At 42.1% G+C, this 72,089-nt stretch overlaps 1 non-coding gene across 1 annotated transcript; it reads left to right on the top strand.

Annotated features, from left to right (window-relative positions):
• Window positions 1-46,863: 46,863 nt before the first annotated feature.
• trnak-uuu (transfer RNA lysine (anticodon UUU)) lies at window positions 46,864-46,935 on the top strand. Its single transcript has one exon. It is a non-coding gene; the product is annotated as a tRNA-Lys (tRNA).
• Window positions 46,936-72,089: the final 25,154 nt, after the last annotated feature.

Below are 72,089 nucleotides of genomic sequence, written 5' to 3'. Positions count from 1 at the left end.
CTGTGGCTATCCACATCTTAAACAAGTATGCTTTTTTGGAAAATGTAGGGTGAGATGTACTATCAGGTGAATGTAGCTCTGCCAGCCAAGTTTCTGGTACTAAAACTGGCCATATCGTGATGAGAGATATGTCCAGTTCCAAGCAATTAATTGTGATAGAGACTCTCTCTCTTTCCGGGAGCACAGACAGACATTTCTGTGACCGACAGCGAGGCATCAAAATGGTCCGTAACTGCCCTGGTCAAGGATGTCATGCAGAGGGTGCACTACATTCTCAAAGGTGAGAGTGACCAGTAGGAATTAATTGTACATTTTGGTACCAATGATGTCGGAAGAAAAGGGAGTAGGTTTTAGACAATATACAATAGACAATAGACAATAGACAATAGGTGCAGGAGTACGCCATTCTGCCCTTCGAGCCTGCACCGCCATTCAATATGATCATGTCTGATCATCCTTAATCAGTATCCTGTTCCTGTCTTATCTCCATAACCCTTGATTCCACTATCCTTGAGAGCTCTTTCCAATTCTTTCTTAAATGAATCCAGAGACTGGGCCTCTGGGGCAGAGCATTCCACACAGCCACCACTCTCTGGGTGAAGACGTTTCTCCTCATCTCTGTTCTAAATGGTCTACTACGTATTTTTAAGCTGTGTCCTCTGGTTCAGCACTCACCCATCAGCGGAAACATGTTTCCTGCCTCCAGAGTGTCCAATCCTTTAATAATCTTATATGTCTCAATCAGATCCCCTCTCAGTCTTCTAAACTCACGGGTGTGCAAGCCTTGTCACACCAGTCTTTTAGTGTAAGGTAATCCCGCCATTCCAGGAATTGACCTCGTGAACCGACGTTGCACTCCCTCAATAGTCAGCATGTCTTTCCTCGAATTTGGAGACCAGAACTGCACACAGTACTCCAGGTGTGGTCTCACCTGGGCCCTGTACAGCTGCAGAAGAACCTGTTTGCTTCTATACTCAATCCCTCTTGTTATGAAGGCCAGCATGATATTAGCCTTCTTCACTAACTGCTGTAACTGCATGTTTACCTTCATTGATTGGTGTGCAAGAACACCCAGATCTCTCTGTACTGCCCCTTTACCTACATTGATTCCATCTGCCTTCCTGTTCTTGCCAACAAAGTGGATAACCATACATTTATCCACATTAAACTGCATTTGCCATGCATCTGACCACTCACTTAACTTGTCCAGGTCACCCTGTAATCTCCTAACATCCTCATCACATTTCACCCTGCCACCCAGCAAATTTGCTAATGTTATTACGAATACCATCTTCTATATCATTAACATATATTGTAAAAAGCTGCGGTCCCAGTACTGATCCCTGTGGTACCCCACTGGTCACTGCCCGCCATTCTGACATGGAGCCATTTATCACTACTCTTTGTTTCCTATCAGCCAACCAACTTTCAGTCCAAGTTCGTACTTTGCTCCAATACCATGCGCCCTAATTTTGCTCACTAACCTCCTTTGTGGGACTTTATCAATAGCTTTCTGAAAGTCCATGTACACTACATCTACTGGATCTCCCTCTTCAGAGTTACATCCTCAAAAAATTCCAGAAGATTAGTCAAGCATGATTTCCCCTTCATAAATCCATGCTACTCTGACCAATCCTGTTACTACAATCCACATGTGTCGTAATTTCATCCTTTATAAAAGACTCCAGCATCTTTCCCACCACTGAGGTCAGACTAACTGGTCTATAATTTCCTGCTTTTTCTCTCCCACCTTTCTTAAAATGTGGTACATTAGCCACCCTCCAATCCTCAGGAACTGATCCTTAAGATCAGTTTTGAAGAGAGAATATAGGAAGTTGACCAGGAGATTGAAAAAATAGGTCCTCGAGGGGAGTAATATATAGATTACACCCTGTCCTGGGTGCGAATGAGAGTAGGAAGAAGAGATCAGAGCAGACGAATGTGTAAGTGAAGAGCTGCTGCAGTGGGCAGCGATTCACATTTTTGGATCATTAGAATCTTGTCTGAGACAGAATCGGCCTTATGAAAAGAATGGTTTGCAGGTGAATTAGAAGGGGACCGGTATCCTGGTGAGTAGATGGCTCATGCTACTCAGGAGTTTTAAACCAGTAAAGGCTGGAGAGATGGGGCAATAAAATAGCGAGAAAAGAGAAATGACTGAGGCTGGTACAATTGAGAAGAGGATCAAGTCAAAGAGTCAATGCAGGCAAGAGCAACACAGAGATAAAAATAAGACTGATCAATTAAATTGCATTTATTTCAATATAAGAGGACTGACATGTAAAGCTAATGAACCCGGGCATGGGTGGAAACAGAGCACAGTGATATCATAAGTATTTCATAAACTTAGCTCAGGGAAGGACTGGACTGGCAGCTTAATGTTTCTGGGTACTGATGCGAGAGAAAGTAGAGAAAAGAGGCAAGAGTGAAGGGGGTGCGGCATTTTTTCAGCTGTACTCGGGGGGGATATTCCTTTGATTACGTTCAATGAAGTTACTTGGGTGGAAATGAAAAGAAGAAAGGGATTATCACCACATTGAAATTAAATATAGGCCCCACAATAGTCAGCAGGAAATTGAGAAGCGGCTAAGTGGCTCAGTGGTTAGCACTGCTGCTTAACAGTAGCAGGGACCCGAGCTCGATTTCATCCCCAATTTCAGTCTGTGTGTGGTGTTTGCATATTCTCTCCATATCTGCGTGAGTTTCCTCTGGGTGTTCTCGTTACCTCACAAAATCTAAAGATGTGCAGGTTCGGAAATTGGCCATGTTAAATTGCCCATAGTGTTCAAGGATGTGTCGGTTAGTTGCACGAGGAAGGAGTAAATGTAGGGGAATAGGTCTGGGTGGGATATTGTGCGGAGGGTCGGTGCTGAATTGTTGGGCCAAAGAGCCTGTTTCCTTACAGTAGGGATTCTAATTGCTTAGCAAACAAATTTGTGAGGGGTTATCAGTTATCTCTCAGAACAAGAGGATTGTAAGACAGCAAAATTCACATCTGTCCTTGGAGAAACTTGTCTGTGGGAGCTCACAAAAGGGGAGCAGCTAAGTGGCTTTTTAAAAAGTGTACCCACACTGTATTTCATTGGTAAATCCACAATAGCGAGTATGTGATTGCGTTTTGAATATTTTGCTAAATCTTTAAGAATATAAAAACTTAGGTATTAAAGTTGGAGTAGTGTTTTTAGAGCAATAAGAGAGTGCTAGTTTCTGGGGGTGTAGATTGTTAATATGTAAAGATGTTTTTTGCTGGATTGATGTGCTGGATTGATAGGGCAATCAAGATCAAAATAGAAATGAGGTAAAACTGATAAATTAAACATTATTTATTTCAATGCAGGAGGCCTAACAAAACAGAAGCACTGAGGGCATGATTTGGAACATGGGATTTGGAATATCATGGCAGTTACAGAGATGTGTCCCAAGGATGTACCAGATTGCAGTTTCATGTTCCAGGGTATAGATTGTATAGGAAGGATAGAAAGGGGGACAAGAAAGGAGCGGGGAGTGGTGCTTTTGACTAGGGGCATCGCTATGTCTATACTTAGGGAAGATATTCCTGGGAATATGTCCAGGGAAATTATTTTATAAATGGGAAAAGGGATGATCAATTGTACTATAGATCCCCCATAGTCAGACGGAAATTCAGTGACAAACCTGAAAGGAAGTTTCAGTTGTTTCTATGAATCACAGGATTATGGGAGGTGATTTTCACTTTCCAAATAAGAAACTTTTATGATTCAGCATATCGATGTACCTACTACAGAAGGCACAAAACTCGACCTCTTCTTCGAAATAAGGTAGGGCAGGTGACTGAGGTATCAGTGGGGGAGCTCTTTGGGTCTCGCGACCATAATTGTATTAGCTTGAAAATAATGATGAAAACGGATAGATCATATCAAACAGCTGAAGTTCTAAACTGGAGGAAGGTGCCTTTTGTCGGTATTCGATAAGAATATTCAAATGCTGATGCGGTGGCTGTTCACAGATAAAGGGATGGCTGGAGAATGGGAAACCTTCAAAATTGAGTTAACAAGAGTCCAGAAACAGTATTTTCCTGTTAGAGTGAAGGCAAGGCTGGTAGGTGCAGGGATTCCTGGTTATTTGGGGAAATTGATGCTTTAGTCAAGAAAAAGATGGAAACATATGTCAGGTATAGACAACAGAAATCAAGTGATTTCCCAAAATATATAAAGGCAGTAGCAATATACTTAAAGGGAATTTAGGAGGGCAAAAAGGGGACATGAGACAGCTCTGGCAGATAGAGTTAAAGAGAATAAAAAAGGATTTGACAAATACATTCAGGACAAAACGGCAACTAGGTCGAGAATATGATCCATTAAAGATCAACAAGGCCACCTGAGTGTAGAATTTCTTGAACTGGGTGAGATATCAAATGAGTGTTTCATGTCAACATTTGTTGTGGAGAAGAATTTGGAAGCTAGAGAACTTGGAGAAATAAACAGTGATATCTTGAAATATTACAGAAGAGATGGTGCTGGTCTTATTAGAATGTATAAAGATGGATAAATCACTGGAACTTTATCAGGTGTATCCAGACCTCAGTTGGAGGCTAGGGATGCCATTGATGAGCTCCTTGCTGAGATATTTGTATCGTCGATAGCCATGGGTGACGTCCTGGAAGACGATAAGGTGGCTAATGTTTCGCTATAATTTGAAGAAGTGGTAAGGAAAAGCCAGGGAACCATAGATCAGGGAGTCTGCTGTCAATACTGGGTAATTTGTTGGCGGGGATTCTGAGGTACGCGGTTTACGTGCATTTGATATAGCAAGGACTCGTTCGGGATGGTCCGCATGGCTTTGTTCTTGGAAAATCATGTCTCCTTGATTGAGTTTTTGGAAGAGGTGACAAAGAAGATTGATGAAACCAGTGTGGTGGATGTTAACCAAGTGGATTTCAGGAAGACATTCGACAAGTTTATACATCGGAGACTGGTTAGCAAGATGAGATGACATAGAATCGAGGGAAAGATTGCCAATTAGACACAAAGGGCACAATGGGTGATGGTGTAGGGTTGTTGCTCAGACTAGAGACCTCTGACCAGTAATGTGCCAGAAGAATGGGTCCACTGCTGTGTGTAAATGATTTGCATGTGAAGAAAGGAGTAATAGTTAGTAAGTTTGCAGATGATACCAAAATTGATGGTGCAGTGGTCAGTGAAGCAGGCTATCGCAGAGTACAACTAGACATTATTCCCGTGGGCTGATTGGCTGAGGAGTGGCAAGTGGACTTTAACTGAGATAAATGAGGCAGGGCAGATCTTATACACTTAATGGCATGGTACTGCAGAGTGGTAAACTTTGTGGTGCAGATTCATAGTTCCTTGAAGATGAAGTCACAGGTAGACAGGGTCATGAAGGCAGCGTTTGGTACACTTGCCTTCATTAGTCATTGAATTGAGTTCAGGATTTTGGATATCATGTCGCAGCTGTACAGTACATTGGTTAGGCCACTTTTAGTATACTATTGTAAACTTTTGTCTCCTTCTTATTGGAAATATGTTGTGAAACTTGAAAGGGTTCAGAAAAGATATACAAGGATGTTGCTATATTTGGAGGAGTTGAGCTATAGGGAGAAGCTGCATAGCCTGGGGCTATTTTCTATTGGAAGTTGAGGTGTGATCTTATAAAGTTTTATAAAATCATGAGGGACATGGAAATGATGAATAGGCAAAGTTTTCTTTTGTCCCAGGGTTAGGAAATCCAAAACTACTGGGGATGTGTTTAAGTTGAAAGGGAAAATATTTAAAAAGATCTATCTTGCATTGTTTTCATGCAGACGGTGATGCGAAGATGGAATGAGCTTCCAGAAGCTTTGGTGGATACTGGTACAATTATAACATTTAAAGGGCATCTGGATGAGTTCATGGATCGGAAGGGTTTACAATGATATGGAACAAATGCTGGCAAATGATACTGGATAATTTAGGTCAGCCTGCACATATTGATCGAAATGGTCTGTTTCCTTGCTGTACAACTGTATGACTGCAAGAATTTTCTCCTATAATTTACTGACCACTGACGTAAGGGTCACTCGACTATTCCTGTTGCCTTTCTTAAACAAAGGAACAACATTGTGTATTCTTTAATCTTCTGGGAACTCACCTTGGCTAAAGTCAACACAAAGATCTCGGTCAACACCCCAGCTGTTTCCCCCATTGCCTCCCTCGGTTTCCTGGTATAGGTGAACATATCTACCCTAAATGTTTCTCAAGACCTCCAAAACCACCACCTTCCTAATGTGGAAATGCCCAGTGGTAATCAAACAATGAGGAGACACAATACAAGTTGAAAGGTACAGTTTTTAAGGTCGTGAATAAAGGACATTTTTTTTTGTTTCTTTTAGTCATTTCAGGCAAAATTGAGCATTCGATAAAGCACATGGGATTTTTGTTTTTTTTTTCAGTAGATCTATTCTGAACAGATGAAAGTAAGTTACACCTACCCTATATATAATTGCCTCAGTTACTTCCCTCCCTAAACCACACCACCTCTTTATTCCATTTTCCAACCTTAAGCCTCGAGGTATTACGCTCTTTGTTCAAGATTCTGCTGTAACGTTGCTCTCAGTGCCTTAAGTCAAACTCAAGGCTGCAGAGCCCCTCTTAAAAACCTTAAAGCATTTAAAGCAAAGGCATCACATTAAGAAATTATTGTGCTTGGATCAAACATATATCGCCATACTTTATTGTTGTGGAATGACCATCCAGTTTTCCTGAAATAATAGCAAAGGAAGAGCGCCTTCACCACACAGACTACAAAGGTTAAGAACAATCCCTTTCATCATTTGCCCAAAGGAGAACTGGGCATTAACTACTTTATACTGGGTTTGCTTTTCCACAAAGCAAAACTGAAATTTAAACAAGCCCTGAACATGCAAAATTTATTAAAAGGCCATAAAGTTCTAATGAACCATAGAATTTGCTCAGCTTTATAACCGGATTATAAATTGCTGGGTTTGTCCTCCTCCATATCATCAACAGGAGCCACTTATGCCATAGTGTTTTCAAAGCAATAAACAAAGCCTGAAGACAAATGAAGAAATATTAAGTCAGATGGCATACAGTGGAGATAAGTGCGAAAATTTGAAGAAGTGTTTTAATGAAATGGCAGCTACCTCTCCATCTGCACTGCAGCAGAAACTGCTGTAATTAAGTTAAGATGGAAATTGGATAAACACCAGGAGGAGACAAAAAGAAATTTAGTTACCTTCGAAGGAACCTCATCTGCAAATCATCATCCAAACTGCCAGAAACTGATCCTTGTTTGGACGTCTTGTAAGGTTTGACAGAGTTCTGTGTGCAAGGTCTGAATAAAAACAAAAACAACATGTTGAAGAATTTGGAAATCTGGAATAACACATAAAAAAAAACTCAGGAGAACACCATAACACTCAACATTGTCATGTCTAATCATCAATCTCCAAACTGCATTCTACTTTATGCCCCCTCTTCATATCCCTTCATGTCCCAAGCATTCAAAACAATGTCCATCTCAGCCTTCAATATTGTTAATAACCTCCCATCCAGACGACTTAAAGATAGAAAATGCCAAAACTTTATCATTCATTGAATGAAGCAATTTTCTCATCTGGTTCCGAAATAATTGCTTTTGATGCTGAAACTGTCAGTTCTTGAACCAAGGCACAAAATCATATTGAACATCCTCTCAGTATTACTCTGCAAAGCAGCTTCAGAATCATGTATATTTCAGTCTGATGACCTCTTATTTTTCTGAACTCCAGATGCCCAATTTATAGAGCCTGTCCTCACAAAAAGAACTGTCTCGTTCCATTGTCCAATCTGTTGAACCTTCACTTCACTGCCTCCAATTAGAATACATCCTTCCTTAAATGTGAACAGCAAAACAGTACATCCCTTTCCAATTGTAATGTCATGCAAGCCCTGCACAGCTGCAGAATTTCCTTATAAAAATGACGATTAACATTTATTTTTCTCATTGCTTGGTGTACTTTCGTGAGTGGATTTTAATGCTTTGTATGCAGAACATTTGGAAAATTGTCAGCTTTAAAAAAAACTTCAGCTTCCCTATTGTTGTCAGCAGTGAATAATATCATATTTCACTTATAACACTGTTGCTCACTTAATTAATAATCACACAGCTACCTGAAGAAGGAACAGCGCTCCAAAACCATGCACTTTCAAATAAACCTGTACGACCATAACATGGCGTTGCATGATTTTTAACTTTGTCCACCACAGTCCAACATCACCACCTCTACATCATGGCTCACTTAATTAAATTGTATCATAGACAAAATTAAAACAATTACCTCTTTTCTTTTACATATGTAATGAATATAGATCCAAATAGCAACGGCACCAAAGTTCCTCCTTGCAGGAATCCATTAATTACAGCCTGCCAAATCAGAAATGCCCATTTATCTCTAATTTCAGCTTCTGTCTGGTAACTAATTCTTGCCCCCTTCTAACGCAACGAGCCGAAAAGTTTGTGTCTAACCCTTTGCTGTGACAAGCTATCAAAATATTTTTGACGTCTTTTAATAAACAATTTGCGAGTATCACAGGGTCTGAACATATTCCCGAGACATTGTCGAAAAAGAGCAAGAGAAGTGTGCAGGCAGAAAGGGTTTACTTCGAAAGAAACTCTCAGAAAAAATATCAGGTCGTGTTAACGCTATCAGAAATCAGCTTAAATAACGGAAAATAGAGTTTATTAAATGAGAGAAAGGCTTAAAAAATGATGGACCATGGGAAGCTTACTGGTAAATACAATAAAACCATAATTGCACATCATGGAACTAGACAGTTCAGGTCGCTAAAGGTTCTTTGTTATCAACTATAAATTTAGAGTTTTTGAAGAAATTAAAGAAATTTACAAGGATTCAGGCACTTCGTAAACAAATACTTAACATTTGTCAGGACTCAACTGTTAAAACAGACAGTTTATTTAATAATTGATGATTTTTCGTAGTCAATATGAGGCTATTTGTTCTAAAGGAAGATGACCAAAAAGGTTATTAAATGGCCAATATTTACCAGGTGTGGCTCGTAAATTGAGAAATTTGATCATTAGAAGTAGAAGAGGGAAGTCCACAGGATGGATACTGTACACAGGAAGATTGCAAGGAGGTTGGACCCTTAGAGTTGGGACATGAAGTACAAAGATAAATGGCAGGAAAATGTGGGTAAGCTGAAACACTGAACTGGGATCAAACTTGCCCCTTAAAGTGATCATGAGTTGTGAAAGAAATCCAACGATGGAGAAGTCAAACAGTAGAGCACAAAAAGATAGAGGTGTATTTTAGCAATGAAAAAAATGAAGATTGATATTGCAGTTTCAACACAATGTAATTCATGCATGAGGACTCCCAGATTCATCTGTTTTGAAACTTGCTGCTGTTTTTCTCCACTGAAGTAACATTCAGTTCCTCTCTTCTTACTGCCAAACAGCATTACCTTGCATTTCCACACATTACATTCCATCTGCCAAGTGTTTGCTCCCTCACAGCCTGTATAAATGCCTCTCCACATCTTTTGCATCCTCACCATATTACTTCCTACCTATTGTTTCTTACACACAAATTAGCTATGGCTCATTCATTTGCCTCAGCCAAGTTATTGTTATATATCATCATAAAATATGTGGCCCCACCCACTCCATGAGATGCCGTTTGCTATTATGATTACTTCCCATTTGTCCAATTTCGGGAGAGGCCGAGTGTTATACTCACTGGGCTATTAGTTTAAAGACTGAGAAAATGTTGTGAGCGTGGTTTGAATAAGTGATGGATAAGTTGTACTCAGGACTCCAGTGGTGAATCATTTGAAGTACCTTCCTGAATCTTGCGCTGGGCAACAACGATGCCTGAGGGAACTTGCTAAATTACAGAAAAAAGTAGCCATAAAATTACGAAATCGAAAATGCACAACAACTTCTACGGGTGGAAAAACACTTTTTGTGGTTGATCACAAAAAAAATCGACGCTTTTGAGAGCCAATCAGTAATCACAAGTTTTTTTTACCCACAATGCTCTGCGATGGAGAAAGTACTTTGTCCAAACCTTTGAATTCGATGGTGCCGAAAGGGCGCATGCTCACCAGGACGGGCAGCGGGGCATTCTGGATGCTCCTTTGTCTCGAGCCAGATGCGGTGGACAGGAGAAAATGGATCGGGGACTGGCGGCGAGTATGTGGTGAAAGTGTGATAGCGCCAAGTGAACGGTAACCTTGCTCCCTTTGAACCACAGACGCCAAATGGCCAGGCGGAGCAACTGTGATTAGGGCCCCGAGACCCGCAGTCAGTACCTCTTACCCACCTCTCACTGCTATCCCCTCCCCCAAAAATCGACCCGAGTCAACTTCCGGAAGGCCCAATGTGCATGCCGTGTATGGGACTTGCTTCCCCAGAGAAGGCAGGGCTTTTTGCTCCTGTGCTTTGCTGTCCTCCTGCTATTTATATTTTGCAACGTCTGGAATCGCAAAGGGCACCATTGTCCTGCAACATTAAAACAAAACAGCGGAAACGGCCATTCCCTGTCTTCTGTGTCTGTGAAATCGGATTTTGATTCTTTCTCAAAATACTCTCGTTGAAATTATTCCAGTTTGAAATGTAAGTCGGTCTTAGTTTCTGATTCAGTGCTCTTAGGAATCACCTCGGACTATTCGATCTCATTCAGGCACCGTGCAAATACTCCCAGGGAGTGAGGACATGTGCATTGATTGGCCAGAATAAAAATTGAATGGTGCAACCTTCTGAATGGCTTCCTCTGTTTTTCCTTGGAGGCGTGGTTTTTGTGATCAGAATTTATTGAGTACTTGCAAGCCAGGGTTTGTTTTTAGTTAATGGGTTGTGGGTATTTCTGTCAAGGCCATTACATGTTGGCCATCCTTAATTACGTTTGAGAAGGCAGGATACGTTTCTCTTGTCTGTCTGACTCAATGTTACACTGGATAGTGATTTCGTTTTATTCACTTAACATATCTAATTTCAAGCAGGAATATTGTAAGTGTGAGGCGTCAGCTGATGAAAGCGGAATAGCCTATTAACACACATTTCCGATGATCACACAGATAGATTGGGCACAGAGTCTCATATGGAAGATAAAGTGTTATGCATAGAACTTGACACAGACACATTCAGAATATTCAGGGGAGCCAGCAAGTGGAGAAATGAATACAGCCAGTCATAGTCCATAAGGGAAAAAGGGAAAGTCAACCAAGAGAGAAATAAGTTTTGGATGCTGTGATGGGTTTGGATGTTGACACCGAGTAGAGACAGATTTGATTTGATTTGATTTAACATTGTCACATGTATTGAAGTCCAGTTAAAAGTGTTGGCTTACATGCTTTACAGCCAGACCATTCTATACAAATGCATGAGGATAACAACAGAATGCAGATTACGATGTTCCACCTGCTGAGATGGTGCAGACAGAGATCAACACTAACACTAAAGAGGTCAATTCAAAAGTTTGGTAATGGCAGGGTAAAAGCTGTTTTTTCAATGCAAACAAATTTTACAGAAATTCGATGCGTTTTGCCTGATGAAAGAAGGTGAAATGCTCTCCAGTTGAGCACACTTACGTCAAACTGCATTGGCATCACCTTCCAGACATAAGATGGAAGTATCACGTCAATTTGATTCCGCGTATGAGCAAACCGTCCGAGGGGTACCACATGAAAGTGAAAATGAGTACTGCTCAAGTGGATGCCATTGAATCAGAGAACATTCATTCATCGAAGGTGCCAATGTTAGCTTTCTTGAATGTTCGTATCTTGTTGCTTCCTTTAACATTTAATGATTTACAAAGAATGCCCGTCGGTGAGTGCAACATCAAGAGCAAAAGGAGGGAGGGAATTGAATGAAAATGAAGTTGGAGGTGAAAGAACTGGCTTGCAACCACGCCATGGAACAGAGGTGAGGGAAAACAAGGTTTTCCGATGGTATATTGCAGACTTTAAATGTCACAGGACTGAACAACTGGTGATATAAATCTGTGTGCGATAAACATGATGGAAGTGAAAGCATGGTGGTTTTCCGACTGCCTGCTTCGTACCGGGACAGAGTGAGATTAGTATGAAAGACAATTGTTGTCAACATTTTTCCTAGCCTGAGGCCGCCAGTGAGCAACGATTTGATCGGGTATAACTAAGGCGCATGTTAATTGCGGTCTGTTCGTGATATATCTCCGATAAGCTTGGATGTTGCACTTACTTTTAACAATATAATTTATTAATGTCATATTATTGAAAATCTGCATCGGAATGTAAATCCGAGTCGTAGATTGAAACCGGCTTCCCACATAAAAGGCGAAAATATCAGCCTCGATACGAACGAGGTAATGACGCAAACTCCCTTCATTAATATCGTATAAAACAAGTCAAAACACAAAATGTTCTGTTGTTTGATTGATTCTAAAAGCAATATTTTCATGGAATCAGAATAAAAATATCGACGGCGAATGATGGAAAGATTTAAAATAAATGGACAGGGCCAGGGACCAATTGTAAAGGTGGTCTACATTCACTTTAGCAGCAGGTACTTTCGTGTGTGCAATAAGGATTATACGTCGCAAAATGTCCTGTATGCGGGAGAAGTAAACTTGAAGCTCCAGATGCCCTAATGAGAGTCTAAAAAAAGAGATAATCAAAGGAAAATCAGAAAGGGAACAAGGCACCGACTGTTCCAAGGATCCGTGCTTCGATACAAAGCCAAGATGGCGGATAGGACGGACAGAAAACTGATTGACTCAAAGTAAGATCCCCAAGAATTTTACTGCTTCGGGAAATTTATACTCATTTATTGTTGGTCAAGAATTGTGAATATTAATTACTTCATCTGAAGGTCTGCTGACACTATCGCACAACAACCATTAATGAGTTAAGTTGCGTTCAAAATTGACGATGAAAGACGACATGTCATTGATTAAGTTTGCCATTACCGGGCATGGAACATCAGCTGGCCGCGTAATACTTACCGGAAGGACATTTTGCCACAAGTTGGGAATTAGTTAGCTGAGGCGGAGGTGGGGAACGAATGAATGCAAGTGGGATTAGTCTATTCACTCGAGAGTTATTTCGGACAATTAACGAAAGAGTTAATACAGGAAAGATTAAAGAAAGGTTGAGCAGAACTGAGACAGAATTTGTATTGGTGCATTAAAGGTCCAGTTTGGTGGAGGAGAGTTAAATAAGAAAGTTGGAAGGAGTTGGTTGAGTCCGGAGTAAACTTCGAGGGCAGAGTTTACGAGCAGGATGTTATGCTGGATCTGTATGAAACATTGTGGTGTAAAATTCCAAGCAGTGGAATGTGGTGAAACGGTTAAAAATTATGTCCCAATACATGTGTGAATCTAACCGGAATGGAGGTGTTGCTTAGTCCCGTGTGAATCTTCTTATCTGTATGTAACCAGAATGGAATGTGTTTTTTAGCCTTGCTCTGCTGTTATTATCTGTATGTAACCAGAATGGAATGTGTTTTTCTGCTGTTCACATGAATGTTTATATCTGGAAAAGAGTATATCAGCCGGAAAAGTCTCCAGTTCGGTGAGTCTGCTCCGGGGTTACGTTTAACCGCCGAGCGTGGGTTGTTGGCAACCGCTCTACGAGAACTGACGGCTCCCAGTTTTTGTAACATGTAGAGTGAGTATAAGCCAGACCCGTTGTGCGACGCTGCGGGGAATAAAATGCCCATATTCTAGCAGTCTCGCCTCTTGGTCGTTTGTTCTGTGTCAGACTACTCTCCTACGAACCTGACCTTGAGAATTTTTTAAAACATTTGGCGTAGTCGAGCAGGGTCAATCGCAATTGAGGAGAGATTTTGATACAGAACAATGTTTTGGAAAACGACGAAGAAACCAGAAGAACAAACTGTGGAGGTCCCGACCGTCCCGGGATGGCATGGATGTGGGCATGTACGTGGCAGTTGGTTTGAGAAAGGATCCCAGTCCTGCCGAAGAACCCCTTGCCTGGGGTACAGCGGAGGATGTGGGCATGTCCAAAAGGCTGAAGCGGAGTTAACAGAATTGAATGGGATTGAACTGAACTGAACTGAGTGGAACTGAAGTGAATCAAATTGAACGGAACAAAATGGAACTGAGCTAAATTGAATTGAAATGGACGGAACTGAATTGAACACAATTAAATTGAACTGAACAGACCTGAACTGAGCTGAATTGAATTACACTGAATTGACTGAACTGAAATTAACTGAAACGAATTGAACTGAATTAAGCATAATGTAACACATGTATTGGGCCAAGCAGTGGAATGTGGTGTAAAATTCCAAGCAGTGGAATGTGGTGAAACGGTTAAAAATTATGTCCCAATACATGTGTGAATCTAACCGGAATGGAGGTGTTGCTTAGTCCCGTGTGAATCTTCTTATCTGTATGTAACCAGAATGGAATGTGTTTTTTAGCCTTGCTCTGCTGTTATTATCTGTATGTAACCAGAATGGAATGTGTTTTTCTGCTGTTCACATGAATGTTTATATCTGGAAAAGAGTATATCAGCCGGAAAAATCTCCAGTTCGGTGAGTCTGCTCCGGGGTTACGTTTAACCGCCGAGCGTGGGTTGTTGGCAACCGCTCTACGAGAACTGACGGCTCCCAGTTTTTGTAACATGTAGAGTGAGTATAAGCCAGACCCGTTGTGCGACGCTGCGGGGAATAAAATGCCCATATTCTAGCAGTCTCGCCTCTTGGTCGTTTGTTCTGTGTCAGACTACTCTCCTACGAACCTGACCTTGAGAATTTTTTAAAACAAACATTGTGGAGGACGAAGTTAGAATATTGCGTGCATTTCTGGAATGCACATTGCATGAGGGATATGACAGTAATGGAAGTATTGCAGGGGTGATTCATCAGGTCATGGACTGGGCGAGAGAGTTTCAGTTACAAAGAGAGATTGGATAAACAAGAGTTATCTTCTGTAGAGCAGAAGAAATTGAAACGGTACATGCTTAAGATGCATAAAATACTAAGGGGGTAGATAGGGCAGACAAGAACAGACGTTTCACCTGTATGGAGGTCTCGAGCCCCAAGGAGCACAGCCTTAAAATCCGGGGCAGAGGTTTATAGGAATTGAAAGGAACATAATTTACCCTCATAGAGTGATGGGAATCTGGAACTCTTTGCCTGTCAGGGTGGTAGAGGCTGAAGTTTACACAAAATTTCACAAAAAAACCGTACGTCCACTTGCAGACAAGCATAGGATCCAAATTTTGGAATTAATCGATTTGCTTCAAGTTTGGCATGTGTTGCAGATCGAATTGTATCTGCTACTTGACACTTATGGCTGAAGATTATTGTGAATGCTTTGGGCTTATATTTTGGAAAGATGTACTGAGCTCTTCTATCATTGAAGATTGGGGTGCTTGTAAATCATTCTCCTCCAGTGATTTGTTAACCAGCAATCACGACTGGTTGTGGCAAAGTGCAGAATTTGCATCTGATCTGTAGTTTGCAGCATCGTTTATCTCAGTCTATCACTTGTTTTTATGTTGACATCTTATGCTTAGAAATGGCTGCTACTGATGCTGGCGTTCCTTCGTCCATTATCCAGTGAACCATCTTTGATTTACTGACTTGATTGTAATGGTTAACTGGAGGATGTTTCGGTCCATGTGTGTGCTGGAGTATGATTCCAGTGATTCTGATATTCACAGAATAGCAAGGATACCCAGTCTTCAGTTGCCAGATGTGTTCAAAGGCTGTCTCATTTAGCATTGTAACAGTGCTACGCAACATAATGGATCGTGTTCTAAATGTAAAGAAAACACATTGTCTCCACAGTGATTGAGTTGTGGTCACTTTTGCCGATACTCTAATTTACAAATATATCTGCAGCAAGCAGCTTGGTGAGGGTCAGGTCAAGCATGCTTTATTTTTCTTGTTTTTGGTTCTCTCATCACCTTCCACAGTCTTACTTCAGCAAGTGTGCAATTTGGGACCGAGCACCTTGATTGTAACTTTTGTTGGGCCATAATTAATGGTTAACATCGAACTGCCCTACTCTGAGTAGATTCCCTGCCCTTGACACACTTGGAACTTCCTTGAATGTTGTTCACGATGATTATTCAATGGGATAACATTAGACTGTTATTTTACCAGACTGTGAGACAGGTCTCCCAATTTCAGTGAAAGTCCTCGGATGTTGTTCAAGTCGATGGATGTTTTGCGGATTGATCATAGGAATAAAAGGGCATCAGTCATTTAGTTTGGACTGTAATAGAGCCCCCAGCCATAGAGCAATTGTGGGGCAGATAAGCAATGAATTCACTAACTCGTGTAAATAAATATTAATGAATTAATTATATCAGTATTTGGTTGGGATAATCATGAATAATTATATTCCTTGTAATGTATACGGATTTTTTTTATGTGATGATATAAGTTGTCCAACAAGGCTTGTGCATTCTGGAACGAATTTTGGGAAGAGAAAATCGACATATGTTTGAGGTGAAAATGGAGCATCATTTAAATGACAGTGACCACTATATGGTTTGAATTTGACATCGTAAAGAGAAAAAGTGATTAGGAAAAAGTGTTTCTACATTGGGACGAGAAGATTCTCGTAAAAATATGGTAGATCTCGTGAAAATGTGAAGCTACTGACAAGTAAATCGGACGAATGTGAAGCGTTCAAAATGAACTACGAGAATAAAGGCTCATATTTGTTCCCTTGAGGTGAAATACAAGAGCAGCAAGCCTAGATATCCGTGCAATAATCGTGATTCACTGAAAAAAAAAGTAAGGAGATGTGTACAGTAGGTTCGATGGAAGCAAAACAATGGAAGACCGACAATAATATTGGAAGTGTGCGGGAGCACGAGACAACAATTTGGTGAGCTCGAACAAGCCATGATAAAATGCTGGCTGTCAGGATAAGGCGAATTATGAGAAAGTGAGGACTGAGATGCTCCACATCAGAGTTGCGAGTCTGGTGCGGGAAAAGCACAGCAGATCAGGCAGCATCCAAGGAGCAGGAGAATCGAAACTTTGGCAGGAATGTCCGATAATAGTCGTGTTGTCTCAGTCGAACTCATGTTGCTTGTCATCTGCGTGACAAGCCAAACAGAGAACAGCCAAGGAATTCTTAGCGGCATGACACTCATCCACAGATTCTATCAACAAACACATCGACCTGGACGCAACATAACGGCCACTGCAGCGGACAGCTGGAACTGACAAGCGGAACCGGCAGAGACAAACCACTATAAATGCCGGACGAAACATCACAGAAGCGCTTCACATGAGCTCCCAAGCACTGAGGATGTCACCAAGACAGGAGACGAAACGTCAGCAACACAAATTCACAGCTCAGCGAACAGAACCGCAATGGCAAGTATTGAAGGTGAGGGCCAGTTCAGCCAAATGAATGAGAGTATCAGAGGAAAGTTACTGGTAGGGAAGCCGTGAGAGGAAGCAATGGAGGGCTTTGAGGCCTTTTTCATGGCAGAGAGAAATGTATCGTGGCTGAAAATTCATGGTGAAGATGAGACACTCGGGGCTCGCATTTCCAGTGCGAGCAGCAGCGAAGGTAAGACCGTTTGGTTTTAAAAGTGCTTACCGGTAGCGGGCAGCGGTGTTTTTTTTTTCTTTCACTCTCTCTTCACAGAAAGAGCGGGAGCACCAGGGGGAAGTGACGACGACCAGAGGAGCAGCCGGGAAGGAGAGCGGTGAGTATTTATACTCACCCTTCGAAGCCGTCGGTCATTTCCAGTGCGAGCAGCAGCGAAGGTAAGACCGTTTGGTTTTAAAAGTGCTTACCGGTAGCGGGCAGCGGTGTTTTTTTTTTCTTTCACTCTCTCTTCACAGAAAGAGCGGGAGCACCAGGGGGAAGTGACGACGACCAGAGGGGCAGCCGGGAAGGAGAGCGGTGAGTATTTATACTCACCCTTCGAAGCCGTCGGTCATTTCCAGTGCGAGCAGCAGCGAAGGTAAGACCGTTTGGTTTTAAAAGTGCTTACCGGTAGCGGGCAGCGGTGTTTCTTTTTTCTTTCACTCTCTCTTCACAGAAAGAGCGGGAGCACCAGGGGGAAGTGACGACGACCAGAGGGGCAGCCGAGACCCGGAAGCAGTAGTGTAGGCTTACCTGGGTCGGTTTTTTCCCCCTTTAAAAGCGCGAAGGAGAGGAACCCGAGGCACTGCACAGGTAGTGCCTCCCACCTGCCCTCCTCCTCTAACCTAATAATAACACCTGTTGTGGTAAGTAGGTAAGTGCTGAATTTTGCTTGTTGTATTCTTTAGACCCAGTTTTTTTTAAAATAAAAGTTAGCTTTAGAGGGATGGCAGTGAAGGCAGTGCAATGTTCCTCCTGCCACATGTATGAGGTGAGGGATGCCATCGACGTCCCTGCCGATTACACTTGCAGGAAGTGCACCCATCTCCAGCTCCTCCAAGACCGTGTTAGGGAACTGGAGCTGGAGTTGGATGAACTTCGGATCATTCGGGAGGCAGAGGGGGTCATAGATCAGAGTTATAGGGAAGTAGTAACTCCAAAGATGGCAGATAGATGGGTGACAGTGAGGGGGACTGGGAGGAAGCAGCCAGTGCAGGTACCCCCTGCGGCCGTTCCCCTCAAGAACAAGTATACCGTTTTGGATACTTGTGGGGGGGATGACTTACCAGGGGTAAGTAACGGGGCTCAGGTCTCTGGCACGGAGCCTGTCCCCGTTACTCAGAAGGGAAGGGTGAAGAAGAGCAGAGCAGTAGTAATTGGGGACTCGATAGTTAAGGGCACAGATAGGCGGTTTTGTGGGAACAAGAGAGACTCACGTTTGGTATGTTGCCTCCCAGGTGCAAGGGTACGTGATGTCTCTGATCGTGTTTTCCGGGTCCTGGAGGGGGAGGGGGAGCAGCCCGAAGTCGTGGTCCATATTGGCACCAACGACATAGGTAGGAGGAGTGCCGAGGATGTTAGACAGGCTTTCAGGGAGCTAGGTTGGAAGCTCATAGTTAGAACGAACAGAGTTGTTGTCTCTGGTTTGTTACCCGTGCCACGTGATCGAGAGTCGAGGAATAGGGAAAGAGAACACTTAAATGCGTGGCTACAGGGATGGTGCAGGAGGGAGGGATTCCGGTTTTTGGATAACTGGGGTTCTTTCTGGGGACGGTGGGACCTCTATAAACAGGATGGTCTACACCTGAACCTGAGGGGCACCAGTATCCTTGGGGGGAGGTTTGCTAGTGCTCTTGGGGGGGGGGGGGGGGGGTTTAAACTAACTCTGCAGGGGCATGGGAACCCAGATTGTAGCTTCAGGGTGCAGGGCCTGGAGTGTAGGGAGGTTAGGAACATGGCATCAATTTCCAAGGAGGGTGTCTGTAAACAGGAAAGTGGCTTGAAGTGTGTATACTTCAATGCAAGAAGTATACGAAATAAGGTAGGTGAACTTGCAGCGTGGGTTGGTACCTGGGACTTCGATGTTGTGGCTATTACGGAGACATGGCTAGAACAGGGACAGGATTGGCTGTTGCAGGTTCCTGGATTTAAATGTTTTAGTAGGGTCAGAGGTGGGGGTAAAAGAGGGGGAGGTGTGGCATTGCTTGTCAAAGATAGTATTACAGTGGTGGAAAGGACGATGGATGAGGACTTGCCATCTGAGGTAGTTTGGGCTGAGGTCCGGAATAGGAAAGGTGAGGTCACCCTGTTAGGAGTCTTTTACAGGCCTCCTAATAGTCCTAGAATCATTGAAGAAAGGATAGGGAAGGTGATTCAGGAGATGAGTGACAGTAATAGGGTGGTTGTTATGGGGGACTTTAACTTTCCTGATCTTGATTGGGAAAGCTATAGCTCAAGTTCGTTAGATGGGTCAGTGTTTGTTCAATGTGTGCAGGAGAGTTTCCTGACACAATATGTAGACAGGCCAACAAGAGGTGAGGCCATACTGGATTTGGTTCTGGGTAACGAACCAGGCCGGGTGTTAGAATTAGAGGTAGGTGAGCACTTTGGGGATAGTGACCATAATTCGGTGATTTTTACTCTCGTGATGGAGAGGGATAAGTGTGTACTGCAGGGCAAGAGTTATAGCTGGGGTCAGGGAAATTATGATGCGGTGAGGCATGACTTAGGATGTGTGGCTTGGAAAAGTAGACTCCAAGGCAAGAGTGTAAATGATATGTGGAGCTTGTTCAAGGAGCAACTATTGAGTGTCCTTGATAATTATGTACCTGTCAGGCAGGGAGGAAAGGGTCGTGCGAGGGAGCCGTGGTTTAATAAGGAATTGGAATCCCTTGTTAAATGGAAGAGGGCGGCCTATCTCAAGATGAGACGTGAAGGTTCAATTGGGGCGATTGAGAGTTATAGGGTAGCCAGGAAGGACCTGAAGAGAGAGCTAAGAGCAGCAAGGAGGGGACATGAAAGGTCCTTAGTCGGTAGGATTAGGGAAAACCCTAAGGCTTTCTATAGGTATGTTAGGAATAAAAGAATGACTAGGGTAGGAATAGGTCCAGTCAAGGATAGTAGTGGGAAGTTGCGTGTGGAGGCGGAAGAGATTGGGGAGACACTGAATGAATACTTTTCTTCAGTATTTACTCAGGAACAGGGCATTGTCGTCGATGTGAATACTGAGACACAAATAAGTCGAATGGATGGCTTTGAGGTATGTAGAGAAGAGGTGTTGGAAATCCTGGAAAAGGTGAAAATAGATAAGTCCCCTGGGCCTGATGGCATTTATCCTAGGATTCTCTGGGAAGCAAGGGAGGAGATTGCAGAGCCATTGGCCTTGATTTTTATGTCCTCTTTGTCGACAGGAGTAGTGCCAGAAGACTGGAGGATAGCAAATGTGGTTCCCTTGTTCAAAAAGGGGAGTAGGGATAACCCTAGTAACTATAGGCCGGTAAGTCTCACTTCTGTTGTGGGCAACGTCTTAGAGAGAATTGTAAGGGTTAGGATTTATGCACATCTGGATAGGAATAATGTGATCAAGGATAGTCAGCATGGTTTTGTGAAGGGCAGGTCGTGCCTCACAAACCTTTTTGAATTCTTTGAAAAGGTGACGAAGGAGGTTGATGAGGGGAAAGCGGTAGATGTGGTATATATGGATTTTAGTAAGGCGTTTGATAAGGTTCCCCATGGTAGGCTACTGCAGAAAATACGGAGATATGGCATTGAGGGTGAGTTGGAGGTTTGGATTAGGAATTGGCTGGATGGAAGAAGACAGAGGGTAATAGTTGATGGCAAAGTTTCTTCATGGAGTGCCGTCACTAGCGGTGTTCCGCAAGGATCTGTTTTGGGACCATTGCTGTTTGTCATTTTTATAAATGACCTGGAAGAGGGGTTAGAAGGTTGGGTGAGCAAGTTTGCGGATGATACGAAAGTCGGAGGAGTTGTTGACAGTGAGGAAGCATGTGGCAGGTTACAGCAGGATATAGAGAAGCTGCAGAGCTGGGCAGAAAGGTGGCAAATGGAATTCAATGTAGCTAAGTGTGAGGTGATTCACTTTGGGAAGAATAACAAAAAGATGGGGTACTGGGCTAATGGTCGGATACTTGGTAGTGTGGATGAGCAGAGGGATCTTGGTGTCCATATACACAGATCTCTGAAAGTTGCCACCCAGGTAAATAGTGCAGTGAGGAAGGCATATGGCGTACTGGCTTTTATTGGTAGAGGAATTGAGTTCCGGAGTCCTGAGGTCATGATGCAGTTGTATTAGACTCTGGTGCGGCCGCATCTGGAATATTGTGTGCAGTTTTGGTCGCCATACTATAGGAAGGATGTGGAGGCACTGGAACTGGTGCAGAAGAGGTTTACCAGGATGTTGCCTGGTATGGAAGGAAGATCGTATGAGGAAAGACTGAGACACTTGGGGCTGTTTTCATTAGAGAAAAGAAGGTTTAGGGGTGACTTGATTGAGGTGTACAAGATGATTAGGGGGTTAGATAGGGTTGACAGTGTGAACCTTTTCCCGCGTATGGAGTCGGGTATTACAAGGGGGCATAGCTTTAAATTAAGGGGGGGGGGGTAGATATAGGACTGAAGTTAGGGGTAGGTTCTTCACTCAGCGAGTCGTAAGTTCATGGAATGCCCTGCCAGTAGCAGTGGTGGACTCTCCCTCTTTATGGCCATTTATGCGGGCATTGGATAGGTATTTGGAGGATAGTGGGTTAGTATATGTTAGGTGGGCTTGGATCGGCGCAACATCGAGGGCCAAAGGGCCTGTACTGCGCTGTATTCTTCTATGTTCTATGTTCTATGTTCTATGTTCTATGATCTATGTTAACCAAAGTCTTGGAGGAGGCGGAGGGCGTTGGTGGTGTCTTGAATGTCTATGTGGAATGCCTGGAACAGGCAGGATAACACAGTATCAAGGCATGTGGTGATGTATTTGGGAGAATTATATCAAGTGGACGACAAGTTTCAGGGAAATAATATGTCTTATTGGGATGCACGTTGCAGCCTGTGTGGTGAATCAAAGATTTTTGGCAGAAGTGATACTTGATTACTTCACACACATCATTACCGGAGCGAAGGAGGATACAAATACAAAATTGGAGATGATGAATGTGAAGTTCTTTAAAAGATCGAATTTTTTAAAATAAAAATGAGGTATTGGAGGTTTTGTAAGGTTTAAAAGTGGACAAACTAAAACTTCTGGTAACTTTCCTTCATAACCAGTATACCTCAACCTTTATTGGTCTGACGTGCTGATGAGGTAGGAGATACCTGGGGATGGTGATGCCGGTCTCCAATCCTACCGGTGGTGCTACTGCACAAAGGCACAATTTAAAGGAGGGTTTCGAAAGGGGATATTTAAAATCAGTGAGATCTAAGTGTATAAAGCCACCAGATAGTAACATTGAGGATCCTGATAAGTAAAAACACGTGTATAGACGACTAGTAACGAATGTAATAGAAAAAGTCTGAAAAATAGGTTTAATGCCAACTCGACTATTGCTGTGATATGTTGAAGACCAACAAATGAAGTGTGCTTCTCTCACTGTCTGGATATTCAAGGTTACACCTGATGCAAATCTCTTTTCAATATGTTCAGTACTGACTGACAATGAATTTGTCAATGATCAGAATCAAAAAATGAATCGAAAGCAAGTTGATTAAAATCCTCAGTTCATATTCGCAATTTAAGACCATAAGACCATAAGACATAGGAGCGGAAGTAAGGGCATTTGGCCCATCGAGTCCACTCCGCCATTCAATCATGGCTGATGGGCATTTCAACTCCACTTACCCGCATTCTCCCCGTAGCCTTTAATTCCTTGTGACATCAAGAAGTTATCAATTTCTGCCTTGAAGACTATTAGCGTCCCAGCCTCCACTGCACTCTGTGGCAATGAATTCCACAGGCCCACCACTCTCTGGCTGAAGAAATGTCTCCGCATCTCTGTTCTGAATTTACCCCCTCTAATTCTAAGGCTGTGTCCACAATTTCTATTGTGCTTGATTTTATAATGTAACGTTACTATGGCCAGAGCTCTTTTGTAATTGATTTTCTATTAATCTCTCCACGGACTACCAAATAACGTGGGAGTATTCAATGTCACTCACAGTCTCAACTTCTCGACAGGTAATAAATGAGGAAACAACGCTGCAGCTGACAAACAATGCAAATTCCCCTGTCTTCAAGTTCAAATGCTTGCCATGTAAATTGTGGTTTGTCAGCAGTTAACCCTATCATTGAATGAAAAAAACCTGCCTGGTGTGCTAAGATTCTGGCAAAAGTTTCCTGCTGTTTCTGAGTCTGGTGGGATAATTCCATATTTTCAGACTCTTGATGTGTCTTGTACAATATGCACCTTTTTGTCCCCCAGAGTGGTTGTCTCTGTGCTAAATTTATCAGTAACATCTGGGAGGAAGTATACTTAATCCAAATAAAAACAATATTACTCTATAGGGTTAAACACATTTCATAATGCAATGACTTTTCCAATAAACATAAATGGATTGGTCATCCATTTTTCAGTTGCTCTCCAAACTTTACCTGAGTTACAGCATACATGCAAATGTTTGTGTAGCAAACGGGAGAAATACACACCTATAACCCATCTCCTCGTGCGACCCTATATCGAATACAACATGAACATATAACATAATAGTATGAAATTTACCGAGACGACAAAGAGTAAAAGTTTCGATTTTCTTCTGTTTTCCATATGTGGGACCTTGGTACTGTCTCTATTGCTTTGATATCTAAGTCTCCTTCGAGCTTTGCTGGCCTCGGCCATGTGTTTGACAGTGAGAACATTCAGTGACAGAATCAAAATAAAGGGTACAAAGCGAATGAGGATGTGGAGCAGAAACTCCAATGTTCCCCAAAACCGTGATTGCAGAGCATGCATTGTTACCTTACATAACCAGGTTGCATTGTCAAGCCAATATTGATTGGTGAATATGAAATAGTAGGCAGTATTCTCTAAGTAATTCAGCACAATCACTGCTCCTCGATTAATAGCCCGTGTTTTCTGCGAGAAATACTTAGTTGTCAGTTTTTGGCAACAAATAGCTACGAATCGATACATGGTAAACACAACAGTGAGCCAGATGGAACAATCTGTGACTTAATAAAGAAGCATAGCATGGATATTGTACAAATATGATAAAATGTGTCTGCAAATACAAGTTCACCCCAAACATTGATGTGCGTTTGTGACCGCGTGCATATGTGTGTGCGTGAAAGAGAGGGAGAAAGAGTGTTAGCGAGGATGCATGGTTGTTTGAGCGAGAGAGAGGAAGACAGTGTGTATGTGTGTGCGCACTCTTCAGTACGTGTGTGTGATTGAGATAGTGTGTGCGTGTGTACAGTACATTCCTATGAGAGAGCATGAGTAAACTGTGTGTTTGAAAAAGTGTCTGTGCGAGTGTGTGTGTTTGTGTGAGATATGTGTGTCCATGCGTATGACTCTGTGTGTGTGTGTATGTGTGTGTGTTTGTGTATATGTGTGTGTGTGTTAATTGTGTGGTGGGATCAGCTGCAGTGTGACGTGAAGTCAATATCCTGTATGACACCGTACTCATGGGTCCCAAACATGGCGAACGGCCATTTGACCAACACAAGTTCATGAAGTTTAATCAAACTGTTGTTGTGTGTCCTGAAGTCTGCCTTGGGCGATGTTTCCTCGTAGATCCGAGGCTGAATTTGGGTGATTGCTTTCCTGCCAGAATTATACAACACAGAAATGGGCCATTGAATCTGTAGACAGATTTTCTTCAGATGAATGAAATAGAAAAGCAACCCGTGGTATTGCATGCCTTAACGCAAACACCACCTCAGGCATGATACATCCCAAAAAATTTAGAAGGTAAACCAAGGAAACAAACGCAGCACGCGACGTAGTCGGCAGTATTTGACCGTACTTTGGATAACTCCAATGGATTTTTAATCCATCGCCTTAACCACTCGGCATGACTACATCAATGACTACAACTCTCCAGCCCTCTCTTTCTCTCGTTATAGACGTAAATCTTTGTTGATTCTTTTGTGAAGAGCTGTCCGGTTGCTGTACACAATTATGTCAAAATGCATCGACATCACCTTTCAGATATAAGATGGAAGAATCCCGTCAATTCGATTCCGCCCATGAGCAAAACATCCGAGGAGTATCATACGCACGTGAAAATGAGTACAGCTCATGTGGATGTCTCTTAATAACAGGAAATTCATTCATGGAATATGCCAATAATCGCCTTCTTGAATGTTTGTGTGTTTTTTTGCTTCCTTTAACATTTAATGATTCACAAAGAATGCCCGGCGGTGAGTGCAACAACAACAATAAAAGGGAAAGGGGTTGTAAAGAGGGAGCAGGTAAAGAGTGAGGAGAAACATACTGTATCCTGATAATTAAAAACACTTGTACAGATGACTAGTAATGAAAAAAAGAAAAAAACACATCTAAAATAGTTGTAATGCAAACTCGACTATTGTATCTAAGTCAAGCCATCACATTGTGGATGGATGGTTAGGTTTCATGGTGATTGAGGGAACAGTTTTCTGAAAGGTATGTTGCCAGAACACACCCTCATTTGAGTAACTGGTGCAGTTCATCAGTGCTCTATATTATCGTTTGAGCAACATAATTTCGACAAATTTAATCAAAGTGTTCTGAATTTTATTTTCGTTCCTCACTTTAAGCGAAGCTTCCTTTGTGAATCCATTATTTTCCACTGATGTATTCTTTTAAAGAAAATCGCATTCTGTTTAGTGCTTTGGTAATATTTTGCTCTTGACTGAAGCTGGAGAATGTCTGACAATAAATTCCAAAATGCACACACCATTAATCAAGGCAACCAACTTTAATTGGCTCGCTTTAAAACAGAAGGGAAAATAACATACAACCAATACATTTTGCAGAACTAGAGTTCCAAGGAAGAAAGATGAGATCAAAGTAAAAGCATTGTGAAATAAAATTGAAAGGAGGGAAAGCCGATAAAACCCTTGGAACCTGACAGTCCATACCTCATTGTTGAATGAAATTGTTAGTTAATGCATTGCTCATTATCGGTCAACATTTTATATATTATAGAATGATTCCTCAAATACACAGAAGGTGACAAATTTCACAGAACTGCTTGGGAATGTAGCTGGTGAGAAATGATGGAGCAATTCACCTTTTGGCCTTGCAAGAGGAAGGGACAAAATTTAGAAACTTGAACAAACAATGCGAAAAATAGATGTGGAATAATAACTATCTCAATGGTAGTGCAGTTTGACGACACTGGTGGACATATTTTGACGGAATTACCAGCAAACTAAATTAAGGAGAGCTCATTGATGTTGTATCCATAGATTTTCATGAGGCGTTTTATAAAATGGAACAAATGAAACCGGTTAGAAAGGTTTGAATTCGTGAAATTCGAATTGATATGGATTAATGATTGTCATGAACTCAAAAAAAAGAAGGGAATAAGAATAAATGAGTGATTTTCACATTGGCGTGGTATGCCTTCTGTTGTACTGAGAGGATCAGTGTGTGGGCACGAACTGTTCACTCTATATCAACGATTTGCAGGTGAGAGTCAAATCCAAAGTTTGGACGTTTGTTGAAAGTCGCTCAGGTGCATATAGAACGATCGTCATGAATAACGTAGCAGATGACACGGGGTAAAATGTGGAGATTTGCAGCGCCATTCACTTTGATAAATGAACAAGCATACAGAGTATTTTTTAAAGATTAAGTGATTGGAAAGTGTGGATATACAAATTTACGTAGGGTATCTTGTAATAAAACATTTACAGCTGACATGCAGTTGCAGGAAAGTATGAGTTAGACTAACACAATTCTAGACTGCATTTAATGCTCATTTGAAGACAGGAGATTATTTAGACTGCTACTGATGTGTTCCCATCGCAGAAAATATATTGAGTTGGAGGGAGTGAAACGTATGTTCACCAGATTGTCGCCAAGGTTTCGAGGAATGAGAACAATCTCAACGAAATGCATTAAACAGAAAACAGGAAAAAGTAGAGTAGGTTCAGGTGAGATATTTCACCAGTTGAGATGACTTGAACAGGGGTTATAACATCAAAAAAGATCCAAATTAAGTCAGAGCTGAGGAGAAATAACTTTTACCCAGAGGGTTGTAGACCTTTGGCATTGTTTATCACAGAGAGATGCAGACGTTTTATGTTTGACTTTAGTTACATATATATTTGTGCTATGTTGTGTGCTAAAGGTCTACAGGTTAATGGAGTTGTTTTGAGAAATAACATTGAAGTGTTCCAAGTCCATGATTGCAATAGATGGCGGAATAACCAGTTCAGCTGAAAGGCTTAATTGTGTTTCAATGTGAATAAGTATGCTCTTCATGGCGTTGTACACGTGTTGGTTTACAGAGTGCGACATATTTTCTCCGTTTAATGCAACAGCCTGGACTCGTTGGACACTCAGAAAGGAAAGTCAACATTCAGACAATTTCCTATTCGACCATTAGCTATTTTTTATTCATTGCTTTTTCCAAATCTATTTAATTGCAAGGTAATGATGCTGGACACTTCTCTCGATACAGGCGGTGAGATAGCAACTTCTACATGGAAACATCATTTTGTTGTAATCAGTAATGAGCTGTTGCTTTCATAACCTCGACAAAATCCTAAATAAGTGCAGGCATTGGTTTATGTCAGCTGTTCTCTGCAACACGGTCTACAAAATGTAGTGATGAGTCAACGTTTACTACTTTGTCACATATCATTGTAGTGAAGAAAACTTATGATTCTATCCTAGTCTAGCCGTAGTGTGTCTATTCTTGATGTTTCAAAACTGAAACCTACTACTTTTACCAGATGTTTTCTCCCCTTCACCATTACTAACCTATCAAAAATTCCCTCTTTGAATGTAATCGTAACATCACTTTTCATCATTTAATTAACACTTTCAATATGTAACCTATTTAAAATCATTCTTCTGCATTCATTCTCCAACGTACGTGTGTCCCCCCTCCATTGTCTGTACATTAATGATTTGGAGCTAATTCAATTAGCTAGGTGTGACTATGAGATACTGGAGTTTCACACTGGTTTTATGGAAAAGCGAAAGGCCCCCTTTTATGTCGCAAGCGGTGAAAACCCCGTGAAGTCCTCGTGCGATTGATGGCCACCTGGAAAGATCATATATTGAAAGTAATGTCATTAAAACAGTACGGGCCAGCAACATTTCGAAAACTAGTGGAAGTTTGAACTTTTCTTGGGGAAAGAAGTTGTTTATTTTTAACATTTTGATCCAAATCCTTAATTAACTATATATTTAGAAGTATTCAATCAATCAAAGTGTAACCATATTTATGCATTGGATAACGATTTTTGCGGAATTCAATGACACACTTGGTGGAAGACGATTGTAGTTCAGAAGACAATGTTCGGCACCGAATGTTACAGCAAGTTATATGTTTCAAAAATGTAAAGATAATGCTCTAGTCAATCTTCAGGCCAGTTGCACTGCATTGATAAAGTTATTAAATGAAAACCACCAGCTTGTAAGGTGGATGTGAATTATTTAAAAGCATTTTTCTCAAAAGAAGACAAACATTTACCTTTGCTGACCTGTTCAGACTCCCCTTTTTGCCCTGCAAATATTGGAAATTTCTTATCTGAAAATAACCACAACTTTGTTGAAAGAAGCTTGTGAGAGCATCAGTTACTGGACGGGTCAGTACTTTTGGACATCTTATGACTTCCTTTACAGGTCTGTAGGGAATGGAAGGGATTCGCTTGTATGTGTTCGGCGTTCAGATTCAGAAACGTGACAAATACATTTGAGGAAAATATTAATGAATCGGGATTTCCTTTAATTCTGTATTGGTTCAATATAACGCACCTACTTCACTGCATCCAATTTGCCAGAAGACTTTCTTTGAAATCTTCAAATACTGCGATATGTTGAAGATCAACAAATGAAGTATGCTTCTCTCATTGACATAAAATAACTGTCTGGATATTCAAGGTTACACATAACACAACCCTCTTTTCAATAAGTTCAGTTCTGACTGATAATTGACCAGTTGCATTCTCTAAGGGTTCCCCTTATAGATGGGCATAGCATGGACATTGCACAAAGGGATCGAATACACAAAAAATAAACTGTTCCTCGTAAACAATTGGAACCTGTCTCAATATCAGATCGATGATTACAAAGAGTACATTGGCTTCTGCCATAGCGACCAGATTTCAAGTAATGCATTTGGAAAGACAACACCTGCGATTGATCACCACGAAAATCGTCAGTATGTTCACTGCAACGAAGATTATTAATAAGAAATTACTCATAAGTCTTCGAGAAAAGAAAAGCAATAAGTGTCACATTGAATTTCGCAAGTGTATTACTGCATTTAGAAATGAACTAATCTCGTTGTGTGATTAGGATTCTGCACTGGAAATAGACATTTTCTTTCACTTGTATGTATTATTTTAGTGTAAATAATGCATGGCAGAAAAAAATTCTAACGTAAATTGATTACTTAACAGCTTGATGCTTCAATAATTCAAAGTTCAAAGCACGTGAAAATACTAAGATCGACAACAGTACAGTCTCCGTTGTCAGAAAAAGAAAAAGTAAAGAACTAAGCTATGGGAGCTTCAGATCAATATCTTTTCACTTATGACCGTCAACAAATTGCAGATTAGTTCTGGCAAGTCACCATAACAGCTTTTTCATGCTTCATTCTGTGGTATCTTGCCTGCTTTGAAATTTCCGACCACACTGAAATTTGGAACACAAATAAAACAGCCAACGATTTTTTTTTTCCTGACGGACACACAGAGATAATGAGACCAGAACTGTAAAAGCATTCTCTTCTGCAGTTTTGAAAATCAAGACATCATTTTAGGAAATCTGTCAGTCATTGTTCAGTTGGTCAGTTCAAGCTGTGAGGTTTTCTGGCTTGGAGTCAGGTATGGTGTTCCTGCGGGAACATGATCCATTGCTGCAGCCTAAACACAATCCTAAACAGGCAGCGACGCGGATTTAAGTACATTTGCCCATTGTCTAACACACATCATTTCATTACAATGTTGCAGATAAGTTAGCTACGAAAAAGCGAAGAAGCTGTTGGGATTCGATGGAACATATTTACAATGACTCATGTGATCATTGATGATGTTTTCTGAAACATATGCCATTTTTCGAAATGAACTTGAAGTGTAAATGGCAGGACAACTATTATTTTTTCACGGTAATACTGTCCAAGTGTCTTTGGATCAACTTCTCTAAGGACAATTTAGAGTCAACAATGTTGCGTTCGTCCAGTGTTATTAAGGCTAGACCACGTAAAATGAATGTCAGAACATCATAAGTATTCCTGACGGGCATTACAAAGTAGGTGAATATTGTTAAAAAATTATTATACAGTCATCATGCGGCATTTTCAAGATTCCAGTACTTTGGAGAATACAAATTTAATTATCTTCTAACCAAGATTTTTGGTCAAGACTTGCGAGATTGCTTGCCCAATGTTATTATCATTTTGTCACTGACCCTGGAATTCGTGAGATTAATGTAACCACAATTCGTATTTGGGTAGCACGGTGGCTCAGAACTTAACACTGATGCCTCACAACAGAAGGAAGATAGGTTTGATTCAACCCTTGTCTGTGTGGATTCTAGCTAAATCTCTAGTTTCCGGTCACAGTCCAAGGATGTGAATGTCCAGTGGCCATGGTAATCCTAAATTGCTCATTAGCAACTTTGCAAATTATGCTTTCTCATATCTACACTCCCCGAATCGTGTCATGAATACTTGTATACCATTAAACAGCACAATGCGTGAAGATACAACACAGAAATCGCAATGAGTGAGGACATCAGTCACTCAAGACAAGCAATAAATCTGAGCAAGTTGCAGCAATCTTTATTAGAATGTCCACTGGAGAACTCCAAAATCATTGATGACAACTTTCCTCTGATTTAATTCGACAAATGATATCAAGAAATGTCCGAAGGTACTGTTAACTGGAAAGGCTATGTGCTTTTATGACATTCCTGTAATCGTAAAGAACTCTTTTATTTCTGCAATACTTGCTGTGTGTTCTTGAACACTTACAACACTGCAATTTACCTGATGGCATATGCTTTGTGCACAAAGACAGGACATGATTAATGTGGCAAATTGATGCACCATGAATATGATATTATTCATCAATAAAGGATTAGAAAGTGTCATTAATCGATAAATCAAACACAACCTGCTTACTAATCACTTGCCCACTGTGTTTTTTTGCGATGAGCTCACTCAGATTTTATCAGTCGGACAGTTTTGTTCAAAATGGGCAAACGCTTCAAACTCCAGCGTTGGCGATGAGAATGAATGACTTTGACTTCAAGGGAGGACTTAATTGAATGTAGGACCGAGGAGCTCTACCCAAATTGGGGTCAATGTAAACCATAGTGAAGCCTCAGCTTTGGCTGTGGCTGTTCACATTCTTTCATGTCCATTTCCATGAGTCCTTTGAAGTAGATTACCAATATAGACATTTTCAAATCATTCTGCCCAGTGATGATATCACACACGCCCAGAGCAGGTGGGACTTAAATCCAGACTCCTGCCTTAGCTGTAACGGTGCTATCATTGTGTACAAAGATCTTCGAGTTTCACATTGTTGACTTTCGTAATCCACCTTTTCAGGGACGTTATGACACACCTTGGGATCAGGTGGTACTTGAGCCCAGGGCGCTTGTCTCAAAGGTAGGGACACTATCGTTGTGCCATTTTGATCTTTCCCTCGTAGCTGCAGCAACAAATGCAACTCTTCAGATATTGTAGCTTATTATGGTATGTCGTTTAATCTAGGAAATATGCAAATTTGGCGTACACTTGCAATGTAAAGAACATTTCTAATAAGACAGAAGCATACCATTACCCCATAGCATTCATTTGGGCTACAATTTCTTAATCCCCAATACGAAACCATAAATACTACTCATGGTAGTTAATGAATTTCACTTTGCAAATAAACAATGCAGCTGCAAGAAGATGTCAAGTACTAGGAATACTGCTGGGAGTAACCGAGCTCATCACTCCTCGAAGTCTGTCTACCTTCTGCAAGCACAATATTGGGAGGTTCATGGAGTATTCCTTACTTGCTCGAACAGCTGCAGTAACATTGAACAAGATCACCAGCATCATATTAAAAGCAGCTCACGTTTATGGTAACAAATCCACAAGTATTCAGTCACTCTGACATCGAGGCTCGGCACAGTCAACATGTGCAAGCTAAAAGATACATGGCAGAAGTTCACCGAAGTTCTGCAGATAGAAACTTCCCAATAAACAACACCTCCCACTGAGAAAGACGGGTCAGCAGTACATGGAGACATTACCTTCTGCAAGTTGTCCTCCAAGCCATTCAGAGTCTGTAGTTGGGTAAACGTAATTTAAACATCAGTAACACGAGGCGAAAATATCCTGGAGCTCTGTCTCTCACGACACCAAACATGTAACAACAAGAAATGGACTGAAGTGGTTTAGAAGCCAGCTCACCAATACCGACACCAAGGGGAACTACTGATGCAATGTCGATTATATCTCAGCACAAGATAACCTGTATCCCATGAACGACTAACATAAACGAATATCGAGATAATGGCATAACAATAGGAATCATTGAAAGATGTAAAGATGGGCTAGTGCAACAGCAGCAAGCTGGGTTCAATGTAATTTCTCCACTCTGAAAAGAAAAAAAGATTTATCTGCAACTAGAATAGACATCTTTTGTCGACTGTCGCTCATATTCTCCCTCCAATAGCAGATGCCTATTTTTTTTTTCGATTACATGCAGTGTGGAAACAGGTCCTTACGCCAAGTAGGTCCACACAGACCCGCCGGTGCACTCCCACCAAGACACATTCCCCTACATTTGCCCCTACACCTAACACTACGGGCAATTTTGCATGTCCAATGCACCTGACCGGCACATTTTTCGACTGTGGGAGGAAACCGGAGCACCCGCAGTAAACCCATGCAGACACGGGGCCTGAGGGGGGAATTGAACCCGAGTCTTTAATGCGGTGAGGAAGCAGTGCTAACCACCGTGCCACCGTGCCGCCCACGAGTTATGCCAGGGACGCTTCCCCAAATAAAATTACATCACAAAACCCAATTAAACGATGCTATTTATAATGAAACAAATGTTCTCAAGAGACACTGCATTGCCTACGCAGAATGACATTATGTATAGTCATCGATGAAACAGCTTTAAATCTTTCCGTTCATGTGACCATTTTAAGAACGAACAAGAATATATCTCTTGGCACTTTCAAACTGTTGCAACATTCACTAAGTCCATGATTGATCTAATTTTAATCTCGACTCTACATTGTCATCAATATTTTGCCACCTCCTTAGTAATCAATAAAGTCTATGTCAGCCTTTAAAAATACTTAGGAATTATCACGCACTGTTTATCGATAAATGGAATTGTAAAGAATGACAAACATCTGCAGGAAAGATAAAATGTTCTCTCATCTCTGTTTCAAATTGGAGACACCTTATTTCAAAATGATTATCACATGATCTGGATTTTGCCACAAGAGGAAACACGCTTTCATCATACAAATATCTAATCCCTCTCTGAATTTTATTTGTTTCAATTAATTCATCTGTGAGTCGTCTAAATCCCAGAACGTATGGATCTCTCCTGCCTACCCTTTCCCCAGAAAGCAATCTGTTCATCTCAGACACTAGCAGATGTTGTGTGTATTGCTTCTGATGGTTTTCCATTCTGCTGTAAGTGAAGTGAATGATACTGCAGAGAGTACTGCAGCTACGGTCTCATCAATGCCCTGTATAACTGAAACACAACCTCCCGAGGTAAGATAGTGCGTTCATAGAATCATACACATGGAAATGCCTTTCAACCACAGACTCTGTGTCAATCGACCGACACGAATGTGGTCGATGGCGTTTGGTATGAAAACAGTTCAAGTGGAAATTACCTTGCATTTAAAGTTTATGCGAGCCCCCACTTTTACTGCCATTCGGGGAGCGCATTCGACAATTTCACGAATTGTTTAAAAAAAGAGCAAGTTCTCCGAGCTCTTATTTTTATATCATAGCCCTGTATTCGTGACTCTTCAAATGATAATGACTGTTTGCTGTCCACACCTCTCATATTCATACAAATCCTCAATTTTGTGCTCTGTCCCTAACACTATGTCGCTAAAAATTGAAAGCCATCCAACCTCTCGATATATTGGAATTGCTCCAAATGGAATGTTGTGTGACGCCATAGTCTTACCAGATCATAGAGTCTTGACTCACAATAGAGAGAGAAGGGACTGGTGGTAATTCAACCGGAGGGCCCCTAGAATTCTGGTGACGGAGGAGGTTGGGAAGGACAGTCCTTCATGTAATTTCAAACCTGTGATTGAAATAGAACCTTTGCTTTTGGCGTTAAACTGCTCTGTCAACCAACAATCCAGTAAACTGGCAGCATTCTGGTAAATCTCCTCTGCAACCCTAACAATGCAACAGTACAATGACATCGTCCGGACAGTAGGTTAAAATTAACCGCGTTCTTTATTTTGGGATCAACTAAGGCCATTAGACTGCTCAGAAAAATTGTGCTGGCGGGAGTCCTAAAGACGCACTGCCTATTGTCCATACTCTGCAGTGAGCTCCAGTGGGCTTGTTTTCTTTGTACAACATAATCTGAACAGATTGACTTATGGAGGAGTCTTGGACACTGACCTGAATGCACTACTCAATGATAAAGAAATATTGCGTCTTCCACAAAAGCAGGACTCCCGGGCGACCATCTGCACCACTAATATGGACGCAGCAAGTTCCCAAACACACTGAAATAGTTCATGAACACATCATCAATATTTGATGCATGCTAGCTCTTACACAACTATACGGAGAAAAAAAGTGTTGCCTCTCGAACAAGTGATGACCATGAGATCATTTCCAACTATCTTTTAACATTGGTTTTTCCTTTGTATTTAATACTTCTAATGATGTTTGGTATCTATAAGAGTCCAGCACACACTCAACGCAGGAAATGATCTCTGTGATGAAAACTAATCAAGATCCTGCGAGCTCTTGCTGCATAGCAAAGGCTTTCACAGATTCACAAATGGAAGTATTTAAAACAACAATAAAGGAGTACCCATATTCGTGCTCAAAAGTATCATCAATGTTTTAGTTGTGTTAAAATACATTCGCGAGACAATAGATACGAGAGACACTCAAGTGGAAACACAAACTGCAAAGATGTGCATTTAACCTTCAAAGTAAGAACTACAAGTGCAGGAAATTTAACATCCTTGTCTTCGTGCAGGATAATGTTGTGTCAAAAAGCCGTGTTCCATACAAGTTTATTTTCTTTGGCAATCAAAACAGCAACAAAATTAGTTCAAGTAAATGGAGCAGAAAGAAAGTGAGAGTGTAAGCTGTGAGAGGCTTTGCGACAGACTTCAGCAGCTATACTGAGTTCAAGAGTGTAAAATGTGTGAGCTGAAGTAGGACATTTCACCCATCGAAATTCACCCATATTTTTCTTTCTCGACCCCGTTAGTCCACAAGCTTCGATGATTTTTAATATATGTCCTGTCCCACCATCAACCATTAGCTACTATATCATAGTGTGACATGTCACTCAACATATGAAATTTATCCATCTTCCATTCATTTAAATGAAATGTCCTTCAGTTTCACCATGCTCGATCGGGAATTAACCTGTTCCATAAGAGTTGTTTCTCTTCTATTCTTGACACTCCATCACCCTCTATTATACGTCCACTTCCGGATTCCATCACTCCATCAAATGATTTTAATATTGCAATGGTACAATACCTTAGCAGGGATGACCGTGGAGGAAAAATGGCGGATATTTCTGTGTATAATGCAGAAGTTGCAGAATCAGTTCATTTCTAAAAGGAAGAAAGATCCCAGGAGGGGGCATGGGTGGCCGTAGCTGACGAGGGAAGTTAAGAAACATATAAAGTTAAAAGAGAAAAAGTATATCATAGCAAAGATAAGTGGGAAAACTGAGGACTGGGAAGCGTTTAAAGAAGAAGAGAGGATTACTAAGAAGGAAATACGCAGAGGAAAAATGAGGTACGAAAGTAAATTGGCCAATGATATAAAGGAGGATAGTAAGAGCTTTTTTAGGTATGTGCAAGGCAAAAAAAATGGTTAGGACTAAAATTGGGCCCTTGAAGACAGAAACAGGGGAATATATTACGGGGAACAAAGAAATGGCAGAGGAATTAAATGGGTACTTCAGATCTGTGTTCACTGGGGAAGACACAAGCAATCTCCCTGACGTAACAGTGGCTGAAGGGCCTGAACTTAAGGAAATTTATGTTTGCCAGGATTTGGTGTTGGAGAGACTGTTGGGTCTGAAGGTTGATAAGTCTCCGGGGCCTGAAGAAGGTGGCTCGGGAAATCGTGGATGCGTTGGTGATTATTTTCCCGAGTTCAATAGATTCTGGGTCACTTCCTGAGGATTATAGGATGGCTAATGTTATACCACTTTTTAAGAAAGGTGGGAGAGAAAAAGCAGGAAATTATAGACCAGTTAGTCTGACCTCAGTGGTGGGAAAGATGCTGGAGTCTATTATAAAGGAAGAAATTACAGCACATCTGGATAGTAGTAACGGGACAGGACAGAGTCAGCATGGATTTATGAAGGGGAAATCATGCTTGACTAATCTTCTTGAATTATTTGAGGATGTAACTCTGAAGATGGACGAGGGAGATCCAGTAGATGTAGTGTACATGGACTTTCAGAAAGCTTTTGATAAAGTCCCACACAGGAGGTTAGTGAGTAAAATTAGGGCGCATGGTATTGGGGGCAAAGTACTAGATTGGATTGAAAATTATTGGCTGATAGGAAAGAAAGAGTAGTGATAAAGGGCTCCATTTCGGAATGGCAAGCAGTGACCAGTGGGGTACCGCAGTGATCCGTGCTGGGACTGCAGCTTTTTACAATATATGTTAATGATATAGAAGATGGTATCAGCAATAACATTAGCAAATTTGCTGATGATACAAAGCTGGGTGGCAGGGTGGAATGTGATGAGGATGTTAGGAGATTACAGGGTGACCTGGACAAGTTAGGTGAATGGGCAGATGCATGGAAGATGCAGTTTAATGTGGATAAATGTATGGTTATCGACTTTGGTGGCAAGAACAGGAAGGCAGATTACTACCTCAATGGAATCAATGTAGGTAAAGGGGCAGTACAGAGAGATCTGGGTGTTCTTGTACACCAGTCAATGAAGGCAAGCATGCAGGTACACCAGGTAGTGAAGAAGGCTAATAGCATGCTGGCCTTCATAACAAGAGGAATTGAGTATAGAAGCAAAGAGGTGCTTCTGCAGCTGCATATGGCCCTGGTGAGACCACACCTTGAGTACTGCGTGCAGTTCTCGTCTCCAAATTTGATGAAAGACATTCTGGCTATTAATGGAGTGCAGCGTAGGTTCACGAGGTCAATTCCTGGAATGGCGGGATTACCTTACACTGAAAGACTGAAGCGACTGGGCTTGTATACCCTTGAGTTCAGAAGACTGAGAGGGGACCTGATTGAGTCGTATAAGATTATGAAAGGATTGGACATCCTGGCAGCAGGAAACATGTTTCTGCTGGTGGGTGAGTGCCGAACCAGAGGACATTGCTTAAAAATACGGGGTAGACCATTTAGGACAGAGATGAGGAGAAACGTCTTCACCCAGAGAGTGGTGGCTGTGTGGAATGCTCTGCCCCAGAGGGCAGTGGGGACCCAGTCTCTGAATTCATTTAAGAAAGAGTTGGATAGCGCTCTCAAAGATACTGGAATCAAGCGTTATGGAGATAAGGCAGGAACAGGATCCTGATTAGGAATGATCAGCCATGATCATGTTGAATGGCGTTGCAGGCTCGAGGGGCTGAATTGCCTACTCCTGCACCTATTGTCTATTGTCTATTGCCCCACCAATAGTATCAGGAACTCTACCCATCCCCCAGCAAATCTCAGGAACAAGAACAGTATCTCTTTGGTGTCCTGCCGGTTTTGATGCAGTGCACCAGGTTAGTACACATTTCATCTTCCCAATCACAGACTCAGTGATCCAGAATCCGAAAGACCTTTTATCTTACATCAGCTCTTCAGGCATTCATTCATCTAATTCATTTGATTATTCCTATAGCCATTGCTAAGTTTCGAATCGCGTAATCTGGAGCGTACAACAATGAGGCCCCGTTATTCAATCTAGTTTAAAATTTCTTATCACAGTACATCATCCTCTTTGTATCTATGTCTTGATATCTTTATGAAACAAAATATCTGACTGTTTGTGCTGCCCAATCTGGATGCTCTCGAGCTGTTCGTTGACATCCTTGACCATGGCCCCATTACAATAACATATCACATTTTTGTCACGTTCACAGATACAAAACAAAACAACAGAATGTACTGCTCACTATTGTGGCCCTTCCTCTATTAGTCTTTATCAATTCCTCCAGTACAAATTCGCGCTGGTCGAACTCCGAGAGGAATTCTCATCTTGCTCATTTCGATGACAGCAAAACTTTATTGATTGTCATACGCCATAGAGCTTTCCAGGCTACCCCTTATTCTGACTGATGATGAACTTCCCTTCTCTGAACACACTTTCATAATTCGCTGTGTGATAATTGAGAAAGAAAATAACGTGCTATTCAGGGATTTGCCTCCACCCATCACTTTAGCGGTAGCGCAAACGTTGAAAACGCGAGGAAATCTCGAAGATTTGTTCATCTGGAATTCCAAGCACATTCAAGACGTCTCATTCTCTACAGATCATGCAACGAACAGTCTTGACCTTGCCTATCACAGACAATATAAGCTTCCCATAAATGTAAAAGAAGTACGGAAAAATGTTGAGCATTTAAAAGAAAACATAAGGAAATCCCACCTACTCTATTCCAACAATAATGTCCGGAAACAAAACACAGTGACCGAACAGTCAGCTCACTATATGTGGCTGATTTGATTTGCATCCTCCTGTTCGAATTCTGATGAGCCTTATTGTGCTGACAATTCTTCCAATTGGCTCAGTCTGTACCTCAAAACTCATAACTTTTATTCAGAAGGTTTGCTGTCGCTGTTCATGTTCATTTCTTGCATGAGGCTGCTCCCTCCGATGCTCTCACTGTCTGGATGAGGACCACCACAGTCAGATTTTTATTTGGTACGTTTCCTGACACTGTTCACCTCCATGCTATGTTTACTACAGTCCTACTGCTCATCTGATGAACTCTGTCTCTGACTGCCTAGCATGGGCTCCTCATCCTGTCCACACCTTCGTGATGCTGACAACAGATCTGAAGGACCACACCGATGTTGTTCCTCTTTGCAATATTTCTAACCCTTTTTGTCTTGCTCAATTAATTCTGTACTTGAAGACTCTGATGTGTCCTTTTTGTCCAGCACTGCAGTTCTCTGTTGACCAAGCTCTCTCCACACCTTTTTAAAATACTCATTCAGAAAACCAGTTCAAGTACATGAGGGGACAGCTTACCTCCATCTGTATGATCCTCTGATTCTGTGTAATTTTAAGATCCAATCCACCGACTGTCTGACTGGGAGGAAGAAACAGAGAGACAATGACTAAGCTGAGCAGTAGAAATTCACCGAATTTTAAAAGGATGCTCAACCCATCTGCTGAGTTTCTCCAACATTTTCTGTATTTGGCCCATAGTTTCTTCTTGTCCTGTTTTCTCATCTTGTCCGCCTGAATCTAACAGAGTGTGACAAAGGGACAGGCTTAAATTGTCTTCTGTTGCGTCTAATTCCTGTGACTGTGTTGAGAAGGCAAATCAGATGATGTGAGAAAGGAAATTCATGAAGAATCACACACGAGGTACAATGTAACTTGCAGTCCATTTCACTGCTCCTGTTTCCTCTCTCCCCCCCCACCCCCCCCCCACCAACCCCCCCCACCCAGTTCCGAGATTGAAAATGTTTCAATAAAACGAACTGCGGATGCTATAATTCAGAAACTTAAAAAACAAGTTGCCTGAGAATTTCAGCAGTTCTAGGAGAATCTATGAAGAGAAACCAGAGTTACTGTTTCAGATCAAGTGTTCTCTCCTCAATAGTCTTGAAAGATAATTGCCATACAAACGATTGAGGATTATGAAGCAAACGGAGGGGGATGAATCCAGATCGATAATCAGTCATGACGCCATTTAATCGTGGGAAAGGCTGACCTCCATTGCCTTTGGTCTGGTGTCTGCAGGGTCAGTGCAGACTGAAAGTAATGAATGACTTATTTTTGTACTATAGGAAATCTACGGCTTCAGCCTCAGCTATTGTTAACTCACAACGACCGGTGCACCCTCACCATGCCAGGTCCACAATTATAGAATACCCAGGGAGCAGAAAGAGACCATTCAGCCCAACGAGTCTGCACAGAACCTCAGAAGAGCATCCTACACAGACAGATCCGTTCCCCAAACCCTACCCTTTAAACCCACGCTTCCCATTGCTAATTCCCCTAGCCTGCACCTTCCTGAATATTATGGAGACACTTAATACGGCCAGTGTGCTTTAAACTTTGCATATTTGGACTGTGGGATGAAACAGGAGCATCCGTTGGAAATCCAAGCGGAAACGGAAACAACGAGCAAATGTCTGGGTGTAGTCCGCTCCTGGGTTGCCAGTCAGCACGTCTTTAGAGAGGACTCACCCACGATCCAGATAACGCCGCCAACAATCGCATTTAGTGCCCAGGAGCCAGACTGCTGGTCACGCATTGCCACTGAATAACAATGTTGTGGAGGTACCGGTGTTGGACTGGAATGGACAAAATTAAAAATCACACAACATCAGAATATCATCCAATAGGACGGACTTTAACCTAATGTTGTGTGATTTTTAGCTTCCAAACAAAGCAGCGGTCACAGCGTCTCCACGGTTCACAAACGTGGTGATGCAAAAAGCGAGGCACGCGTTTGGTGGCTCCCCTACCCGGGCGAGAGCAAGTTGTCAATTAAACGAACTGCAATCACTTTGCACTGGCTTTGCAAAGCTCACTTCAAATACGAAGTCTGCAGTATTCAGAAATATAAGCATAAATCACTAAACAAAAGAAAAATCTGACACTTAAAAATCAAAAATGACAAGTAAAGGCCAAAACAGTAAGAACAACGATTGAATAATAGCAAATTTACAGATTACTCTTTGTCAATGCTTGTATGCATTGTCTCTAACACCCAAAATATTGGAAAATGGAGCAGCAAGGGCAGGGGATGGCATGATCTAAGGAAAACAGTTAGAGAGTTCATGTATGTTTCAGAAATACAAGTAAGTATCTAGGGAATAAGAGGCACGAAATTTAGGTTTTGTTTCTTTTCAGTCCATCAGCCGCAGTATTTAGTTCACTAATGACTTGGAAACACAAGCACCTCTCAGCTCACGGAGAAAATGTATCCCTTTACCATATGACCCATTCGGAGATGCTAAAATGCATCTCTGGAGCAGATGGGATTTTAACCCACACCCTCTGGTAGGGACATAACAATGGTGCAACAAAAACCTCAGAATTTCATATGGGGCCGAGAGGGACCAATTAGGAAACAGAGCCAATTTGTTCAGATTGATGATGTTCAGATATATTACACCTTGGGAGCAGGTGAGAATGGAATCTCGGACTTCAAACCCAGTGATAGTAGGGCCCTAAAAATTATTTTTAGTAAACTGGCTTGGACATGTAATGACATATCTCTGTGGCAGGCAAGACATGAACTTGGGTCTACAAGTCAGTCATGGTGACAGGATCACAGTGCCACAAGAATCCCTACAACAGCCCACATTCTGTCTGATGGGTTATGCTTCTGCTGTTCCCTGTCCCTCTCATTGCGTGTCCTCCATATTTACAAAATAATCCTTTGTCTGGATCTGTCCAATTCAACCATTAGCTCTTTGTCAAGAGGCATAGATTTTACTGTCAATGGAGAGGGCTTTCAGCCCATTGTCTTCATGTCAGGTATCAAACATACATCTAATCCCATTTTCCAACCCTTAACCCCTAGCCCTGTACGCAAAGTTGATTGAAATGTTCATCTGATTAGTTCTTGGGGGCTTTGTATATTCCTGCCTCTAATGCCATTTTTCTCAGTGAGTTCCAGATATCCACAACACTGAGTGAAAATATATTTCCTCAAAAAATGAAATCTCCTGGTCCTTACCTTAAAATTGCACTCCATATTGACCCCCACTATTGAAGAGAAAGTTTTCTCCCAGTCTATCGTGCCTCAATCCTTCATGACTATGTATAGCTCAATCAGATACACCCTCAGCCTCCTCTGCTCTCCGTAAAGCTACCCTCGATGATCTAGTCTCTCTAGAGCTGAATCACTCCAACCTGGACAACATCCCCTCAAAGCGCCTCTTCATTCTTCCCAGTGTAATCACATCCTTCCTAAAGCATGGTGACCAGAATTGCACACAGCACTCCAGTTTTAGCCTAAATGACATAATATGCAGCTGAACAATAAGCTCCTGGCTGTTGCATTCAATGCTTTGACTGATAAAGGCAAGTATGCCACATGCCTTCTTAACCACATTAACCAATATATCTCCCTGTCCTGCTGCCTGCAAGCATCTGTAAACATGCACACCAAAGTCACTGAAATGCTCTGTATTTCCTGGGGTCCTACTATTCAAGAGGTACTTCCTAGTCTTGTTAGTCCTCCCAAAATATATCACCCCATTATTTTCAGATTTCAATTCGATTTGTCATTGTTTATCCCATGTGAACAACTTGTTTATACAGTATTGTGTTTTAGGCAAAGGCTTTCTTCCTGACTACTTAACATTTTATTACAGAAATTGCAGATGTAATGTGAAAAATAGGAAAACAAATATAAATTAACCTTAGAGGGTTGAGACACCTGAACAAGTTCTGTGTAAAATGACGTCTGTACAAGACAAAATGGGTTTCTACTGAACTGAGATGGGACTGGGTTTCTCACAGGGCAGGCGCAGTACTGTTGGGAGAGCTTTACATTAACTCAGTGAGTTTGTGGGATTCAAAAACCAAACATGAAAGAGGAATATCAAGGTGCAGTAGTACAGCGATTAGGTGATGTCTTAATGGTATGATCACAAACCATTAATCTGGAGACCCAGGGAATGTTCCAGAGACCTGGCTTCACATCCAATTATGGAAGATAGTGGAATTTGAATTAGATTAAAAATATGTAATTTACAGTTGAATGATGACTGCTGGTGATTTTGGGGGAGAAATAAAAGTTTTGTCTTCTCTGGCCAATGTGTTATTGTTATTGCTCTCAATTCTACTTACCACTAGAAAGGAAAACAAGGAATGAAAATAGCCTCCTGGCATCAGAAACAACTGCAACTCTCGGTCAGACAATAGTGAAGGAACCAACAAGAGGGAAAAACATATTTGAGTTCAGTCTTACCAATTTGTCTGCTGCAGATGTAATTGACAACCATGCAGTCCTTGTGGAGATGATGTCCTGCCTTCACACTGATAATACCTTAAATCGTTTTTGTGCGGTAGGACTCCCATACTAAGTGGGAAAGACTTTGAACAGATCGAGCAACTCAAGATTGTGCATCTATGGTGCATTGTGCATCCATGGTGCAGCAGCAGAATCATGCTTCAGCGTCATCTCCAACCTTGTAGCAGGCATTTATCAAATGAGCCATTACCATCAAGCCAAGGAATCTACCCTAGTTCAATGAAGAGTGGAGGAGGGCATGCTGGGTGGGGCAACATAGAAATTCTAAAAATTAAGTGTCAACCTGATGATGCTACAACACAAGGCTACATGTATGCCAAACAGCATAAGCAGCAAGTAGTAGACAGAGCTAAGTGATCCCACAACCAATGGATTAGATCTGAGCTCTTTCGTCCCACCACATCTAATTGTGAATGGCGGTGGACAATTAAACAACTCACTGGAGGAAGAGGCTCACAAAAATCCCACCCTCAGTCGTGCAGAAACCCAGCACTTCGGTGTAAATGATTAGGCTGAAGCATGTGCAACCATCTTTCTCTGAAATTGTCATGTGGATGATCCATCTTGGGCTCCTTCAAAGTCTTCAGTTTGACAGATGCCAGTTTTGAGGCAATTCAATGTGATATCAAGAAACAAATGGGTTACTGAATACTAGGTAAAAACAATGACTGCAGATGCTGGAAACCCGATTGTGGAGTAGAGTGGTGCTGGAAAAGCACAGCAGTTCAGGCAGCATCCGAGGAGCAGTAACGTTGATTTTATTGCTCATCGGGTACTGGATACTGCAAAGTCTGTGGCACCTATTCACCATAGTACTGAAAAATTGTGCTACAGTCTTTGCCACACCCCTGTCTAAACTGTTCCAATACAGCTACAGCACTGGCATCTGATGACACGTGTGAAATTGCTCACGTGTGCCCTGTACACAAAACATTGGACAAATCCATCAGTCTACCCTCTCTCATCAGTAAATTGATGGAAGTTGTCATAAACAGTGCTTTCAAGCAGCATCTGCTCAGCAACAATTGGTTCAGTGACACCCAGTTTGAAATCTGCCAGGGCCACTCAGCTCCTGACCTATTTCCAGCCTTGCTTCAAACGTGGACAAGAAAGCATAATTTCAGAAGTGAGCTGATAGTGAAAGCCTTGACATCAAGGTCACAGTTGACCAAGTGTGGCATCAATGAGCCCAAGCAAAAGAGGAGTCAATGGGAACCAGCAGTGAACTTTGTACTCGTTGGAGTCGTACCGACCACATGGGAGGGTTGAACATTTTGGAGGTCAGTCGCGTCAGCTTCAGAGCATCCCTCTAGGTATTCTCTAAGAGAGTAGCCAAGGACCAATCCTGTTTTACTCCTTCATCAATGACACTCCCTCCATCACAGGGTTAGAAGTGAGGATGTTCACTGATGATTGCACAATGTTTAGCATCAATCACAACTCCTCAGACATTGAAATAGTTTACATCCACACACGGCATAACCTAGATAATAGCCAGACTTTGGCTGGTAAGTGGCAAACAGCATTCATGATGCAAATGCCAGGCAATAACAGTGTCCAATTAGAGACAATCTAACTTATGCTTCTCAATATACAATTATGTTGCTATCACTGAATCCCACATTACCAGCATCCTGGGAAGTTATCATTGACCAGAAACGGAATGGGACTAGCCATATAAATTTGTTGGCTACAAAAGCCAAACTAGAGGCTTGTAAATTGCTGCACATAACTCACTGCTTGATTCCCCAAAGCCTGTCCACCATTTTCAAGTGACAAGTCTGATAGAACACTCCCCACGATCCAGGATGAGTGCAGTTCCAACCACTTACAAGAAGCTTGACACCAGCCCACTTGATTGCCACTACATTCACAAAAATCCATTCTTTCCCCCACCATCTACAAAAATGTATTTCAGAAGTTCACCAAAGATCATTGGCTTCTTCTTTATCCAAAGCCAATACCCTATAGAAGGACAAGGGCAGCAGCTACATGGGAATACCACCACTTGCAAGTTCTCCTCCAAGCCTATCAGCACCCTGACTTAAAAATGTATTACCGTTCAGTATTGGTGGGTAAAAATCCTGGAATTGCTTCCCTCGTGGCAACGTATGTCCCCTTACAACACATGGACTGCAATAGTCTGTCTGTGTGGATTTTGCACATTCTCCCCGTGTCTGCGTGGGTATCCTCCGGGTGCTCCGGTTTCCTCCCACAGTCCAAAGATGTGCAGGTCAGATGAATTGACCATGCTAAATTGCCTGTAGTGTTAGGTACATTAGTCAGAGGGAAATGGGTCTGGGTGGGTTACTCTGCGGAGGGTCGGTGTGGACTTGTTGGGCCGAAGGGCCTGTTTCCACACTGGAGCGAATCTAATCTAATTTCAGTCAGCTCATAATCGCCTGATGAAGGGAAACTAAGAACAGGCAATTAATAGTGGCTTAGCTAGTGACACTCCCAGGTTCATCAGTGTTTTTTTTTGTAAAAAGTGTCTGAAGTCAGAGTAGAGGACAGAGTCATTAAGCTTAAATGAGGATCATGAACTATATTTGGCTCAATACCGATGGTCCATCGTTTAATGATCTTAGTGACAGTGGTTTGAAATACCCCCGTAGCTTGACAGGCGATTTCAGAGGACATTTTAAAAATCAAGCACAGTGCTATTTGACTGAATTCACATGATTCACGTTAGATAATGACGGCAAATTTTCTGTCCCAAAGAAAATTTGTGAAATATCGTGATGACAATTATGTTTTTTTTTCAAAAAAGAACTTTGAATGAAGCCAAATGCAGCTTTCAAACACAGACGAACGAAAATAGATTTGTAGCAAGCAAAGACATGAAAAAAATGTAATATCCAGTTCATGGAAATAAAACAATTAAAACATGACAAATTCGATGCGTTTCGATACATTGACCTCACTGTAAATGGCATTGAGACAACCCCAACTGGTGTGATTCCCTGATGGTCTAGTGGTTAGGATTCGGCGCTTTTATCGCTGCGGCCCGGGTTTGATTCCCGGTCAGGGAAACAAATTTTTGAAGAGCAGTCGACAATGTAAATAGTTTTCACATAACTATTCCAGCTTCTATATATTACTGCCTATGAAAATAAATGTTTACCAAAGATCGGGTTGGTCATCTCGTGCTACCTCAATTTTCATCACTTTTGTCCCCGGCTTCGGCTGACAGCCAGGATAAAAATTTGTAGACTGCGAAAACGTTGGATCAGTGGATGGAGATTTCAGGAGAGGTTGTGGTGAGATGGGTGGGGGACGGTGATATTGCACTTAACAACTACAGGTGTATACACCTAATCTTTTGCATTGTCAAGTACTTTGCACATATTTGCTTTCATGCCGGTTTCACAGTTCACAATTCACTTTATGCGAGGGGAAAAAAGGAATATCAATTTCTAAAACTTTACATTCACGAATCTGTTCCTCTTCCGAAGAAGAAATACTTCTCTCCCCATAAAGGTCACTAGTGTTGCCCCATATTTCCGGTACTTGTCGTTTTCTTTCATATTTTCCTTCCGTGAATCATGGGAATCTTACCCTCCTTCGGATCCCTCGTCCCGCCTCTGGGAAACACCACACTGATTCTGTGAATTGGAGGTGCTGATGTTGGACTGGGGTGGACAAAGTTAAAAATCACACAGCACCAGGTTATAGTCCAACAGGTTTATTTGTGCTTCTGTGATTTTAAACTTGATTCTGTGAATGCAGTGTGTTTTGTTGGGGTGGGGGCAAGGTGGAGAGGGGAGGTCACTTAACCACACGTTCCTGCAAACACTTTTTTTCCCAAAATCTCCATACTCTTGCACAGGCAGACGACGCTGGTAGGAGCGATACCTGGCAAATATGCACCTTCTGCCCGGTATACATATGGAGAGCACAGCTGGAGAGGGATATGTAGTGATTCTATCTGTCGGAAATATGTCCAACACTGGGGAAAAAAAAATCTGAATAAATTTCTTTCAGTATGTTGGAACAGTATGTTTCGCATTGTTTTGCCTCCACTAATTCAAACTGCAAATCGACTGAAGGAGCATTACACTGTATTGGAAATCTGTAGAAACAACTTGCAGCAGTCTCTTTGAATCAGTAACTTAAGGCGAGAGGTTACGAAGGAAATATTGCGAGTTAGGAGTAGAAAGAAATGAAAAATAAGAAAAAAACAGACGCCAATTCTGTAACTCTTGATGGACGCTTAAGTGCACCTTTCTTTCTAATCAAAACAAAATTTGCTGGAGGAAACTCTGCAGGTCTGGGAGTGCCTGTAGAGAGAAACCAAATTTAAAGTTTCGGAGTTCACTATTCCTCATTCAGAACTGCTCGTGTCACTGGTGCTCTCAGATCTGCTGAGTTTTTCCAGCAGTTCTTTATTTTTATTATTGTTCATTTTTCTTTCTCCTTTGAGATACTGGAACATTTACCCCGAACGTCTCCGCAAAATTAATGAATCTGTTTTACTGAGACAATTCCCAATATTGCTCAGCAGGACATAAAGTGCAATGTTGGTTTCAAAACTTTGTGAACGATGCATTGAATGGCATTCACGAAGACGGCGGTGACAAGAAGCAAACCACATAAACTTGTTTCCTAGATATCTATGAGTATTCCCTGGGCAAGGTCGGCTTCCGTAGTGTTTGTGGCGCAATCGGTTGATGCGTTGGGCTGTTATTTGGAATGTTGGTGGTTCGAGTCCACTCAGGGACGTATATCCCTGTTAATCTTAGCATTCGTGCTAAAAAAAAACCATCACCATGAATTGTTATGCATTCAATTCCTCGGAAATTATCCACAAATGTTATCATTGCAAGAAAATCGCAAGATGATCATTCATCAATTGAAAGATCAGTTCGTGCTATCTTCTTATGCTATACTGTTTTGCATCTGTATTGTAGCAATCCTGGAACAACTTACTACAGATGCTGGAATCTCTACTGAAAAGACTGGAGACCACAAGCGAGTCAGACAGCTTCCATTGAGAGAAAGAAAGCTAAACGTTTGAGTCTGGATAACTCTTTATCAGAGCTGGTGAAGTGTGGAATGGGCAGTTTTTATGCAGTAAGGGTTTTTTTAGAAAGCTGCAGGAGAGAGGATTTGGATCGTTCAGATTAAATGATCGAAATGTGGGAATGACAGAACAATGGTGTGGTGAATTGCCAGACTGGAATTGTCATTCCAAGAGCACTGTATGTAATGTTTGCTTCTTGGCTACAGAAAGTCAAGGAGGGGACACACCACCCAGGATAAATTGCAATAGGCAAAAAGTGCTGATCTGTGCTTCCTTCCCATAATCGAATGCAAATCTCATTGAAATTTACAAGATTACATGACGACTCAGGAGGAATATCCCCACCAGCTGCGAATTTAAAACAACGGAACTTCAAATGGAAGTATACAATAAACATAAAAGGTTTTCAATCGTTAAATTTGTTTTGGTTATTTTCCACACTTGGAAAGGATGCACGGGAGTGCATTGCGAATGAGGCGTTTGGAATAAATTATACAGCGAAATAAAGAACGTCTGTTGTGGAACAGATGAATATAAATTAACGCCAAATCATATTATCTGCCAACGATTGTTGTTGATCCGTTTATGTGTTCGTAACAAGAAAACTGCTGGTGGTCCCAAGATGTTCATATGTTCCATTACGGGAACAATTTTGCGTTAGCCTCCGTAAGAACTGGGCTATGAGAGACCAAACAAGAAATTCAGAACCGTATTCATTCATTTGGAAACACAGGGGATTACTGCGCAGATTCTCTGAACGGAATTCGAACTTCTGGGAGAAAAAAAAATCATTGGCTTTGCCAATCCATTCAATTAAACACTAAGTAGTTTCACTCGTGCAAGAATAATGTATAACATGTAAAGTGTGAACAACAGGGAATAAATACTGATAAGCTGTGTGAGGCAAAACTTTTCTTGTTGTCACTCCTGTCCATCACTCTTTGTCTGCCAATTGGTACAATGTGACCTAACATCTAATGTCTCCACTAATTAAGAAACTACTTAAACTTATTACAAACAGGATTGTAACATTTCACTGATCTGGAGGAAGAAGCAAAATGTAAACATGTTGTCACTAATTACTTCATCTTGACCTTCAGCAAACTCTGCCATGACAGTTTGAAAACAACAAACGCTGGAGATCGCAGCGATTCAGACAGCATCCATGGAGAGTCAGCAAGCTAACGTTTCAAGTCGAGACGACGCTGATGAAACGTTGCTCTCTCAACATGGATGCTGCCTGACCCGCTGTGATTGACCGCATTTGTCGTTTTCATTGCAGATTCTCGCATCTGCGGTAATTTGTTTCCGCCATGAGAGACTTTCGTGTGAGTGTGAAAGCAATGAAATGTTTTCTTGAGTTCCGTCGTGTTTATGTCAGCCAAGGGTGTAGTGCTGGAAAAGCACAGCAGGGGTCAGGCGCCATTCGAAGAACAGGAGAATCATTTTTTTATTTCAAAAATATACTTTTTTCATAAACTATTTTGATGATCTGTACAATTAGTCATGCCATACAGAAGTAAACATTCCATTTCTTTGCATACAGAGATCGAGAAATCAACCATATACTGTCCACATGTTTAGCTAAGGCGTCAGCAGAGCCCACTTACTGCGTGGGCCCCCTGTTCTCAGGCAGGCAGACCTGACACGGTTGTCTTTCCCCACCGCGCCTTGGCGGCAGCTGCCCCATGCTTCAGCACGTCCCTCAACACGTAGTCCTGGACCTTGGAATGTGCCAGTCCGCAACACCCAGTCGGGGTCAGCTCCTTCAGCTGGAAGATCAACAGGTTTCGGACAGACCAAATAGCGTCTTTCACCCAGTTGATGATCCTCCAGGCACAGTTGATGTTCATCTCGGTGTGCGTCCCGGGGAACAGGCCGTAGAGCACGGAGTCCCGCGTAACGGCGCTGCTCGGGACGAACCTCGACAAACCCCACTGCATTCCTCTCCAGACTTCTTCTGCGTAGGCACATTCCAGAAGGAGGTGTGTGACAGTCTCGTCTAAGGGCAGCGTGGGGTGCGGCTGAGAGTCCGGGCGTGCATAAACGATCTCACATGCAGAGCCCTTCTCACGACCAGGCAAGCCATGTCTTGGTGCTTGTTGGAAAGTTCTGGCGATGAGGCATTCTGCCAAATGACTTTGACAGTCTGCCCAGGGAACCGTTCGACATGATCCGCCCTCTCCTTTTCCCGAAGGACGCTATGCGCTGACCACTTCCTGATGGACTTGTGGTCAAAGGTGTTTTTCTTCATAAATTTCTCCAGGAAGGACAGGTGATACGGAACGGTCCAAGTACTTGGAGCATTCCGGAGCGAGGCCAGGCCCATCGTTCGCAACACCAGGGACAGGTAGAACTTCAGTACCTCCTGACACTTGGTGTTAGTGTACCGGGGATCCACGCACAGCTTGATGCAGCCACACACAAAGGTGGCCATCAAGGTGAGAGTGCCATTGGGATTCGACTTTTTCGGCAAACGTACTTCATCAGGAATGTGGCCTGGAGCCTTGACAGTGAAGTGATAAATGGGAGCAGAGTGGGGCTGGGTGGAAGGTAACTGAGACTGTGATAGGTCGATAGAGATGTGGGTAATGGTGATGGTCGAAGACGATTCTGGAGCAGGTAGGTAGGAGGAAAGATGGACAGATAGGACAGGTCATGAGGGCAGTCTCGAATTGCAAGGTTGAAATGGGATAAGGTTGGGGGAGGGGAAATGAGCAAACTGGTGAAATCCACATTGATGCAGTAGGGCCTTTGAAGATTAGATCCCCTATAGTATGGAAACAGGCCCTTTAGCCCAACAAGTCCATACCAACCCTTCCAAGAACAATCTACCCATTCCCCCACCCTCTAATTACCCCTAAATAATATGGTAAGGCAAGCAGATTAAAAATTGTGTGTCTTTAACATTCTCTTAGAATGTCGTTTGCTACGTCCACTATACAGGACACAAACCATTGCATTATCCAAGAGACACAGCAGTAGCTGTTCTAAAATCAAGAACGTTATGTAGATCACAATCATAGAAAGTTTATGACACAAGAGAGTGGCCAGTTGTGTGAATCAACTGAAAACAAAAAGACAACCACCAAGTCAATTTCGGAGCAGTTTTTCCATGGTCAATGAGTTCACCAGCTCAGACTATAGATGGTACATTATTGAAAATAACAAATGCTGGAGATCACATCAGGTCAGACTGCTTCCATGGAGACAGAGAGCAAGCTGAGTGGCAATGACTCGTCATTAGAATCTTGGGAAAATTGATTAACAAAAGTAGAGGTGAATGCTACGTAAAATAGTCAGGGGGATGACCATGCTCTCTCCCCCCTTTCACGCATTCCTTGTTAAAATATGGGTGAAAGTGTTGTGGAGAAAATAAAGAGAATCTACAGGAGACGAAGGGAGTTCTTCAAGAATTAAGTCTTGTATTTGCAAACAAAAATCCATGACACTGAGAAATCAGATTCTCGAATGCCCCCAAACCTCAGGGTCCATGGATTTTTATATTTTTTTAGTCATGTTTTTGTTAGGTTATCAGCATGTCCAACTATATAAATCAAAATACCTCACTCTATCTACACAACAAATCGGTGACGATAGCTCCCATTATCTCTTTAGTTGTACATTCTACTTAATTTTATTCTAATGTCACGGTTAGATATTTAGTGCTAACCCTTGCAACGATGGTCTTTCATCCCAGACCCTACTTAATATTTTCCGAATGTCATGATTAGATATTTATTATCAGCTCTGCTACAGTGATCGTCCATTCCAGACTAATCTGTCATGATAGATATTTAGCTATTCCATCTATCATTATAGTTTCCTGTCTCAAGCTGACTCGACTAACTCCTAATTAGATATTTTAATGCCATGTCCCAAATATTCTTGGTCCCAATCCTGTCACACTAACACTTAATAGAGAAACTTGCTTCATTACTTGTGTTACCCTTAACCTTACTCTGCTAATTGGTGTAAGAGCGTTCCACTACGCTTATCGTATCTTGCCTTCCACAGACCACAGATTGCCAGTAGTCTTCATGCTTTAACCCTTCCCATGCTTTCATGTACTTTATTTTCCAAAAAAGGAAGTGATCTGCCTCATCAAAAGAATTTTCATTTCTGTCGGTGAGGAAGTAATACAAAAGTACATACAGCATTGACTGAATGAGAACTAGAGTGCAGTCATGATTTGGAGATGCCGGTGTTGGACTAGAGTGGATAAAGTTAAAACTCACACACCAGGTTATAGTCCAGGAGGTTCAACTGGAAACACGAACTTTCAGAGCGCTGTTTCCTGGACGTCTACGATTTTGTTCAGAGTAAAGGAAAGGAGCGGGGCTGCAATTAGTCTATGTGGCACAATCGGCTAACGCATTCGACTATTAATTAAGTAGTTGGTGGTTCGACCCCACCCAGGGACTTGTTTTCCTCCTGTTGAACGCCACATTGCGTCAGTTTGTTGTATGCCCGATCATCATAACCGATTTTCAGACTGGAGGCCTGTGACCAGTGGTGTGCCACTGCCTTTCGCCATTTATATCAAAGAGCAGTGCTGGTCCCACTGCTTTTCGCCATTTGTATAAATAATTTGGATGTCAACATAGGAGGTAGAGTTAGTAAGCTTGCAGATGACACCAAAATTCGAGGTGTAGTGAAGAAACTTTCCTCAAAACGGGATCTTGATCAGATGGCTCAATGGACTTCGAAGTGGCAGATTGAATTTATTTTGTGATAAATGTTTTGTGATGAATGTGAGGTGCTGCATTTTGGAAAATAAAATCAGAGCAAGACTTATACACTTAATGGTAAGGTTTTTGGTAGTGTGGCTGAACAAAGAGAAGTTGGAGTGCAGGTTGAAAGTTCCCTGAAAGTAGAGTCGCATGTAGATAGGATAGTGAAGAAGGCGTTTGGTATGGTCAGAGCATTGAATAGAGGAGTTGGGAGGTCATGTTGCGGCTGTACAGGACATTGATGAGGTCACTTTTGGAATATTGTGTAAACACTGGTCTGCTTCTTATCGGAAACTGTGAAACTTGGTGTTGTAAAATTTGAAAAGTTCACAAGGATGTAACCAGGATTGGAGGATTTGAGCTATAGGGAGAGGCTGAACAGGCAGGAACTGTTTTCCCTGGAGTGTTGGAGGCTTAGAGGTGACCTTACAGATGTTTAAAAAATCATAAGGGGCATGGATAGGATAAATAAACAAGGCCTTTTCTCTGGGGTAGATGTGTCTAGAACTAGAGGGCATAGGTTTAGGGTGAGAGGGGAAAGATATAAAAGGGACCTAAGGAACAACTTTTTCACGCAGAGGGTGGTGTGTGTGCACGGAATGAGCTGCCAGAGGAAGTGGTTGAGACTGGTATAATTACAGCATTTAAAAGGTATCTGGTGGGGTAAATGAATAAGATGAGTTCAGAGGGATATGGGGCAAGTGCTGGCAAATCGCACTCGATTAGTTTTAGGTATCTGGTCAGTATGAATGAGTCGGACCGAAGAGTCTGTTTCTGTGCTGTACATCTCTGTGACTCTGTGACTCTATGACTGTGGTGTTCTTTTCCTAGATGGTACAGAACAGTCCCGCACTCTGACCCTGACCTCAGGTTGCAGAAACAGCAACGACAGATCCGCGATTTGAGCAAAATATTGAAATCAGCTTCAAATTCGTTTAGGTTTCAGACCAAGGGAAGATGGGACAATTTAACGATAGAGGTGTTTAAAATATTCTATAGGCCCAATACAAATTATTTCACCTAGTAAGTGAATAAGAAACGGTTGTCTGTTCTCCACGTCATTTTGATCCCCGGCAGTTTGTTTTTCTTTAATGTTATGTGTTCACTATGAACCATAAAATGGAGAGTCGCGGATGCTGGAAATCGGAAATTGCTGTCAAAACTCAACAAATTTGGTAGCGTCTGTGGGATAAATAGAGTTCGAGTCCACTGACACGTTATCAGTGCTGACAGCAATTTCTGGTCACGTTGCTACAGAATCATCCTGAACTCCAGACAACTTCACTCAAGGGGAGAACTCCTTGAGCGTTTCTCATACATGAGTGCTCATATTCACTCACATCTGCTTTGAAGTCGGCATTTCCGAAAACTGCTTATGCCAATAACATTTTCTCAGGGCTAACTTGCTGCAACATTCTTTTCTATTTTGGATTATCGTCTATCTATTGCAACTGCACATTTCAACAAAGGAGATGCCTGGCAGTTCGATCTTGAACTCTGCACTGGTTTGTCGGTGTACTGCTCATCTGTCTGGATATCACGCACATCTAAAGAGATCAATTGGTTTCACTGCACAGCCGGTGGGATTGAGCCACACAGTCCAAGGAACAGCGATCATTGCAGAACACACATGGGAGCATTAATATGGAAATAAATGGAAACTGTTCCCTTAGGTGATGTAGCATGAAAGTAAAGATGTCATGAAAGAATGAAAATAAATGAGTGATAGTGATTTAGAACGAGGAAAAGAAACATGAAAAAAGGATTAGGTTTGAGAGGGAGGACAGACGCGCGAGGGCGCTAGGTTTAGAAGCTTCAAACAGGTTTTGCCATCACATATCTTTATTCTTCACTTCGCGTGGAATTTTGCCAAGTTTGGCAGTGTAGAAACTACGTCAAAATGGAAATGTGCAATGACTCGGATTCGAAACGAGGTTGCTCTACCCACAATACAGTACACTAACCAGTACACGATCACAGCGTCACACAACAAACAGTGCATCGACTTTTTCCTCGGGTTCACTTATAAAACACACCGGCTGGTATGTAAAGATTGAGAAAACCCTTTGCTGCAGAGAAAAGAGGTGTACAAAGTTAAAAATCACACAACACCAGGTTATAGTCCAACAGGTTTAATTGGAAGCACACTAGCTTTCGGAGTGTCACTCCTTCATCAAGTGGACCAATGTGAACTCGGTGGTGTGTCAGCAGATAAGAGGAATCATAAAGTCACAGAGATCTGGGCAATGAAGAAGGCTTTTGGCACACTGTCCTTTATCAGCCAGGCCATTGAGTGTAGACATTGGGAAGGTGTATTGCAGTTGTCCAGGACGTTGGAGAGGCCGTACTTGGCGTATTGTGATCAGTTTTCATCATCGTTACTAGAAGTATGTTAGAAGATCAAAGACATAAGATAGGAAGCAAGGCCATTTGGCCCATCGAGGACACTCCGCCATTTTATCATGGCTGATGGGCGTTTCAATTCCACATATCCGCACTCTCCCTGTAGCCCTTAATTCCATGCGAAAGCAAGAATTTATCAATCTCTGCCTTGACGACACCCAACGTCCCGGCCTCCACCATGCTCCGTGACAAAGAATTCCACAGGCCCACCACTCTCTGGCTGAAGAAATGTCTCCTCATTTCCATTACAAATTGACCCCCTCTAAATTTAAGGCTGTGCCCATGGGTCCTAATCTCCCTTTCTAAGGGAAACAACTTCTCAGCATGCACCCTTTCTAAGCCATGTCTTATCTTCTAAGCTTCTTTGATTTCCCCTCAACCATCTAAACTCTAATGAACACAATCCTAGGATCCTCAGCCGATCATCATATGTTAGGCCTACCATTCCAGGAATCATCCGTGTGAATCTCCACTGGACATGCTCCAGTGCCAGTAAGTCCTTCCTGAGGTGTGGGGCCAAAGATTGGACACAATATTATAAATAGGACCTAACTCGAGCTCTACAACGTCTCAGTAGTACGTCACTGCTTTTATATTATTAAACTGGAAAGACTGCAGAAGAAATTTACCAGGTTGTTGCCTGGACTCAATGGTCTGAGTTATAGGGAGAAGTTGGACAAACTAGGATTTTTTTTCTTCAGCGCATAGGAGAATTTGTGGGCACCTTGTAGAGGTGTATAAGACCACGAGAGGCATGTCTATGGTGAATGCACTCAGGGTTGGGGAATTGAAGACTAGAGGGGATTAGTTTAAAGTTCAAGAGGGTGGTAGGCACTTGGAATAATCTGACAGCGGAAGAGGTTGAGGCGGGTGCATTAACATTTGGACAAATACATGGATAGGAAAGGTTTCGAAGGTATGGGCTAAGTGCAGGGAAATGGGGTTAGAGTAGATGTATATTTTGGTTGGCATGGACCAGTTTGGGCCAAAGGAGTTGCCTCCATGCTTTTGGACTCTATGACTCTATCTACAGCATGTACAAAAAAAACCTTTAGCCCATTCACTCAGCTGCAGGTCAACATCAATCCAACTATTCCTATCGTTTTTACAGTATTTCAGCAATAGTCCGGTATGGCTTATCATTCCAATTGTATATCCAAATGTGTCATAGATGTCATGAGGGTTTTTGCCTTCACACACCCTTACAGAGAGTGAGTTCCTGATTTCAACCACTCTGTGGGTAATAAGTTTTCATTTACTCTTACATCTCCTCTAAACCTCTTGGCTCTTACTTAAAGTCTATACTTCGTTGCTGGGGTGGTGGATGGTGGTACAAATATTTACTGCCTACCCTGTGTGTGCCCCACATAAGTTTATACATCCCAATTATCTTCTTCATCATCTCCAGCCCTCCAAGGAAACTCTACTCTCTTCACTAATAAAATATCCCGGCCCAGGCAATACCCTGAAAAAGCTCCTGAATGAATGAATGATTTATTTATTGCCACAAGTGAACAGTGAAATACGTTGCCATGTTCCAGCACCATTTTGGGCTACAGAAGATAATCTGGGGACAACATGACTGCTACAACTGAAGATGAGGAATACCAAATTGGGGCTACCGTGGCACTGCTGATACAACCAGTTTTCCTGCCAATCTTTCAGGAGACTTATGCATTGTCACTGCTGAAGACCACCGTCCTGCTTCTGAAGGCAACTGACTTCGCTGCCGTCAGCAGAGGCTGCCTTGCCATCGCTACCATCTTGAAAGCCGTTGCCAATGCCTTGAGCGCTGCATTGGTCGGACCACCAACACTGATGTCCTTATGCTCGAGTGCCATTTTTCGCAACTGAGGCCACATTCACTGCCATTGCAAGCTCTTTGAAGGCCAACTCTTTAAGAGGAGTCACTTGCTGCACATGTGAAGAGACCGGGCTCACTCTTTCCCTGCCAACAATGCTGGAAAGTCTTTAAAAGAGCAAAAGAAAGAAAATATCAGAGCACAAATAAAATAAAGACAAAAGAAAAACAATTATTCAAGAAGGGCTGCAAGGAAAACCTGGGAACTATAGACCAGTAAGCTTAACTTGGTAGGAAAGTCACTTGAATAGATTTTGAGAAATAAGATATGCATGCATTTAAAAAGACAGAGTTTGATTAGGAACAGTCAGCATGGCTTCTTGTGTGGGAGATCATGTCTCACAAAATTATTAGAGCAGTTTGATGACCAGGAAGATTGACGAGAGCAGGGTGGTCGATGTCGTCTATATGGATTTTAGTACAGGCCTCCACATGATAGGCTGCTCTGGAAGGTTAGTTCGCATGGAATCCGGGGGAGCTCGCAAATTGGATACACAATTGTCGCGATGGTATGAAGCAGAGGGTAATAGTGGTAGAATCCTTTTTGGACTGGAGATCTGTGACTGGTGGAGTGCCTCGGGGGTCGGTGCTGGGCTAATTGATTTTTGTCATCTATATCAAGATTTGGAGGAGAAAAGACAAGGCACAATTAATAAGTTTCCAGATGATATCAAAATAGAAGGTATTGTGGACAGAAAGGAAGGTTCCGAGAAATTGCCGCAGGACCTTGATGAGCTGGGAAAGTGAGCTGAGAAATGGCAAATGGAGTTGAATATAGATAGGTGTATGTGAATGAATATTGAATATTGGAAAGTAAAATCAAGGCAGGAGTTTCATGGTAGGGCTTTAAGGAATGTGATGGAACAGACGGAGTTTGTAGTTAAGGTGCATGGTTCTGAGTTAAGGTGCATGGTTCTCTGAAGATGGAGTCACAGGTCGGCAGGGCAGTGAAGAAGGCTTTTGGCACACTGACCTTCATCAGTCAGTGCATTGACTATAGGTGTTGGGAAGTTATGTTCTGGTTCTACAGGATGTTGTTGAGGCTGCACTTGAAGTATTGTGTTAGTTTTGGTCACCTTGATGTTGAAAACATGTTCTTAAACTGGAAAGTGTGTTGAATAAATTTACAAGGTTGTTGGCTGGACTCAAGGGTCTGAATTATAGGGAGAGGTTGGACCAACTAGGAGTTTTTTCTTTAGAGTGTAGGAGATTGAGGAGGGAACCTTGTCGAGGTAGAGAAGATCATGAGAGGCATGGATAGCGTGAATGCACTCAGGGTTTTTTTCCCCAGGATTGGGGAAATCAAGGATGAAAGTGCATCACTTTAAGGTTAGAGGGGAAGAATAAAAGGAAACGTTTCTACACAGAGGATGGTCAATATATTGAATGAGCTGCCAGCAGAGGTGGTTGAGATGGGTATATTAACAACATTTGAAAGGCAGTTGGACAAAAACATTGACAGGAAAGGTTTAGAAGGTACGGGCCAAGTGCAGGGAAATGCAGTTTGTGTACCTGGACCAGTTTCAGTCAGAGGGCCTGTCTCTGCCCTATTGGACTGTATGAATCTGAAAGCAGACAGAAGGCAACGGTCCTGGGCCAGAGGTTGAGGCACGGTGTTATTATTCTGCCATCATCCTGGAACATTCTGTGCGCCCTCTCCAGTACAATCATATCTCTCTTATAATGTGGATCCAATACTGTATAAAATGCGCCCGCTGTGGCTTAATGGACACTTTTTTTACAACTCCAGCACTTAGATTTTCCTGCTCTTAAATTCTGTACCTCAGTTCATAAAGGCAAGTATCCCATTTAGAGAGTCACAGAGATATACAGCATGGAAACAGATCCTATGGTCCAACCCATCCATGCCGACCAGATATCCCAACCCAATCTAGTCCAACCAGCCAGCACCCAGCTCATATCCTTTCAAAACCTTCCTATTCATATACCCATCCAAATGCCTTTTAAATTTGTAATTGGACCAGTCTCCGCCAATTTCCTGGCAGCTCATTCCATACACATGGAAATGCGTGAAAATGTTTCCCCTTAGGTCTCTTTTATATCTGTCACCTCTCACCCTAAACCTATGCCCTCTAGTTCTGGACTCCCCGACCTCAGGGTAAAGACTTTGCCTATTTATCTTATCCCTGCCCCTCATAATTTTGTAAACCTCTGTAAGGTCACCCCTCAGCCTCCGACGCTCCCGGGATAACAGCCCCAGCCTGTTCAGCCTCTCCCTATAGCTCAAATCCTCCAACCCTGGAAACATGCTTGAAAATCTTTTCTGAACCCTTTCAAGTTTCACAACATTTTTCCGATAGGAAGGAGACCAGAATTGCATGCAATATTCCAACAGTGGCCTAACCAATGTCCTGTACAGTCATAACATGACCTCCCAACTCCTGTACTCATTACTCTGACGAATAAAGGAAGGTATACCAAACGCCTTCCTCACTACCCTATTTATCTTCGACTCCACTTTCAAGGAGCTATGAACCTGCACTCCAAGGTCTCTTTGTTCAGCAACACTCCCTAGAGCCTTGCCATTAAGTGCAGAAGTCCTGCTAAGATTTGCTTTCCCAAAATGCAACACCTCGCATTTTTCTCAAATGCACTCCATCTGCCACTTCTCAGCCCATTGGCCCATCTGTTCCAGATCCTGTTCTCATCTGAGGTAACCCTCTTCGCTGTCCACTACACCTCCAATTTTGGTGTCATCTGCAAACTTACTAACTGTCCCTCTGATGCTCGCATCCAAATCATTTATGTAAATGACAAAAAGGAGAGGACCCAGCACTGATCCTTGAAGCACTCCACTGTTCACAGGCCTCCAGTCTGATAAACAACCCTCCACCACCACCCTCAGTCTTCTAGCTTTGAGCCAGTTCTGTTTCCAAATGGCTAGTTCTCCCTGTATTCCATGAGATCTAACCTTGCTAATCGGTCTCCCATGGGGAACCTTGTCGAACACCTTACTGAAGTCCACATAGATCACATCCACTGCTGTGCCCTCATCAATCTCCTTTGTTACTCTTCAAAAAACTCAATCAAGTTTATGAGACATGATTTCACACGTACAAAGCCATGTTGACTCTTCCTAATCAGTCCTTGCCTTACCAAATACATGCACATCCTGTTCCTCAGGGTTCCCTCCAACATCTTACCCACTACTGAGTTCAGGCTCACCGGCCTATAATTCCTTGGCTTGTCTTTACCGCCGTTCTGAAACAGTGGTACCTCGTTAGTCAACCTCCAGACTTCGGGCACCTCACCTGTGACTATCGATGATACAAATATCTCAGCATGAGGCCCAACAATCACTTCTCTAGATTCCCACAGAGTTCTCGGGTACACATGATCAGGTCCTGGGGATTTATCCACCTTTAACCTTTTCAAGACATCCAGCACTTCTTCCTCTGCAATCTGGACATTTTGCAAGATATCACCATCTATTTCCCTACAGTCTATATCTTCCATATCCTTTTCCACTGTAAATACTGATGCACAATATTAGATTAGATTACTTACAGTGTGAAAACAGGCCATTCGGCCCAACAAGTCCACACCAACCCGCTGAAGTGCAACCCACCCAGACCCATTCCACGACATTTACCCCTTCACCTAACACTACGCCCAAGTTAGCATAGCCGATTCACCTAACCTGACCATTTTTGGGCTGTGGGAGGAAACCGGAGTACACGGAGAAAACGCACGCAAATACGGGGAGAATATGTCAACTCCACACAGTCAATTGAACCCGGGTCTGGCACTGTGAAGCATCAGTGCTAACTATTGCGACATTGTGCCACCCAATGGAAATGTCCCTTTAGTATCTTTCCCGTTTTCTGTGGCTCCACACAAAGGCCGCCTTGCTGATCTTTGAAGGGTCCTGTTCCCTCCCGAGTTACCCTTTTGTCCTTGATATATTTGTAAAACCCTTTGGTTTCTCCTTAATTCTATCCTGTCTCTACCTGACATATGCTTCCTTCTTTTTCTTAAGTCATCCAGCATTTCCTACACCTACTAGCCTTCCCTTTCATCCCGACAGGAACATACCTTCTCTGGATTGTTGTTATCTCATTTCTGAAGGCTTCCCATTTTCATGCTGTCCCTTTACCTGCGAACATCTGCCTCCAATCAGCTTTCGAAAGTTCTTGCTTAGCACCATCAAAATTGGCCTTTCTCGAATTTTGAACAACTTTTCGATCTGGTCTATCCTTTTCCATCACTATTTTAAAATGAATAGAATATGATCGCTAGCCCCAAAGTGGTCCCCCACTGACACCTTAGTCACCTGCTCTGCCTTATTTTACAAAGGTAGGTCATGTTTTGCACGTTCTCTCGTAGGTATATCCACATACGGAATCAGAAATTTATCTTGTATGCACTTAAGAAATTTCTCTCCATCTAAACCTTTAACACTATGGCAGTCCCAGCCTATGTTTGGCAAGTTAAAATCCCTCCCATAACTACCCTATTATTCATACAGATAGCTGACATTTCCTTACAAGTTTGTTTCTCAATTTCCCTCTGACGATCGGGGGGTCTATAATACAATCCCAATAAGGTGATCATCCCTTTCTTATTTCTCAGTTCCACCCAAATAATTTCCCTGGATGTATTTCCGGGAATATCCTCGTTCTGCACAGCTGTAATGCTATCCCTTATTAAAAACTTCACTCCCCCTCCTCTCTTGCCTCCTTTTCTATCCTTCCTGTAGCAATTGTATCCTGGAACAAAAAGCTGCCAGTCCCGCACATCTCTGAGCCAGGTTTCTGTAATTGCTATGATATCCCAGTCCCATGTTTCTAACCATGACGTTAGTTCATCTGCCTTCCCTATTAGGCCCCTTGCATTGAAATAAATGCAGTTTAATTCATTAGTCCTACCTTGTCCCTGCATGCCCTGACTGTGTGACTCACTTCTGTTCACAGCTGTACCAGTCTCAGATTGATCTCTTGCCTCACTTCCTCCGTGGGTCCCAACCCCACCCGCCTCCCCACTTTGCTAGTTTAAATCCTCCCAAGCAGTTCTAGCAAATTCCCCTGCCAGTATATTAGTCCCCTTCCAATTTAGGTGCAATCCGTCCTTCTTGTACAGGTCACTTCTACCCTAAAAGGGATTCCAATGATTCAAAAATATGAATCCTTCTCCCATACACCAGCTCTTCAGCCATGCATTCTTCTGCTTTTACCCCTATTACTGCCGTCACTAGCTCAGAGCACAGGGAGTAATCCAGATATTACTACCCTTGAGGACCTCCCTTGTAACTTTCTGTCTTACACTCTGTAATCTCCCTTCAGAATCTCAAACTTTCCCTTCCTATATCGTTGGTTCCAATGTGAACAATGACCTCTTGCTGGCCCCTCTCAACCCCTAGAACATTCTGCACCATCTCTGAGACATCCTAGATCCTGGCACCAGGGAAACAACATGCCATTCTGTTTTTTCTCTGTTGGCCACAGCAATGTCTGTCTGTACCTCGGACTACAGAATCCCCTGTCACAATTGATCTCTTGGAAGCCGACGTACCCCTCGTTGCATTAGAGCCAGTCTCAATACCAGAAACTTGGTTGTTCGTGCTACGTTCCTCTGAGATACCATCACCCTCTTCATTTTCCAAAACAGCATACCTGTTTGAAATGCATATATCCACAAAAGACTCCTGCCCTAGGTGCCTACCTCTCTTACTCTTCCTCGATATAACCCATCTATGTGACTGTATCTGAGACTTTTCTCCCTTCCTATAACTGCCATAGATCACATACTGCTGCTGTTGCACACTCCTCATCCCTTCTGTCTCTCCCTCCAACTGATCCACTCCAACTGATATATGCTGTTCGATGCATATCTTATGGCAGATATAATCTGCAGTAACCCTTAAACTCTCTTTGAACTCACACATCTGACAAGAAGTACATATCATTGCAAAGGCCATTTTTGCTCTTTCACAATCTACACACCCAGACAATAACACCGTCTTATTCCTCTACAAAACACTGCACCAGTTTACATTTATAGCTACAGCTTATAGTTTAAGTTTAATCAAGAGACTTATCTCCAAAAACATATAATCAAGAAAGAACCCACTGTGCTCACGAATGAAGCCTTTCTCTTGGACAGACTTAAAACATCAATTAACTTATCTGATTGTGTTGTGAACTCCGTGCAAACTGGTTCCTCCAAGATTAGATGTGACATTCACCGTTTGTTAATTTTCCCAGATGCACTCCAATGTCCAGCGGCACATGAATTTAAAAACGGCAACGGCAGGAACTGTGCAGGTTCTCTCTCTCTCTCTCTCTCTCTCTCTCTCTCTCTCTCTCTCTCTCCTGCACTGTCCTCACTTTGTGCTTCTTTTGTCTGTTCTTCTCCCTTTTAAAACTGTTATTGTTTTGACATTTTTTTTCCAAAGTTCCAAAACAATGCTGCCTCTTAACTATTTTAACTAATTATCGTGGGTGAAAACTTTCCCACCAATGCAACAAATTAAGGACCTCCCTCCAGTACAAAGCTGCTAGTGCTTCTGGAGATTACAAACTCTTCTGGAGCTCTCATGAGCAAGTGAATGAAAGTGTGAAAGTAAATGATTATCAGTGATACTTAAAGACAATTAACCATGGGATGGAAGAGTTAGATCTGATTTCTGGAGTAAGATTTATAAGGGCATGAGATTTGGAAAGTGCAAATATGTCTTTCTGACAAATTTATTTCTTTCTGCAACTGATTCCTCATTGTGTTCAATGACCAGGTGCGGCAGACAGCAAAATATCTCAAAACCAAAATGGCGGTGGCCACAATGAAGAGTTATAACCATGATATGATCATGGTGGTACAGATCAAATGGTGTTCTATAGTTTGCTTACTGTTAACTCACAATGCACATACCTCAATCAGACCAATTGTTTGGCACAGCAGTAAGAAACAAAGGGGCGAACTGACAAGAAATTATAGAATCTCTTCCCATGTAAAGAGCAGGTAAATGGCTTTTCAGCAGTGTGAACCCAGTACGATGTCAGGGATTTGGAGCGAGAGACACACATACCCCGACAAAGTGAAGACAAAGCTGTACTACCTGGAGTTTTCATGAACTGAACATGATTTTGAGATGCCAAAGTCAGCAACTTTGAACTTGGCAGCATCTCATGAGGTCATCCGGAGACTTACCTGGACTAGCCTTGGAATTTCTGTAGCTACAAAGGAAAGTCAGAAGCTGAGATTCTGTGAAGAGTTACTCAACGCCTGACTCAAAAAGTCACGAAACTTAACTCACAAGTGCAATAGGATACTCTCCACAAACCTGGATGAATACAACTCCACAAACATCCTTCAGGACAAAAAAAAACGATTTGATCAAAACGCCGTTCAGTATCTAAGGTTATAATTAATACATCTCCGGTGCGCAGTCGACACGAGCATCTACAAGGTACAGTGTCACAACATGACAATGTGTGGTAATCTCAAGAGCAGTGAGGACAGGCCTGAAAAAAAACTCCTAAGCAGTGAAAATCCAGTGGTCCAAGTCCATGAACATCAGAAAAGTTAGGGAAAGGAATAAACCTAAACCCTGCTCATCTATGATTGGTGCTACTTCAGTTTCCTGAAATGCTTGGCTGCCTCTGTGTCGGGAGAGTTTTCGCAGACTAGAGATGGGAATAACCCAAACTGGCAGCAGATTTTCTCTTTGGCACAGTCTGCATATAACTGATGAGACCGGCTAAATTTAAATGGCAAGTATTTAAAATCATGGTAACGTTTATCCCAGATTTTGGAAAACAAAGGGGGAGCTCCATTAAAACACAAAATTCTCCCAGGTTTATCTGCAAGAGAAGAAACTAACCACAATGAAATTTCAGAGAAGTTTGGAGAGATGCTGAGAAATACACCACTTTATGCTAAGCATGCACATGTTCTTTATTTTGTATGCTGGAGGACATTTACATTGTTGACACTCTCCTTTGAATATCCAACTGTGGGCCATTGAGCTATATAGTATCAACTATATTTGATTCAGCAGCTTTATTTATTAATTTCGCAATGTGACCAGGTTGGAGTTTAGTTCCATCAGCAGAAACAAAATCCAACTGTCAGAATGTGGTTCAGTTGTGGATGTGAATACCAGCAGTGACAAAAGCAAGGTCCATCCGCTGCAATCAGTTGTGAATTTGCTGGTGTTTTAACAGGTTGGATAACTGAGTGAATCCTTTATCACATACAGAGCAAGTGAATGGTCTCTCCCCAGTGTGTACTCGCTGGTGCGTCTTCAAGTTCGATAAACGTGCAAACGTTTTCACACAGCCAGAGCATTTGAAATGTTTCTCATTGGTGTGAATTCGCTGGTGAGTCAGCAGGTGAAGGACTGAGAGAATCCCTTCCCAATTAAGTAACAGAAGCAGCTTTTTAATATTTATCTAATCTAAAACTCTCATAACCTTGCACAACATCCTTTGTTCCAATGTCAACTTCTTCAATCTAACCTTCCAATTTCCGATATCTCTGGAACAATTCTAATAAAATCACCTATAGACCTCATTTAAACTCCTAAGCTGCGCTGACAAAATTGAATACACTGCCCTTGATCTGGCGCAACTAGAGCTTTCTGAGTGTTTACAATAAATTCACAACTTTTGTAATCAAATTTCTGACTGGTAGTCTGTGATCAGTGGGGTCCCACAAGGATCAATGCTGGCATGTCTGTTGTCTGATATACACATAAATAATTTGAAGAAAATATTGGTGGCTTGAATAATATCTTTGCAGACAACACAAAAATTGGTGGAGTTATGAAGAGTAAGGAAGGTTGTTAAAGGATACAGCAAGAAATAGACTAATTGGAAGGTTGGGCAGAGAAACAGCATATGGAGTTTAATGTGAACAAGTGTGAAGTCATGCATTTTGAGAGGCTAAATGCACAAAGAAAGAATGTACATAATAAATAGCCAACCTCTCAGGAGCATTGATATATAGAGAGATCTTGGGTTGCAAGTCCACAGCTTCCTGATAGTGGCAACACAGGTGGATATCGTGGTAAAGAAGAACATAGTGGAATTGGCCAGTTAAGCTAAATTGCTAAATAAAACATATTATAGAAAAACATAAGCTGATGCCTTTTTAAAGAAAGGACAAAGAAAAACAATTTTGACTAAAATGCACAGTTCGAAAGAGTGAGGAGGATCAAAAGTACTACACTTAACCAGGATGGTAAATTCGTGAAAGGTGGTTGTACAACTTGGAAAAACCATTAAAAAAGCATGATGTTTCGTTGATAGAGGAATCAACATTGAAGATAGAACTGCACAGCGCAGGGACAGACTCCAGCCTGCGATATATGAGCTGGCCATGGTGCCATTCCAAACTGCTTGCACATGGTCCATAGCCACTATTCTCCACCTCTTCAGGTGTCTGCCTAAAATTCTTTTCAACTTTGCTATGATATCTACTTCTACTACCTCCCTGGATATTGCATTCCAGACACATTACATTCTTTGTTTAAAAAATAATCTGCACATCTTTAAACTTACCCCAATCATCTTAAACCAAGTGCTCTCGTACTTGGCATTTCCAGGCTGGGGAAAAGACACTGACTAAACACGCTGTCCATAGTTCTCATAATTTTATATACTTCTATCAGGTCCCCCTCAGCCTCTGACGTTCAAATGAAAACAATCTGTTTGTCCAATCTCTCCTTATAGCTAATATATTGCTATCTAGACAACATCCTACAAAATTTCCCCAGCCTTCCTATAAAGTGCAGTGACCAGAACTGCCCAAAATACTCCAAATGTGGCCTAATTCAAGTTCATACAGCTGTTACATGACTTGTAAACTGTTAATGTCTTATCCAACTAAGCTAAGTATATCATACATCTGAGTTGCATCTTTTCCACTGGTATTGCCACTTTCAGGAAACTATGGACATGCAGACCAAGCTTCCTCTTATATCGATACTCCGAAGGGTTCTGCCATTTGCTGTATATTTAACTCTTGCATTTGATCTCCAAAAATACAACTCCACATACATTTTCAGATTAAATTCTGTCTGCCATTTCTCCACCCAAACTTCCAACTCATCTTTATCCTGCTGTACATCCTTCCTCTCTATCCACTATAGTGATCGGAACAAGGTCAGTCTAGTGGACATCAAAGAATTGGTTCCTTTATTGGGGCTGTGAACCTGGTCCAATCAGGGACACCTGGCTGACAAAAGATAACAGGTTTTGTTTGTGTGTATTTCCTGGTGGTGGAATATTAAAACTGGTATTAACACAACTGGTGTTTGTCATTTTGTCCTGCACCGACATTCACACAACACAGGTGCTGGGAAAAATAAACACGACTGCGGTATGGCAGTATTGCAGGGATATTAAAGAAACCAAACAGGCGAGTCAGGGGTTCTGTTCATTTCAGCAGTTGGCTCTGAGCTTGCTGGGTCAGTGCTATGTGCTATTCGCGTGTAAATCACGGATCACTTGATGACTGCATACCAGCCTTTGTGGAATTACTTCTATGGTAATGAGCGTGGCATTAGTTATGTGACCATGCAAAAGCACCTACTAGCTGAAGCCCCCTTGGACTTCAAACAGGCATGATAATCGTCTTTATCATTAGAAAATGTGGCAAGTGGAGTTTATGAGTTACACGGTATACCAATGTAAGTGGAGACCCTCTCCAGGTCAGCTGAGATTCGGGAACACCATTTGAATGCAGGCAATTGCATGGTCTCATTCAGGTCATGTTCTGAGCAGAGGGAAGCTAGATCAGCCCACAGCAAAACCCCAAAACAAAGTCAAGCCTCAACGAAACAACTAAAGTTTTCTCGAGGATCCACCAGGAATGAAGATGTTGGCGACAATTTGTCTGGTGACCAGGATTGAATGCTGATATAGCCACGTTTGTTGGTCAGTGCCCAGAGTGCCAACAAGACAAAAAAAAATGTCACCACCAACAGCCCCTCCACATTCATGGGAATGCCCGCCTGAACCCTGGATTTGGTTACAGGTCGACTGTGCCATCCTTTCATGGGCTTTATGTTTTTCCTCTTAGTGGACACCCTCTTATAATGTTTGGACATTCACCCAGTTCATTTGTCAATAACAGAATGATGACTGACAAGCTGCAAGTATCTTTTGCAATATACAGACTCTATGAGGTACAGGTCACAGACAACAGGCCATCATTTATCAACAAGGATTCTGAGTATTTCTTAATATCGCATGACGTTTGGTTTATAAGGACATGTCCATACCATCCATCGCCCAGTGGTCAGGTGGAAACACAGTCCAAACTTTGAAGGCAGTCTTGAAGAAACAGCCTACAGGTTCACTCGACACCAAACTGTCCCCGTTCCTATTGATTCCAGGTCCACCCCATACAGCTACAGAGACAACTCCAGTAGAGTATCTAATGTGGAGAAGACTGTGGACTAGATTAAATCAGATTTTCCCAAACCTGGAAGGGTGGGGATGCGGTGGTGGGGGTGGTGAAACAACATCAGGAATGTGAATGCTGGATAAAGGATCCTCTAAATCAGAGAGGCTATTTACTCATGGGACAAAATTTAGTTTCGAGACCAAGGAATGTCCATGCATGGTGGAGACGGGGTCAGGTCCCACGATGTACAAAGTTTGGGTAGGAAAGGTGATCCTGAACAGGTATGTGGACCACAAGACTGCTACATTCTTGCAAACAAGGCTGAAGTAAAATATACCTGGCCCCTCAGAACATCCATAGCTGTTGGAACCCATGGATTCACCCCCATTGCACAGCATCTCAGGATAAAATGGACACAGCAGATCTCACAGCCTTGCCACAGCTACCACCTGAAGAAGATGAGTTTCGGCCAAGACAATATGGGCACAAGAGGCAGTCCAGATTTGGCAGAGTCGGAGCAACCACACCTGGTGTGAAAATGCCCGAGGAGAAACTACTGGATTTAGAACATGCCTATCTGCAGGATTGAAAGGGGGTGAATGTTGTGGTTTGAATCAGTTCAACTCATTGAAAATGATTTCCCTGATTAGGGCTGTTAACCTGATCAAATCAGGGAGTCCTGACTGACAGATCTAAACAGGAGTCTCAGGGTTTCTACTCATTCTAGGAATTGGCTGTGTACGAGCTGGGTGAATGTCATTTATTATGCAAGTGTAAATAAAAGGTGACTTGATGACAGGATACCGGCTTTCATGGAGTTATTCCATAAACAACTCCACCAAATTTCAACTCATCTGCAAACGTCCGAATCAGAACTGAAAACTTACTACCACTTACATTCTCATCTAAATACATTTATATACAAACAACAGAGATCTCAGAACTGACTCCTGCAGAACACAACTAATCACAGACAACCCATCAGAAAAATACATTTTCACAAATTATCGTCTGTCTTATTTGACCAAGCCAATTTTGTATCCAACTTACCAACTCAACATAGATCCCATGTGACTCAAACTTCTGGTCCAGCCTCCCATGAGGGACCTTGTCAAATGGTTTAGTAGTGTCCATGGAGGCAACATTCACAGGCTTCCCTCATCAATCATCATTATCACTTCCACAACAAGGTTTGTGAGACAAGACCTCCTAGCAGAAAGCCACATGGACTGTCCCAAGTGAGTTCATTCTTTTGCAACGATGAGTAAATCCTGCGCCTGAACAATTTTCAAAAAAGTGGATGAGAAAGAATCATATCCATTTAGCAGATCCATTCTTCCCTCGATTTCTTGGAGCATTAATTATTGTATTTATAACTTTTTTTTTGAATTCAAAGGAAAAATCAGAAACAACATACTTTAAATTGGAGGAAATGGAGAGAGCAGGAATTTCGGGATCGACCATGTGTGTGGTCGAGGAATGAATCTCGAGTTCAACACAAAACAAACAATGAACTTTGACTGATTTTGAAAGTACAAGCATCTCTGGGAATTGGAGCTCTGTCCACAAAAAACAAACAAACCGCTGGCGTTGCAGAGACCTCAGTTTCAGAACAGCCGGGAGAATTATGATTTCATTGATCAGTGAGTATTTGTACTGAAGATTTAAAAAACTTACAAATCTTACATTCCTTTGCCAAACCTATAATAGACTCTGATGTTTTACTGAGATCTGTCTTTTGTTTTTTTTTAAATATAAAACATATGTATGTAGTTATCCGAGACCAGTGCTTTTCCAGCAATAAGATGGTGCTACTGTCTGGATATGTCAATAAAGGTACACAGATGGCCTTTAGTAAAGTAACATGCTCTTTCTGTTTGATGTGTGAAGTTATCGAGAATTTCAATATTTCTGATGATTATGCCGGCAAGAGGTGTGTTTGGTTGTGACTCCATTGGGTCATATGGATCAGGTGGAGCAGCAGTTAGAGGCAATGAGGATGTGATGGATTGAAGTTCAGGAAGGTAGAAAACTGCAGTTATAGACAAATGGATGGAGGACAGGTAGGAGAGGCAGACAGGAAGTGCAGGAGTCTCCTGTGGCTATCCGCATCTCAGACAAGTGTGCTGTTTTGGAAAATGGGGGTGTGATGGACTATCAGGAGAATGTAGCTCTGACAGCTAACTTTCTGGGACTAAAACTAGCCATACCGTGATGAGAGATATATTCAGTTCCAAGCAATTAATTGTGATAGAGACTCTCTCTCTTTCTGGGAGCACAGACAGACATTTCTGTGACCGACAGCGAGACAACAAAATGGTCTGAAGCTGCCCTGGTCAAGGATGTCTTGGAGAGGGTGCATTACATTCTCAAAGGGGAGAGTAACCAGTAGGAAGCAATTGCACACATTAATACCAATGATATCGGAAGAGAAGGGAGGTGGTTTTGAGGACAGAATATAGGATATTGTGCAGGAGATTGGAAAATAGGTCCTCCAGAGTAGTAATATATAGATTACTCCCTGTGCTAGGTGCAAGTGAGAGTAGGAAGAAGAGATTAGAGCAGATGAACGTGTGAGTGAAGAGTTGGTGTAGTGAGCAGCGAGTCACATTTTTGGATCATTGGAATCTTGTCTGAGGCAGAAACAGCCTTATGATAAGGATAGTTTGCAGCTGAATTAGAAGGTGACCGGTATCCTGGTGGGTAGATTGCTCATACTACTCAGGAGTTTTAAACCAGTAAAGGCTGGGGAGATGGAGCAATAAAATAGTGAGAAAAGAGAAATGACTGAGGTTC

This window comes from Chiloscyllium plagiosum, unplaced genomic scaffold (genome assembly GCF_037043375.1).
Source record: "Chiloscyllium plagiosum isolate Xiang-an unplaced genomic scaffold, Cpla_swu_hap1 HiC_scaffold_35, whole genome shotgun sequence".
Classification (NCBI taxonomy): domain Eukaryota; kingdom Metazoa; phylum Chordata; class Chondrichthyes; order Orectolobiformes; family Hemiscylliidae; genus Chiloscyllium; species Chiloscyllium plagiosum.
The sequence above is the reverse complement of the archived record's forward strand: the minus strand, read 5'-3'. Positions and strand labels throughout refer to the sequence as shown.